This window comes from Seriola aureovittata, chromosome 1 (assembly GCF_021018895.1).
Source record: "Seriola aureovittata isolate HTS-2021-v1 ecotype China chromosome 1, ASM2101889v1, whole genome shotgun sequence".
NCBI lineage: Eukaryota > Metazoa > Chordata > Actinopteri > Carangiformes > Carangidae > Seriola > Seriola aureovittata.
This window is the reverse complement of record NC_079364.1, coordinates 18,093,324-18,165,412: the sequence shown is the minus strand read 5'-3', so window position 1 is coordinate 18,165,412 and position 72,089 is coordinate 18,093,324. Positions and strand designations below refer to the sequence as shown.

The window sequence follows — 72,089 nt, the reverse complement described above, 5'->3', positions numbered from 1 at the left end:
CCAGGTGTGACAGCTCCCTACATGATAAAATAAAAGTTCCTCATCCAGAATATGGCTCATCTGAAAGGGTATTAGAACAGTGATGATCAGCTACATGGTACTAAACAAGCCAACCCTCCACATACATGGTCGCTACAGGAAGAGATATAACAATGTGTGGAGGCAGAAGCATTAGGTCGCACTCACCCTGCACACATTTAAATCTGCAGATGATAATGTGGTGAGTCCACACTTAATCTCTAAGGCAAACTAATCTCCCCTTTAATATAGTTGATTCACGAACCTGCTCAAAAACATGTTGTTTTTAATCTACCCCTCGCCGGCTCAGCAGCCATAATAAAATGTGGATTAACTTGTAAGCTGGGTGATATATGTGAAGTTTTTTTTTTTTTTCGTAAAGCAAAGCGTCTCCTTCAGTCTGCAACAGTAAATATGTATGCTAATACAGTAGCTCATAAAGTCTTCAAAAAACACCTCCCCATGATATTACAGGCAGAAAAGCTCACATATTCAAACACACACTGTCCATATGCTCATACACACCTCGACACACAGTGATGACTTTGCCTGGGGTAGTTTACATCTACAAGTGTAACGTATATATTAAGTCTATAGCTGTTTTTGCATTAACTCAGTCATTCAGTCATTAAGGTAATGCCCAGTCAAAATTCGTTCGGAATGACTGCAAGTGATGATGCAGGGCAAGACATCCCAACATCTTAAATATGACACTTGTTAAGCCTGAGAGAATAATGTGTTCAGATATTGTTTCTGTACTGATTTTACCCACAGCTCATACTACTATAATAGTGCTTCATTTGTGTAGTAGAAATACAAAAACTGATTTTCCAGTTTTGGTGGAAATGAGCAGCTTTTGGAGAGGAAATAAAGTTTAATTCATTATTGTTTCCATTACTTTTGGCTTGTTTTTGTTTTGTTCTTCTACCTTTACCGAAGACAAATTGAAATTTCAAAAAGGAACAAGAATTTTGTGTTAAGTGGGACACACAAGAGCGAATGTTGGTCAATAACAGCACAAAGTACAAAGACAGTGACCAAAGAAAAACAGAAAAGGAGAGGGAAATGTACTTGAAGCACCTACTGTATTCAACAGTGTTTTTTACTAACATTCCTAAGATAACAGCTCTAGCAAGTGATATTGAAAGAGCAGTAAATGATGTAATGTGAACATGGGTTAAGTGAACAGCCTTGCCCATGTTTTTGTTTATACAACATAAAATATCTTTTCAAGTGCTTGGTAAAAAGACAGACAACCGTTAACCAGTCTGTGGTCTACCCACACCCCTTTAATCCATAGGTGGGGTCCAGTGATTTGATAGCATGCACAGAGCTCCAATGATTAAGTCCATGTGGACATGGTTACAGTTGGGCCTACTCCCACCTATTAATCCACCTGAAACTGGAGCTACACTCCAGATCATCACTTGGACATTCCAAGACACACTGATCTATCACAGGGAATGTCAACCTGGAAGCACTCAGACCCCCAAGCAAACTATTTCCTGAAGTCCTACCTCCACCCATTGCCCAGGCCAGACATTTATTTTTTTAACATTGCTACCTTGTGCCGTTTGGGCCATTGCAAAAACTAATTTGGGAATTTATGGAGCCGGGTTTCAAACGTAGGGTCTATAGTGGAGTGTCTGATATGTTCTTGTGGGTTTGTGACAGGAAATAAAGATTTAAAAACGGAGTGGAATTCGTTTCAAGGCATGCCAGTGTTAGGTGGATTGTTGTTATTCCAAAGTCAGAAAATTCCACCTCCACCCCAGAAACACATATCCCATAAGTCCACATCCACAGAACATATCAGAGCATGGTGTCTGCATCAAAGGTTATATATCCTTCTATCTGAAAAGATCTTAAGACTGATGGAAAAACATCAATGCCAAAACACAAAAGCACTTCAATTAGATATGACAGGAGCATGAAATGACAGCAAATTAGCTAATGTATTCAATCTTATGAAATTTTACAAAAATACATTTTAGGAAGTTCAAGAAATGTCAGCTTCAAGGAAATGAACCCAGGATCAATGTTAAATGACCAGTTTGTTAACAGTCCATGTGTTGTCTACAGGGAAGGAGACTCATCTTTTGTCTGTCTTCAGTGAATGGTTCCTGTTATTTGTTCTGCAGCACTTCTCAAACAAGAATAGACAACAATAGATGGAAGAACAGGTCAGAGGATGAATTAACACTACAGAAATCTGTGGTTTATCAGCTGGTCAGCAGCTACTCAGACCTTTCTTTCATTACTGAAATGCACGAGACCTTTGTCAATGCTTTGGGTGGCAAGGAAAAAGGCAAATTAAAGGGACTTTAGCGCTTTCTTCCTCCCCCTGTTTTTAACTCTCACATCAGCTCTCTGTTGTTCTCTCTCTCTCCCCCACACACACACACACACACACACACACAAAGTACAAGGGACTTGAAAGACCTGTTTCAGGTGTTTGAACTCATCATTACCAACTCCAGCCTGGGGATCTGCTCAACCTGACAGCCTTGTTGATAGATTGTAATTGTACGGTCGCAATTGATTGACTGCACCTCACTCAATGTAATATGCATTTGTTGGAGGTTACAGGTAAAGGGAAAAGCAATAATGACTTCCCTTCTTGTCCTTTGGCAAATGACCCTGTACAAACTCTGATGGACACTTTACCATATTGAAGGGGGAAAGGATACTTTTGTGGATATTCTGCTTACCGGGCAAAAGAAGGTTCTGGTTTCCCTTTTAATCAAATTTCAATTATTCCAATGGAGGAGAGGAAACACACTCGTTTTGTGGCGGGCTCTCTGTGTTCTTTAAAACCAGTATTTTCCTCCAGCAGCTCCAGGTAATTAATCATCCATACATGTTTTAAAACATCAGCGACTCTCCTCGCTCCGTTCTCTCAGTCAGTACTTTGTCTCTGTTGTCCCAATGTGTGAGTGATTACCACCAAACTAAATATATTACATATTCCAAAGTGTGGAAAATACACATATGGCATGGTCTTTGAAACAGTGTTTTATTTGAAGCATAAGCGGAAAAGAAAAAAGGAGGCTGAATGGAGTGTGACTTCCAATGTACAGGTGCAGTTAACGAAGCTGTAGAAAAGGAAAGGGGAAATGTACAGTAGCAGGTCAACATTTTTCACTTTTTTTTTTTTAACAAGCCAAGAGTGAGAGAAAAAAATATTTTCTTGCCAAAGCCGTGTGTATTAAGCGTCATGCTGCTGGTTGGGAAATATCTTGGAAATATCTCTATTTAACCAATGGATTTTCTGGGGATGGTATTTATTGGTAGTTATGGTCTTTATTCTAACTAACTTCAAAACAAACCTAAATCACCATTGTTTCAAACAGAAGCCTGGCAGTACAGGCTTGGCCCTCTCACAGACTCTCCCACAGACACACTTGCTTGCCCACCCACTCCGTTGGAGCAGGCCACTGAAATTTGCACATCCTTCTAAGGACCTATCAGGATCAAACAACAATCCCCCCTCCTGTGTTAAGTCTATTGTATCCTAAACCAGGACGCTTTCTCTAAGCACCATTAACTTTAGTCAAGGATGGCTTTCTCTCTACTCTGACCCCAGTGCCCTGGTCTCGGCTTTGCAGTCACTTTACTGCCTGTGATGTTGCTTCCTCTTCTGGATCAACCATTCCCGTTTCCGTTTGCAGCTCTCTCCAGCCACAACTTGAACAACAACTCATTCATTACATAACACAACGTAGAGTGAGATCCACTACACTACTACAGGGATCTTGCAAGATCTTCCAAGACTATCTACTGCAAATACTAAATGCTCCTCCATTTTCAATTACACATAACTGACGATTAGCCGATTGGTTCACTACTGCATTAAATTGGGCTTTTCTATAAAGTAGTCTTTCCAAGGATACAGTTGCACCTCCATCCTATGTGTGTCCCATGGACTAACATGAATGTGCAATGGACTCCTGAATCCACCTTCTCCCAATCTGATAGCAGTCATTCAATATCATCTTTATGTTACCATGACCAATAGGAATGATTACAATGGCAAAAATTAAAAAATAATAATAATAAAATAAAATACAGATTGTTCTAAAAATGTATATATCAAAAAAGAAAATATGTCTCTTGTTTGTGTTTCATGTTTCTGAATAACCAGATTGTTGATTAAGAAGAGAGATTGGTCTTGTCAGTGTTTTAAAGGGTCATCGGCCTGTTGCACACACACAAAGCAATAGAGGCAATCAACTTTTGTGTACATTGCATGAAAGTGGTCACACATGGCAGTAAAAGTCATGGGTCAAGGTTGACACAATCGTTTACAGTCTCACCAAAACTATGAATCTCTCATAGGCTAGAAACAGCTTCAACAGCAGACTGCAAGATATGCATGCGCGCGCACACACACACACGCACACACACACGCGCGCGCACACGCGCGCACACACACACACACACACACACACACACACACACACACACACACACACAGACAGAGCTGCAGACACATGGCTTCCTCTCAGTGATACTCATATACTTTGCACACAACTTGCTGTGTCTAGCAATACCGCCATAATTCTTTTGTTTCATCGGGCAAGCTTGTGGAGAGTGGGTCTAAATCAAGCTTCTAAAAGCTACATATGAGTCTGAGATGTTTCCTGGGTTATCTGACATAGACAGAGGACACAATGAGAGACAGATCGGTTTCACCTCCATCTGCTTCTCCTCCTCCTCCTCCCTGTGCTAAGTCTTCCCATCTCTCTTCTCTGCCATTCTGAAATACAGGACCTACACCCTAGTGCACAACCGGATCACACCAGGCCACTCTTCCCTCTGAAAATAGAGGGAGGCCGGAAAAAGACTCACATTTGCTGACGTCACCTTATCGAGAGCACGGGACACAGGGGAGAGGTAGCGACTGGGTTACCGGCCTCTAAAAATAAATTTGAAATATGGCTTGTGTTCTGCAATCTCCCTTATTCCATCTCTGTATGTTTTTTTGTTGAAATGTGTCCCTTCTCCATAGTATGATGCATTCAGAGTAAACACTGTTAAATGTGGGTTGACTTTATGATGAAGTATAGTAGTGCTCACAATGATACTTATTTAACAATATACTTACAACAAAAATATTATATAGGTGTGGCCTGGTTGAACATTATTGTTTTAAGCCGCGGCCTTTTGCTCTGTTTTACTGGTCTCAGAGGACAGCGGGCATTGAGTGCTAATTGGTTCCAGAGCGAACCATAACACGGACTCCACCAACGACTGTCCGCCTTCATCACCACAGGACCGTAACGAGTGTTTTGCAAACAACACAGTTAGGCTGATAAGAGGCCAGGTGGGTAATTGATGTGGTTACTAAGTGGCTAATTTGCATTCTTTATGCATATCAAACTAAGCGGAGGGAGAGATAAGGGGTAAATTGGACAGGGTGGGGGGAATTACAGTCATGAATGACAACATGAACTCAACATTTAGTCTAAAGTGTCCAGAATTCTTGGAGAAGACGCGTTAATAAAGCACTTAAGGAACTTGACAGACTTGAGTGTAAGAGCTGAGCAATATGGCAAAAAATGTCATTGGGATATTTTCTTCCCCGTCAATGAAAAGACTTGTCTGACTTCAAGTCAGAATTTCTGTTGAGCTTCAAGATGGACTTAACCTCAGAAGTTCCTTTCATAGGTTACAAACCAAAAATACATTAAATAAACAACGATACAAATATAAAAGTAGTGTTTCCTAGACATTGATTTATTTGTGGCGGCCCGCAAAAATAAACACTGATGCCACATATTGATTTTGTAATTTTTTTTAGTATTTCAAATGGGTGAAATCTTATTTCATTGGAGAACTGTGAGCAACAAATTATTTTGCTCAGCCCCTGCTTGCCTGTGTTTTGCTCTCTCTCTCTCTGTCTGTCTCTCTGCATCTACCTGCCCTCTCTGTGTGGCCTCACTGTTAGACCGCAGTAGCGGGGCCAACCCTATAATCTAAAATGTCCCTCACTGATTGTCTGACTGACTGAGTGATCATATTTCCACCATTGGTCAGCCGAATGCCATGTCACTGATTCGGAGTTTCTGGCACTAACAGATTTTATTAGGGGGGTGTTTACAGCCTGCAATGTTACCGATTTACAGCATTGTTGCTATATTTAGAGGCTGTTTTTCCAAACAAGACAGGGTATATACCTAGCATATGGCTGGACCGTATATGGGTGCCAACCGAGAGCTTAAGGCTACACTTCTTGTTACAGGCAGTCACTGAGCTGCTCTCATTTCTCAGCTGCTCTGAAGCTGCAGGGAAGCGGAGGAGCACTTCCAATTCACTGAGCCCCATTGCTAAAAATGAACTACTACTACTAAATAAACTTTCATTAACATGTATCATTAATACTAAAGGAGGCAGAGGAGTAACTAAACTAAAAGTGTCGAGTTTGCATTAACATGTAATACAGTAACTTTAACACGGCAAACAGGAGTGACTGAAAATGAACCTTCATACTAAAATTCCACTATGACCCATTATCAAACATGGAGAATCAGAAATAAAGACCTGCCTCTAATATAAGCCTGCCTCAAAAAAAATGTAACTTTTATGTTCCGGAAATTAAGTAAATAAAGGCCAACAACAACACAACAACAACAACAACAATAATAAACTGTTGCGGATCCTAGACAAAGGCTGTGCGCTGTGTGGGATACAAAATGAGAGAGACATCTGTTTCGTCTAACTTTCTCTCTGAGCGATCATTTTACAGTAAATATATTGCTGAAATCACAGCAGAGCCTGTGTCTTTAATTTATGTGTCTAGTGATTTTGTCAGACGATGTCACGGTTATAAAATCAAGATTTGACTACAGTCAGACATATACAAGGTTTTGACCTAGCATTGTTAAAGACATGTAGGCTGCCATTAATTTCATATAAATAACAAAATGACAAGATTTTTGCTCAATCTGTAAAATAAGGAAAAAAACGCAAATGAAATGCTGGCACAGCACACATTAATGCACTACTGTTTATTTAACTCTCAAAAAACATTGAGCAAGATTCGGAGCCATACAAAGATAACAGCTGGAGTGACTTTTTCCCATGTAAGGACACATGGCAGCTGCACTATTACCATACAATGCTTGGCTGTCTGCTGGTGGGAATGACAAGCTGTTCCACAGTGACAACAGTGAGAGAAGGGATGATGGCTGGTGACATTTGCGGGGTAAAGAGTTATGATGATGGCATCACAGAGAGACTTTTTCTTTGTACCACTGTTGTTGAACATTGTATTTGTGCTAATTGGCCAAAAATATAGGGTATCAGGTGCTGTGGGAGTATCCTATAAACCTAATTTACAGATGCTATTACTATTATCTCACACAGCTCAGTGTATACCGTGAGCAAGAGCAACTCTCTTAGGAATCCTGAAGCCTCTTTCCTGACAGGCGATAGGGGACCAAATTAATGGACTCTGCAAAGCACTGATTCAACAGGCATTTAGACACGTGAGTGAATGGTCATTCGGTTTAGCTTTTTTTATTTTACCAAAAACAGATCAACATTTTGTGGCATCCTAGTCTACCCTACTCTCTCCTTCCCTGAGGAAAGGAGGGGTTCAGTTGTGACTATTTGCAGACTGCACCACATCCATAGGTATGCTAATGATACCCAAACCATGTGCGTTCTTCTCAACCTGTTCCCTGGCATGGTTCCGAGCTGCCTTGCTAATGCTTGCTCATCCCTCAGGAACACATCTGCTGCTTTAACGCTCCACCAGAGTTTATGGAGGTCTCAGCACAGGCCAGAGCTGCACCTGCAGACCCATCCAAACAAGAGGAACAGTACTTGTATTGTAAAAGGAACTCATGACGTAAATATCTCTGCTGTCTTAACCCTAAATTCATATAATGTGGCTGGAAAAACAACCACGTGTGTTTAAAGTTGTGCTCAAGGTTAGCTGCAGATAGTGGGGAAAAAAAAAAAACACAGGATGCAGGAATAAGGCACTGAGCTGGAGAATAAAGACAGATAGCAGCAGAAATTAGCAGTAAATCTTAGAGAAATGTGAGGCAGAAAAGTGACAGAGAAAAAAGGAGTAAAAAGGAAAGGAGAAAATGGAAACACTGTGTTGCTGTCAATTCCTCTTCCTGTGTAAAGAATTAATCAGGCCACCTGCGCCAGATGCTGGCTAGGATCATTAGGCGTGTGGCTAAAGGAGAGGTGCTTACCCAAAGAGGAGAGTGGTGTACCAAGCCCACCTGCCCAGGGCTAAGAATCTCACTGGGACTCTTAAGCTGAAAGGAGTAAAACACTGAGGCTCTCTTAAACAGATGAAGCTAAATAAAACCAAGGCTATTTATCAGTGTAGCAGCCACTCAACTTGTCACTCTTCACCCTGCCTCCCCTCCGTTTAACCATCCATCCACCACAGCACTATCAGCCCACACAAAGCAAATCAGATGCATGAATCAGGACGAGTACTATGGCTGAAGTAAGCCAAAAATGACTTCTCCAGCTGGCCAAGAGGATAAATTAATATATAGAGTTGGGCACCACTTGAGAGTTGCCATTTGACTTTCATTGCACTTTGGATTATGTTAAACCACACAAACTTTAAAAGCTATGCCTGGTTGTTGCTGTTTGTAAAAGGCATTCTCATTGTGGAGAATATTTCCGTCACTGAAAGTATGACCAAACATTTCAGAATGACCTGGCGACCACACCATTATCTAATCACTACTACTTCCTAGGAAAGTCCCTGGGTTTTACTCGAGTTCAATTGAACCATCAAAAATCGCAAATCCAATCTAAAAACACTTCAGTTTTTGGTCAGCTGTAACCACTGGCGGTTCTCCTGCCCCTCCGTGTCCATCTCCATGCCTCCCCCTCACAACAGTGAGGTGATTTCTATGCTCATTTGTCACGTGAGGAGCCAGTAGCTAAATCCTTGTCAGAGCTGAAAGACTGATTCCCGCTGCTACTGTGTATCACTAGCGCTGTTCCCCTGTGGCAGATTTCCCAACACACATGCACAAAGTAGGAGACAGATTATTTTCACCAGATTTACCCACTCCAGGGGGCAATTTGTCTATGTTACAGTGGCGTTAGCCACAGGGATGAAGGTACTGTGCTCCGCTACAGTCTGCAGAGTTTCTCTCCTTTTCCAAAGTGGTTTTAAAACACAAGTAATTATGCATGATATGTTAAAGTAAATGAATGATCGTGGTGTGAACTAGTAATTGCCCCCCTTCTTTACCATTACCACTTTATTGTACTGAAAAGAGGATTTGGGGAAAAGTTAGAAAGCAGCATAATGGGACATTTTGAGACAGACAAAATTGTCTTATTATGATACATTAGACAGACTTCTCAGATCTGCAGCCTCAGAGGTTTGGTAATTTTGGACCCACACGTGTATTGTTTAATCAGCATTGTTATCATTACCACTCTTCCTCCTCCACTCCCTTACACTAAAGTGCTGATGCCGGTGAATAACACCATGGAACTTCACGACACTCAAGTGTATCTGTCCATTATGCTACTAGACTGAATCCAAACCAATAACCCTTCACCAACCTTTAATGATCAGCCAAACTACAATAATGTCCTTAAAAATAGATGTACCTTGTAATACCAGCTCTACTGTAGGTGTTTGTTTTTTGAGGCATCATATAATGACCTCTAATCCTGGAAATTGATACGTCTCCTTGTTTTTGTGCAGCCGTAATCGGTGGTAGGCAAACCATTCAGTGCGAAAGCCATGTCTAATGGGGCTATAATGCAGGGATGAATGGCTCTATCTGCTGGGGAGAGTCAGCCCTCTCAGCAGCCCCTCAGGCCATCGCCTCAGGTCTATTTCAGAGGAAATTCTCAAGTGTTTCATAATTTCCATTTATAAATGGCTTGTTTTGATCACTGAACTATGGCATTATGTCTTTTTATTAGTTAGCTGGCTGTTTGACAAATCAGATCATCAGCTTTGTTCATCTTTAAAATTATCCCTGTTTATAATTGGAAAATAGACAGTTACCTTGCAATTTAATCAATTTTGTCACTATTACAGTACATGACCATGTATTCAGTCAAGATCAGGGGAAGAAACAGAAAAACTGCTATAAAACAATTTTGCATCCACAGTGCACTTCAAATCCAAACAGTCCAGACAAACATGGGAAATGGGTCCTTTATTTCATTTTATTTTATTCCTTTATTCATGTGCACTGGTCTCTGAGGATTGCTGGCATCGATTGCTGATTTAATAAAAGCGTCTGTTCCTCTCCCCCATTCCTCACTCCTCCTCCAGGTCACTCTGCTTAAAATGCCTCTGTTAATCAGATTTCTGTTAAAAGCCGTAAACAGAATCAGAGCTCTGGTGCCAAGACACAATCCCCTTTACTTTAGTCTTAATTCTGTCTTTTTTTCTATGGATTTCCCAATTTGTTGGGCCTCCCCTCTCAGGTACGAGTTAACAGGTAACCCCTCATATTCACACAGTCCCACGTCTCTCAAGAAAGAAAGGAATAACACAGCACCTATCCTCCTGTAATAAAACAGAATGCTGCTAACAATAAGAAAATAACTATTTTACCACTTGGTTGCTAGGACTGTTTCCCTGTTTAAACAGTATTTCTGGGATAATAACCCATCCTCTAATCCTAGTTCTCAGGTGTCTTGTAAGTAGCTGGAGAACTAGGATTGTCTCAAAAGCAGCTGATTCTATTTTATAAATGTGATCAAGGAACTATATATATATATTTGTTATAAAGGTGGTATATACTTATACCATTTATTGGCAATAAGAATGGTACAAATTAATTTATAGGACAGTGGTACATGTGAATTGCAAAATGACATTCAGTCCATGTTAACAAGAGCTCTACATGGGGATGAGCAGCATTTAGGATATGTTGCCTAAAGTAAAATAATACCCAATGTACATGAAGGATTCATTGGATATTAGGTACAGGATACTCCAAACGGGAGGATTTTAAACTCATTATGTGGTGCACATTGATTTTTCATGCCCAGTTCTATTTGTTCATTATAGTTTACAAATGGAGATAATCACCAAAGAAAATCCTCCCAGTTTAGCAGAGGTCTGCCTTTACTCAAAATATAAAAAAAGGACAGCCTGTGAACAGCTGCATATGGAAGAAATGAAAGTTTCAATCTTGTCTTTAGTGCAAAACTTCTGTTGGGCCTATCCAAAGTTGAGGTATTACCGTGAAATGAAATCACAAACTGAGAATGTAAAAGACAACCTGTTATATTGTCCCAAGTAATCACTGTGGGATCCTGAACGTCACTGTTGATTCTTTACATATTTACCCATATGAAAGGGGATCAGTGTCCTGGATGGCTAAGGATTCAGGGTGGTGGGTCTTAGGGCATCCTTCACTAATCTGCCTTGCAGATATTTAAAAAGGGTAAATCTACACTTAATCAGATACGAAGTAAAACTGCTGGTGCTCTCTTTTGGTTGAACATTTTAAACATGTTGCAGTGACCATGAAAAATGGCCCTGCTAACCAGTTGTATAAAACAATGCTACTTCATTGCTTGTTATGTTTATAAACAGGTAAGCAGGTCAATTTACCTCTTAACCCTGAGGGTCTGTTTAGGTCAGTCAGTGATTGTCGGAGTTTATGTCCATTTTAATTGCCCATTTCTTAAATGTCTTGTAATTCCCAGACCAACTGAAGGTCCTTAGAGGTAAGTAAAAACATGATAGACAACACTCAGTGTTTCCTCTAGGATTTTTTTCAGCAGTGGGGGCATGCTATCCGGGGGGGGGGGGGGGGGGGGGGGTAAGAGTCAGTGGCAAAGTGCCTCCACTTTGTTTAACAACTCCTCCCTGTCTAATGTTACTTGTCTAATAAGATTACATTAAAAGTGTGAGTAACGTAACACTAACAGCGTTATATAGTTTACACTCACATCACATCTGATTACAAGTGTGAACATTAAAATACTATTTTTTACCTAACCATCATCATTTACAAGTCAGTAAAAGGCTTATGATAGGCTACCTGATTAGCGTCTTCTTCATCTGTTGTCTTTCTCTTCTTAGAGAAGTATCTGAACAAGCTCATTTGAAAATGCAGTCAGCAGTTAATACATAATGACGTGTAGATATTAGCTTAATGCTATCAATTAGTTTACCCAAGTTAGCGTCACTGAGTTGGCTAATAAGTCTACCTTTTCTCCGGTAATTCGCTGCCTTATTCCTCACGACTACACTTCTCTGACTCTCACCTGGTGCCTGACGTGATGTCACTTTCAAGGCCGCGCTCTCGCGAGTAATTAACTCCAATAGGATCCCCCAACCACCCCACTCCCTCCCTCCCCTCCACCCGCTGTTGCGCTCATCATCACACAGGCTGTGCTGTGAAGGTGGAGAGATGTGGCGGTGGTGCATTTGCGACAATAAAAAAAAATTAAAAAAAAAATAAAAGAAATTTGAAGGCGTGGCGGCTATGATTTAGCAGTGGCGGGCCGCTAAATGAATGTAGAGGAAACACTGACACTGCATGAAAAAAAAGTACCTGTTCAGTGTTCAGCTCCCCATGTTTTCCAACACCACTTTCTACTTCTCTGTTGCAGCACACATCCATTTGAAGACTTGGTACTCGCCTACAGGGCAGCAAATATACATGGAAAGGAAAGGAACTGCTCCCTCCTAAGTCATGATCAAATCCTATACCCCAACCCAACCATTGCGCTCCTCTGCCTCTGAAAGACGGTCACTCATCTCATTCATCTTGTCTGTTTTGGCTCCACAGTGGTGAAATTATCTCCCCACTAAAGTCAGGACAACAAATTTAAAATAAAATAAAAAACAACATCCAACTCTTTTGTTCCTTTTTAGTTTTCTGACAATTAACATATTGTGTATAGCCCAACGCTCACTTGAGAATTGGAGGCAAGTGAGATAAACTTGCACCACCTCCTCAAATTAGAAGGTCCATATGGGATTCAATATAATATTTTTACCCTTGCTTTACAGAGACCATAGAAGTAGTGTGCCTTCACTCTATCACTCAGCTTACAGTGGAATGTTCCCATGCATGTCTATGTACAGTATGAAGTATGACTGAGTTCTGCATCTGACAATATGCATAACTCAGTCACATGCTATCTTTTTTTAAATTAACACCAATATATGTGTGGGATTGGTGTATGCGTGGTTTTTGTGCACACAAATCATGTATACGTCTGGGCTCAGGTATTTGAAAGTGTTGTATGGTCAATTACATGTATGTGTACATTATATTTTCGAGATAAATTGATTATGTAGTTTACCAAAAAAAAAAAAAAAAAGACTACAATTACCACCTTGCAGTTGTATGCAAAGCGGCCAAGTTGCAGGAAATATGGGCACAATCTCCCCTTCCTGATTTACAGCGTTGAATAATAGCCAGAAGTGATTTTGGAGAACATTATGATGTCACTGCGAAGTTGACCATTTGGATATAAAATGTCATCACTTCATTTTGTTCTTTAGCCATTTGAGTTAAATTGTGTCATAATAAGTGTATGAATTCTTGATTTTTTGCCAAAAACACAGGTCACAGTGACCTTTGACCTCCGAAATCTAAACAGTTCATCTGTGAGTCCAAATGACTGTTGGGCCAAATTTGAAAAAGTTTCCTCAAGGCGTTACTGATATCTCGCATCCACAAGAAGGGGACAGACAGATGGATGGACAGACATACAGACAGATGGATGGACAGACAATCAACCCATAAACATAATGCCTCCGGCCCTGGCTGTCGCAGAGGCATAAAAAACTGGGCTTACAAATCTTGATTACTTATTGTGTATGCTAAAGAATCCTTTAAGATAAGACTTTACTTTTCTTCCCAGCAGATAAGCAGCACTTAGACTGCCACAAGGGCTAATCATCACATTGTTCCTGATGAATAGACAGCCAAAATGATTATGCACTCTACAAAAACTCTTAATTAGCAAAGTCTCTTCCTCAATCAAGTATCTAAATTACATTTGTACAGTTCAGTGATTACTGACCAAAAGAAGTATTCTTGAGCTGTGAAGAATATGCCGGCCCATAAATGGTCCCATCGAATGGGTGACCACTCACTGAATGAATCATGTCCTAATAATTAAATTGTATGGCATACCGAGAGTGTTAACTTTAGTGGATGCACATTGAGCGGTTCTGACTTTTCAATAAGGCTTTTAAAGAAATTAAGTGATGGGCTTGGACAATAATTTCTCTTTTCTGGGTCATTGATTGTTCTCTTTTTTGGCTCCTCCAGACCCATTTTGCTCCTTCTACTTAAGATTTCCATGCAGGGACTCTTGCCGTATCCCTACAACCTCAGACAAGTCAAGGCAATAAGAGATGCATGAGGCTGAGCTGTCACAGTTGTTATATTATTTACCTCAGACTTTTATCTCTTTTGATTTCTACTTTCTTACTTTGTACTTAAAACAAGTTATTCACTCACTGTAATTGTTCAAGAAAAAGAACAGATAACAGCAGTAAATTAAAACAGGTATGTCTGTGAGGACATTTTGCCATTTGCCTGCAGCAGAGAGAGCTACTAAATAAAACACAAACAAGGAGTAGATTTTTCTTTATCATGTTCATTTGCTCAACAAATATAAATATTAAGTGTTTAAATCTACACAGTGTACATGGATGTAACATGGATGAAATTGTATAATATGAACTTCTCAGTTATGAGCATTTTATGCCTGAATCTATCAGGACAACAATGTTTAACATCACAATCGGAATATATCAATATAGCCATCCATCAAATTCTGCAGATTTTCACTCTTAATTTGAATGATATCTCTGTGAAGAGTATCACTTGTATCATTTCACTGTCTGTGTTTAACCTATGAAGTGAAACACCAACATAAATATGCAAAACTTAATAACCTCCCCATAGAAGCAGAAAAAACAGACAATTGTTATGATACCTTAAATTGAACTATTCAAGCCAGTAAAAAAAAAAAAAAGTCCTGATAAATTTGATGCAATAAGAACATTTGTTTAACACATTGCGACTGTCAAAATAGTAAAATTAATCACAATACAGACAGCTTTTTCTTTCAATAACATGATCATTTTTCTTTTGACCTCAGAGAACTAACACTTTGCTGGAATCTGTTAGTAACCCGCTATTAATCAAGCGACCGCTGAACAGCTCACAGGATTGTTGTGACTTGAGGACCATAACAGCATCCTCTCTCTGTTCAAGCTGCTGCATTCCATTAGTTTCAGTTTTACTAAGCAACCTGTCAGCATGTCATAATATTAAGTCAATGATCAAAGTCAATTAGTATCCACCTTCCCTTCATTTTGTACCTAGTCTCTCTCCCTTCCCCCTGCCATTCCTTTCAAACTTGAGAATGACCACTGCTGCCTTTCTATGACATTTTTTTAGCTATCTAAAAAGGGGTTTTACTGATATCAGGCTTCTTCCTGATCAATAAATAGTACTGTAGGCTAGAGCCATTTATCACCTCCAAAACAGCCTACCTGATGAGTGATAGATCACCCATGCAGTCTATAATCTAAAGATTACTCATAAAGACTGAGTAGAGCGAAATCACAACCTTCCTTTTCTGATTCCTGTACATATCATCAAAAAAAGGCTTCCTTGAGTCAAGCAGCCATATGATAGACGAGCATTTCCAAGCACGAGGCCGGGGTATTGTGCACGCCATGAAGCTTATTTTATAGGGTCCATGATAGATGTTGTTTAGAGCGATTTAAGCGGCCCTTATGCTGGTGTCAGCATCTGACCCCTCCGCAGTGATAAAGCTATCAGAAAGAGAGAGTAGCACCAGAAGTGAAATATGGAGGGAGGGACACGTGTGCCAGATACACTCCTGCATACTGGGCACCCGCCCAGCTCTGGGAGGGGAAAGCCTTCAGTCTTATCTGCATAAAATTTAAGGAGTGGGGGGGGGGGGAGTGGATGGGCCAAGTGTAGAAAGATTGGTTTCAGGGAAATTGCCTGTGAAGCCCATCAACAGTCCAACTTCCACGACTTAAATCAGGAAAAAAATTTAAAAAATCAAATGAGCATTTCCCAGCAAGAACCATTCAAACTGACTCTTCATTAAATAACAAGTTCAAATCAGAATAATAAAACAAGTCAAGAAATTTTTTTAAAAAATCAATACAAGCGAGGCACAATAAACTGGAATTACCGCCTCGCGGTTGTATGCCTCCGCAACTCAGACTAGTTTTAGATTGCATCCCACTGACCTCGACCTCTGACCACCAAAATCGAATGAGTTCATCCTCGACTCCCAGTGGACATTTCTGCCAAATGGGAGGGGATTCCCTTGAAAAGTTCTCGAGATATCCCGTTCACAAGGACAACACCATGTGACCTTTGACCACCAAAATCTAAATCAGTTCATCCTTGAGTCCAGGTGAATGTTTGTACCAAATTCCGTCAAGGCATTACTGAGATATTGTTGAGAATGGGACAGACGGATAGACAGACAACCCAACAACAATATGTAACATGGCTTTGGCCGTTGCGGTACAGAGCCATAATAAAAAGAGGGACCTGATAAAAGGTTGGACAAGGGCTTAAAAAGTCATGTTAAGAAGTGATTTAAAAGATGAAACTAATTCGGCCACTCTGAGCAACTTTGGCCAAAGTTTAGAGGCCAAGACTGAAAGGCCCCTTTCATACTGTGAACTAGGGACTGGTATGAAACAAATATAAAAAAGGGCCTAAAGCTTACTTAACAGGCAATTTGTTGAAACAACTAGAGAGCCCTACCTGAGGAGCTCAGCTGCCCTGTCCTCACAACATGCAGAATGAAAAATGTAAAGGGCCTCTTCACTTATATCACAAAAGCATATATTTTCTCAAATACCCCTATACAGGTGTTTTTTTTTTTTTAATTTGTAAAGATGCAAAAAACACCCCACAGTGATGCTGTGGGCTTCAAATGCAGTCCTTTTTTGCCTACATTGGTTTTCATTTTGATAAAAAACAACTTATTTAGACCCACCTTTATAATCCAAACAATTAAAAGTTTGCCATTATTTGCAATTTGCAGTGCACTCATGGATGTGCAACAACTATCAATGAATTGCTTTGATACTCCAGAAAACTTGGTGACGATTCTCCTTTTTCCTGTGATTTCTAAGCAGATTTATACATGTTTATTCATGAAGGACATAGAATATACTCAGTGTGTGAGTCACAGTGCTGCAAATGCTGACTGTATTGATGAGTTGGCCAAAATCTGAAAAGACACGATAATAACTAACATCCTTTCTTTTTCTTTTTCTTTTTTTTTTTTTTCTTTTTTAAATACTGGTATGCCCCTTTCACCTCACGCAGTATCTTTGCCTTGTGTCTGTAATTTCACAACCCCACCCTTCACCCCCCCTCAACTCTTTCAGTTTGTAAACCTTTGCTTTGGGTAATGGGATTGCCATCCAACATAATCCCAGCAATACGACCTACCGTATTCAATTAATATTTATTTAAGAATAGTCACATCCATATAGATCAGCTACTGGCTGGTGATGTTCCTCCCTCCTTGATTTTGGTTTACAGATCTGGAAAGCCAGCCATCCATATAGGCAATATGTTTTAGTTTTATTTTATTTCTTTCACGGCTGCATTGGCCACAGGTGATCACGTCATGTTGTGTGCTAGACAGTATGTCTGAAATATCATGATGTTTTGCCCTGATATTACAGGCAACATGACAGACAACCTACTATAGCTGATTACATTTAATCAGATCCAACTGACCAATACATCCACTTTCTCGAAACTGCTAACTATTTGTGTTGCTGTAATCTCCAATGTTTACTACTCTCAAACCATAGGCCATGTTGTCACATTGTATTAAAAGTTCTGTCAGTCAAAATGTGGGAAAATGTGTTCATTCCAGCGTGTCAACTCAACTTGATTTTTTCACCACTCTTATTAATCTCACAATTAAAGAATAATTAAGTAATACTTTGCAACAGAAAATGAAAAAAACATTATAATTAACCATACCCAAATCCAAACTCGATTCCAACCAGCTTGAAATGAGCTAAAAGACAAATAAGAGAACAAGGAATGGATTAAGAGTTGTACTGCAGATAAGGAAAAGTGCTGGCACAAAAATATTCTTCATCGTAGAGGTTACTCTTTAGGAAGGTATTACAAACCCAATGGGACATTAACCCCACCTCCCCTCTCTCCACCAAGCCCTATAATACAGACGTGGCCCCAAAAGAGTAGTTGGTGTTGTCATGTGAAATTGAGACCTATTGGTTGTAATCAGGAAATGCGACAGACCTGTCCCCCTCGAAGAGCAGGTCACCTCTACTCCCCTGCCCTCCCCCTGTTCTGATCTGTTCAGCCTTCATAAGGCCCATGTTTTATTCCCCATTTCCGTCCACTCACATTTGCCCTGTCATTTTTCACCCTGCTGACTGATTACTGGTTACACTGTTGAGCCAATCTCCTCTTACAGCTCCTTGTCTTCTCTGACTTTACAACATTATTACATGTCTTTATCACTGCCATCAATACTCCTAGCCCCATAGTGAGCAGTTTCAACACCCAGTCCAGAGCAGGCACAAACACCATAAGCGTTTGCTGGACAGAGACCTGAAGCAATAGGAGTTTAACTAAGTTGAGGTACTAAGTGTAAATTCAGCATTATCAGCACTTCATTTATAAAGCCACAGTAACGTCTCTAGACCTATCTGTTCACCTTTGGATCTTTTTTTCTTCTTTTCTCTATTTTTCTGTGGCTACACTAACTAAACTATGATAACAGAGGTTCGATAGTTTGACTAACAAAGCACGTGCATAATGAAATTAATCTGTAATGAAATTTAAAATCATATAAACACAAAATTAATGATATAATCATATTTTATTATATTTTTAACATGTAGGAGGGTGAAGTCAAGTCACACACACAGGGATAATCCACAAAAGGGGAGAACATAAAAAGTGTCAGGCAAGAAGAAATTTCTATATACTGATCATAATGTACCATATGTAACAACATATTGTACTTTGTAAGAGCATTGTATTTTTCCTGTTTTGAAAATTGTTATTTTTAATAATCCTCACCATTCCTTAAACATGATTATTATTATGGGAGCTGTCTCCTATACTCCTCACCTTGAATGTTTTCTCTAAATCAGTGCAGTTAAACTAAACTTCCAGTGAGAGATGACACTGATTTCAGAGTGAAACAAGGAGATGGAACACATTCAAGTGATGGAAGCAAAAAACTCTAATCACATCCTTAATTAATCAAGCAAGTCTAACAATTTGCCATAAAAAAAGTGAAAGACAAACATTCACTCTATAAGAAAGGTACTTCTAAGTGGTCACTACACTCTCAGTCTCAATACTGTTTGTACTGACAAAAGCATTCATCAGTATTACAGACAACTGTTTCCTATGTCCTGACTAAAAGGTCAGATTTTACCTGGGCCAAAGGTGGTAGTCACACAGGTGTATTGTTACAACTTAGTTCACTTTATATTGTCTGCATAATGGCAAACATTAGAAGACATAATAAAAAATAAAAAATCATAATAAAAAGATATTGCCACTTTTCCAAGAGCCCCGTGAGATTTTTCATCTACATTTATCATTTACAACTATCACTGTAACACAGTAACGTTTTCCATACGAACACTAATAATTAAAAGCACAGATACAATTTTACTTGTGAAAGAAAAACCAAATGCAACATTTCTTATTGTTAAAATGTTTACTTTTAATACTACTTACAGTTTAACAATGTCTACGATCTTATGTTTTCATTATTGAAATTACTGAGTAATTGTAAACTGGCCAACTGAGTACTGATGCAGCTCTCCACACTACAAAGGAACCTGAACAAGTTAGTATTGCACGTAAGGGCTGTCCACTGCAACCCTGAAAAAGGGTTATTTTAGGGTTCCTAAAGGATTTTTTTTGGAGTTTCTTGGAATGTAATTTCACTCCATGTCAGTAACAGCAGTAGCATATTTTAGACTGCATAAACGTCCTCCAACTTCTGTTTGTAATGGGGATGCAATTACCACACGTCAGCAAACAGTCTGGTAAATATGTGTCTATTGATATACATAAAAAATGTTAAACGAAGAAAGAGTAACAGTAATCCATGTTTTACAGTCATTTTTTCCTCAAATTTAACAGAAAATCCATGTGTGTGTATATGCTGCAAGTGTACGCATGTGTGCATTAGTGTTGGTTATTTGAGTGCAGTCATGCATGACTGTCCCTGGGTGGGTGCAGGGACGTGTCTGGGTGCGTGCATTTGGGGTGAACAGGCGCTCGGACACACACAGTAACTTGATTGAAATGGGGGATTTTAACATGAGAGGCGTAAACTCAGTTTCACAACAGGCTGCCTCAATGTCAGAGGAGCACTGCACTGGTGGCAGTTACTATTGACATCACACTAATTGTAGCTGAATAATTAATCCTCACTCTTCTGGAGTACAGGGACCTGAAAAGGTGAACTGGATGTGGCAGAGTTGAACTCATGCACAGTAGTATGGTGACTAATTGGAATTAGGAGCATTTTGTTTAATGGACAATTATAATATTACCTTTTCCAGTTTAGGTCATGTTTAAGGAGGCACAGTAGCCATAATTAGACTCGAGACCACGGCATACCAATTAATAACCATTACAGTATGAATTCAAATATCCACACACAATGATCTTGAAGTTAAATAATTAGTAGACATGCAAAACTGAGTTCATCTCATGAAAACAATATACAGAGCATCTGTTCAAGTGAATAGGCTAAGTGAAACTCTTAGCAATGAAATGTACAGCACATGCCTGCCCTCTATTGGACAGTAAGCTTAAAGTTGTCTTTCCTCTTCCAAGAATGCAGAGCTGTGTGTTATCAGACACATTTTAATTACACTGAATCTGGTGGTTTTCACAGGAACAAACAGAAACTCTGTGTTATTAAGAAAGAAAAACTTGTCTGTATCAGTAATTAAATTTGAGCAATAACAGTTCAGTGTAGCTCCTCCGACCTTTCTGAAGGCCCCAAAAGATAAATTTCTCAAAGACATCAAAAGGTGTCAAAGGCATTTTTTACATTACTCCAATAAAAATTTGCTTTGATCACATACTTTTGGAAAATTGTTGAAAGAATGGAACTAAATGAGAATACAACATAAGCATGTATATTCCCATGGACCTCTACCAGAAACTTATATAGAACTTTATAGTGCAAGAGACTGTGACTACCATGGAACTTCCAACACCAAACACAAACTAAAACTCATCGTGTTTTCTAAAGGCTGACCCACATCCAATTTTAGTTTACAGAGGAGATAGTCAACAAATTTAATATTTCACCTTGTAATTTTTGTGACTTAAAATATTAATGTAAATGTACTGTTCTGCTTATATAAAAAAAAAATTAAAAAAAGCTTTTCTAGATATAGTTTGAAATTGTTACGTGTAGGTGTAACTGAATTTTATTCAAAAGGACCCGACTGACTGGTTCATTCAAGTCATTCCCTCTGAGTGGCCTGATATGAGATGAAATTATATGAAGTTTAATGTGTCTTGAGATGACATGACACCTCTAATCATTTACCAGCATAAAGCAGAACAAAATGTACCAGTGAAAATGTTGTTGGATGTACGACAGCAGCAGGAGGTGGTGATTCATCCTGCTTATCACGGATGTGTGATACAGCTCTTAATCTATTGTTAATGGTCCTTTATTATCTGCTTATACTAATCCAACCTGACACAACCTATTGAGGTTTCGTTCTTACTGGAAAGCTGAATCTGGCATTTCCTGATGAGTCAAAATTGTACATGCATGACTAACCTTTGCACGCAAGCAATATGCACAACGCCGTTTCCTTTTCCATAGTAAAGATACAAGAGCAAGATTTCAAATTTGAGGGGGTAACCAGGCCATCTTTCAAATGTAACACATTTGGGAGACTCATGGATTTGGGAGACAATGTTGCCATCTAGTGAGTAACTCAGAAAAATCCTTTCTGAACCAAGCCAAGCTAGTTCATACTGTGAAAGAACCATTTTTCTCCTTCCATAAATAGTCTTCACCACCTCACCTTTAGCAAAACTAATTTTCCTATTTTTTTGTGGTATTTTATTTTTTCAAATGGTTGTTTATAGTGTTTCACTTTGAACTGAATGCAAAAATGCCAATACTCTTTACCAAACATCTGGGCAACCGTAGTCTATCCCTCAATGAGATGCAATGTTAATTTAATTTCTTTTTCATCTTGCTTAGTGGTACTGAATTGGGCTGTATTGCCCTGCAGATGGCATCACCTGTGAAACTGCAAACTGTGTGCAGCAAATGCAATGAAACTTTAAAACAAAAATATGATAGACATGATAGCCACTAAAAACTCTTCATGATGGTAGGATTAATTGCATGACTGTTCTATTAGACTGCATTAGTTTCAAGGTTCAGTTTCAGTTCAGTTGATAAACATTTTGGAGGATGTAGTTTGTGGTGCAGTTGAATCAACACCACTCTAAAACAATTTCAATAAAAACTGAACATGATAACTGTCACAAAGATAGGATTTATTGCAGGACCATTATCTTAGGCTGCATTATTTTAGCTAAGCGTACCTAATAAACTCCCTACTGGCAATTATGTTTCCTCACCAAGTGGAGTGTCGTGACAGTTACAGTTAACCTATCCAGCACAACTGTCTCATTCCCATTGGAAAGGTACACAATGCTTTAGGACTCTATTCATTTTACCTACTTGATCATTTATGAAAATAGTAACAGCTTGGAGATCAGAGACAGACAGAATGTCATGATCTAAAACCCAGTAAAACAAGTGCCAATATGGGGACCTTATTTTGACAAGTCTACTTTGGATGTTGAGCAATAGTGTGAACAGCTTCTTTATTGTCATGTAACTTTCTTATGGCTTCAGACATTTCATGACACCTCTCTCCTCAGTAGCATCAGCAACAGTAAACCTTTTCCTATGCACACAACTAAAAAAACATAACTATAATTTCCACTGTAGTTTAGTTTTACTCTGTGCTACTCACCCCATTAATATTACATGGTAAATGGCTTCAACTGTTATTTATAGTTCTATGAGAGCAAACTGCCCTCCACATTATTCATCAGTGACAATATTCAAATCTAGCATTGGTACATTTTTATGCTTGATCCAAAAGTTCCAGCCCTAACTCTTTAGGCTTCACTCAACATCATAAACAGCTCTCTTCCAACAGTATGAAGTTTTGCCACATAATTATCCCAGCATTATTTTTATAGTTATAAAAGGGCTCCCTCACCACAATACACTTCATTAGTTCCAAGGGCAGACTATATCATTTAAATTTACACTTTTACAGTCTACATAAAAGCATAGCCCTCAAGTTCTATGCTGCTCAAAAGTAGCTTTGTTTGCTGAACACATGTTATTTTTCTAAAAGCCAGATGAGTTAAGCCTGCCACTATTAACACTGTTACCTTTACTGGACAAGGAAGGTCTCAACATTTAGTCACAGAAACAGGTCTACATAGGCCAAAGAAAAGCTGTCCAACATGTTCTAAAGAGATTCATGTTAATCAGGGCAGTATCAGTGATACAGAGAAACTTATCAAGCCATGGTACTGTGTTCCAGGCTTCACTAATATATTCTCAACAGTTTACAAGCAATAGCATTTTACAAGGTCCTTACCACAAAATTATGACCAAAGAAATCTCTCTCAAATGACAAAATTACTGCCTGAAATATCTGCATAGTAGTCCCTGATGACAAAAACAAGGCGTTGTGTTACTCTCGTCAATGTTCATGTTAATAAAAGCTGATACAAAAAGGTATTCATCTTCCTTTTAATAGGATTCAAATAGCATACAGATGTCAAACCAGGATTTCTACTCCTCAATATCACACAGTTGTAGCAGCAATGGAAGAACATCATCATCAAATCAAAGTTGACATTTGAAAGTCCATGCTCATTTTGAGAAGCAGACACACTGTATACTATATACAATGCAGAGCAAAAATGGAAAAGGATTCCAACAAGCGATTACCATACATCCTGTATAGGACAATAAACAAATGAAATCAGCCCTGTCTGCCTGCAGCTCCAACCAGCAATCATATGTCAATAATCTAATGAATCCCCAAAAGCATAACAAGCTGACACATGAAAGTTGTGAAACAAATTGCTTAAATCTAACAGCTGAGACTTTTTTAACCATATTTCACACACACACACACACACACACACACACACACACACACACACAACATACAAATGCATATTGAATGTTTTGACTCACCCAACAGAGAGCAGTGACAACAAGTCACAAAGCTGAAAGTATTAGCCATCTTGTTCTGTGATTGTCTCTGGTTCCCCACTTTTTATTTTACCTCAACAATAATTGTGACCACAAGTCAAAGTAATCTTAGGGCACTATCTAGAGGACAAACTGTGCTATGACATGAATTTGTGGATTTAAATCATGAGTTCTAAAGTTGTACATCAACATAGTGTACATTGAAATAAATTTAAAAAAAAAAGGTTTAAAACTAAATTTGGACATGCATTAAACAATCATATAGAAGACATCCTGTAGTTATTTCAGGTGATATTGTGCTTTGATGGTGCAACTGACAAATGACAAAGTGAACCAAGGGTTTTCTGGCCCCTGATGTCTGAGACCCTGGATAAAGCACTTTGTCCAGTTTGACTCAGTTGTAATTCAGCCTTGAACATTGTTATAGGGTGCTATCTCTGTCTGGAGAGGATGTTTGTGTTGTCTGTAGGGGGTGTGCTCCTGAAGGCTATTTTTTGGCATCCACAGAGATGAGTGAGACAGAGTCTTGCTAAAGGGAATATACACTACAAAACATTAATAAATTAATCCCAGTATTTCTTTTAAGTTACTCATTTTTTGCTGACCTGCAGGCTTCGCCCAACATCCACAGACACTTTCAAACAATACATTGCCCATGCCTGGTTTACAGGGCAATTCAAGTTTGAATAATAATGTGCTTCTAACAACCTTTTAATCCATTTTGTTTCTCTTTCATGAGAAACGTTAATCTAGCTTTTGATTTTGTTCCCAATTCAGTTATTCTTACTTCTTATTCTTCAAAAATATATTCAATGAGCTCTTTGCATAAACTTGGAACTCCAAGCTCTTTAGAAATATCTGTCTGAATGTGTGTTCAATTTAAAAAATAATAATAATAATTAAAAAAAAGGGGGGGGTTAGCAGGAATGTGAAAGTTTAACTACAGTGTACAGCTGGGTAAATAACTCACAGATCATGAAATGTCACACTCAGAAGCTAATATTTGAAAATGATCCAAGGTTATTAAAATAAACTATTCCATTCAAACAACATACCAGTCATGTCAGACATCACTCTAATCTAACTTTGTAGCAATGTAAATATGAGACGAATCTGCTTCCACAAACTACACATTAGTGAAAAACATGCACACATGAGAAACACACAAACTGCAGCTTCTGTAATGGCGACTTCAGCAACAGGGTACGAGTGGTGATCTGTGGACCCAACACGCCCCTAAAACCCCCTAAAACCTTTAACAGTGGCGACCAATATAAAATGCATATTGTTTGCCAAAAAGCACACACACATCAAATGTCCAATGCAGAAATAACAATTACATGCAATTGCTGTATGCATCAAAACAGGTAAACCCTGTGAAATTAACATCACAACAAATACAGCAACTACCTCTCTGTACACCAGTGAATCACTCACAAGACAGTTGATGAAGAACAAATTAAAATGCGCTTCTCTCCATCCAAATCCATCAGCCTGTCACCTCTATCAAACCTGAATTAGACTTTAAACCCATTGGCACCTTCAATTACACACTTGACACACAGCTTACGCCAAAGATTCATTTAGGGCCCAACGCCTCTGCACTGCTCACTAAATCAGCAATAAACATTATCAAAGCCAGCAGTCCTACCTTAATCCAGGTGTTTGTTATTCTTGGCCTTCCTCCGTCTTCGCAGGACCGTCCACCACCATAGCATAATCCAGTTCATCCGTGAAACCAGGCGTCCACACTTGGAAAAGTATGCACATGGGTGGTCTTGTAAGCTAGGTCGCTGGTTAAGCACATTTTCAACCTCCAGGTTGTCATCAAAATCGTCCTAGGAGTTATCGTTGCATTTGTGTTTTTGGTGAGTCAATTCCGTAGCCTGTGTCCATCAATTCGCCCGGTGTTGATGTCTGTTTCCATGTAGTCCGGCGCCATCTGATACTCTTCCAGGGCTGTCTCCATGCTCACAACTTCGGCATCAAAGGTAAAAGTTTATCATGTAGCACACATAATGGCCCTCCTTACATTAGGCATTTACATATATTATCGAGGGAAAGTAACGTTTAGTACCATGAACAAGAACTACTAATTTTAGGTTTTCCATTTCCATCATCCAGTCAATGCTTACAGAGAGCAGGGCCCTAATCAATGTTATTGGTAACACCTGTGCTTTTTCAAGGTATCCAAAATGGCCGCCATGAAAAGGGTCTATTAAAAAGACAGTACACGCACGCACGCACACACACACATATACATACAACGTATACATATATGTTGTACATATATGTACATATACGTATGTGTGTGTACAATAGAAAGGGCCTAGACAAAGCGTATTTACTGTTTTAGCATGACCATTCATTAGGCGCTGCCATTGTCCCAGTGAACAAACAGGTGACAAGGACTGAAGACCCGCCATGATGAGAGGACTGACAGATTGCATTTTCATTTTGACCCCAAAAGAGCATGGTGACATGAAAATGAAAATGTAATAGACTGGGGTGTTGTTTTGTTTAATGCATTTAAATATTGCACACTGTAGAGCAGGTTAAGACTATGAACATTGAATATCAAATGCCATTTTCATTTTCAAACAAGAAAATTGCATTTTCATTGTGACCCCAAAAAAGTGGTGACATAAAAATGTAAATGCAATAGATATTTCACTGATTGCATTTGAATAATCCACTGTAGAGCAGGTTAAGACTGAAAATTTAATGTCAAATGCTGTTTTCATTCTAATTTTCAGAATTTTGGAAATTACATTTTCATATTAATTGTGACCTGAATATTGCTTGTATATATGGAAACTCAGTTTAAATTGTTTATATTGCATTTTAGTTTTCAAATTTGAATTAATATTTGAAGGTAGCTCTGCAGCAAGGTGACGTTGACTCCCCACTTTTGGATTATTGCAGAAAATATGCTCTGTGACAAACATGTTTAAGATATTACATGTTTTGTTCAGCACAATAATCTTCACAAATTAAAACTTTGATTTTTGAAGCCTAAACACAATTACCAGAAGTAATGATGTAAGGCTATAAACTAACTACGCCACAGTGGCATGACTTTGTCACCACTACTAAACTTACAACTTTTAGTTTGATTTAGTGTTTAACTCTTCTACAAAAGGCTGTCCTCTTACAAAGTTAGAAATAGTTTGCAAAAGCAAGAGTATAAACACAATGATGCTTTCAAAGCGGACTGGGGAGCAGATTGGTTTTCATGTTCGGTATCATGTCATGATGACATAATCTTCCCGACAATCTCTGTAGTCTAAATTAGACACTTATTACCAAACAGCCTTTTTTGTTTCTTTGCTTTCATGTTAAAGCTTGAAGAAATCTTCAGTTACAACAGGGGTATTTACTGGCTTGTTATATGTCATAGAATAAAATGTGAAAATGTCCTGAGTGAGTGTTAACCACAGACCTTATTTCAGGTATCAAACCAAAAACCCATTCAAAAACCTGTAAACTATGGGACAAAAGAACTGTTACGTTTGACAATTGCTATAAACAAACACTAAAGGCGGTGGGTGGAAAAAAAGGTAATGTAATGATGAAAACCGACTCACAAAACAGGCAAATCACAACTAAGTAATAATTTAAAACACAGGAACAATAACCAGAGGCACCAGGAGCAAAACAGGAGCAAAGACAAATTGAGGGAAAGACGCAAACTTAAATACACAAGGGAGGCAGGGATGATTGGACACAGGTGAAACACGTTTGGGTGGGGCAGACAATCGCAACCGAGGGAAACTGGACAAAGACAGGAAGTCACCCAAGACACACAAAGGAAGTCATTTCAAAGTAAAACAGGAAATCAACAAAAGTCCAAACAGAGTCAAAATAGTCCACAGAATTAGTCCCTTCGGGGCAGACCATGACAATTTCCGGGTTTTAGGACTCCTGCAGCGCTCTATTACACATGATCCTATCTCATGAAAGCTGGATACTAAAGGCAGGGAACATTAAGTATAGTACGCAAGTTGTACACAGATTGTTGAAAACTATTTTATAGAAATTTCATTGAATTTGTTACTGAATGTGTGATGCAGTAGCTTTAATACATATGATGTCACATGGTCTTCTCTTGTCATTGTTCAGGAAAGAAGGAAACTCAATTCAGGGTACATGGAGGACATGCAGATTTAGAACCTGTTTAGCATGAGGAACTGTGTTTTTATGGATTGTATTTTATACAATGTATGTTTTTGTAACATGTCAACAGGAAGAAGAGCTTGAGCAATTGAAGAAGGAGCTGGATGACGCCATAGCTTCCCATCGTTCAGTGAAAAACATCAAGTTTATCGGGGAGCTCTTCAAATCAAAGATTCTGAGCGCAGCTGTCATTCACATTGATAAGCATGTAAAAGTACAGAGATGAGGACTCTCTGGAGTGCTTGTGCAAGCTCCTCAGGACAGTCCACAAGGATCTGGAGGTGGCCACAGCAAAGCGGAACATGGTCAGAAAGGAAGGGAAGATATCATCCAGGGTTAGCCTCATACTGAAGGACTTGGCAGACTTGAGGCAGATAAACTGGGTCCTGTGTGAAAGGTCACTGACAGCCAGTCCTCAGCCTGATCCTGTAACATCCAGCAGAAGCCATCTGGTAAGCACCTGTTCTCATTACCCGTAAGGTAGTCTAGACTGGGGGAAAAGTACCAGTAATCAAGTTAGGCATGGACAGAAATCACTAAGAATCATTGCCCATATATCAAACATATTATGTACAAAAACCAAGCATTGAAAAAAAATTGAATATAATCATTTTGTAACAGTTTAAAATTTAGATTAAAGTTATGATTTAAGATTCCATGATTCCTCTTCTGGTAAAACTTTATCATTTATTTGTTCTATGTTTTAAATTCAGAAACACTGAGAAATCACATTATAAAAATTTCAGTAACAAATGGACAATGGAGGTGCACTAAAACTTTTGACCAATGATGTACATACATGTATGTGCAAGCACACATATGCTCGCCGAGTGCTTTATTAGGAACACCTGTACACCTGCTTATTAGTGCAATTATCCAATCAGCTAATCGTGTGGCATATGTGCAGTGCATAAAATCATGAAGATACAGATACAGATACAGATCAGGAGCTTCAGTTAATGTTCACATCAAACAGAATGGGGGAAATATTTAATCTCAGTTACTTTGACTGTGACGTGGTTGTTGGTGCCAGATGTACTCGTTTGACTATTTCTGCTTTAGCTGTTGAGCTGCTGTGATTCTCTCAGTCTCCTGAGTTTCCTCACAATGGTGTGAAAAACAAAAAACATCCAGTGACAGTTCTGCAGATCGAAACACCTTGTTGATGCGAGAGGGCAGAGAAGAATGGCCCGACTGGTTGGAGCTGACAGAAGGGCTACAGTAACTCATATAACCACTCTTTACAACTGTGGTGAGCAGAAAAGCATCTCAGAATGCACAACACATTGAACATTGAGGTGGATGGGCTACAACAGCAGAGGACTACATCGGGTTCCACATCTGAGTTTTGAGGCTGCAGTGGGCACAGGCTCATCAAAACTGGACAGTTTGAAGACTGGAAAAATATAGCCTGGCCTGATGAATCTCAATTTTCGTTGAGGCATGCAGATGGTAGTGTCAGAATTTGGCATCAACAGCATGAATCCATGGACCCAAGCTGCCTTGATGTGTCAACAGTCCGATGCTCCTGGGGGTGATGTAATGGTATGGGGGATATTTTCCTGGCACACTTTGGGCCCCTTTACACCAATCATTGTTTGATTGGTACAGCGTATCTGAGTATTGTTGCTGACCAACTGGTTTCATGAACATGACAGTGAACATGACTGGGTTCAGTGTACCTCAGTGGCCTCCTCAGTCACCAGGTCTGAATCCAGTAGAATACCTTTGTGATGTGGTAGAACAGCCATCATGAATGTGGAGCTGACAAATCTGCAGGAATGTATGCAAATGTAATGCAGTCACGACAACATGAGCACTCGCCACCAAGAACTGAGGCTGTTTTGACAGCAAAAGGAAACCCTACCCAATAGTGTTGCTAATAAGGTGCTTGGTCAGCGTATCTAAATATATTCAAATACATACATATAAATATGAATATACCAATACTAGGGGTCACATAGATTTGTTTAAGAGAATGCTTAACTGAAATAAAAGGTCTGCAGTTTGCTTTTGAAATAGGTGTCAGAGCAAGTCTACCATCCATAGCGGCCAAAGTCAGAACCGCAGCTCACGTGATCTACTGCACCTTGATAGACTTGTTGGCTGGACCGCCATAGTGGGGCCTGCCCTATGAACATAAATGTTCTTGACTGACTGACTGACTAAGTGAGTGATAGAGTTGAGTGATCGAGTTACCACCATTGGTCAGCCGAATGCCATGTGACTGACTCATGAAGTTACACTATTGGTCGTCTGACCGAGTGTTGATTGAAGCACGTAGCAACAAATTTGGCGACTTTTTGGGCAAACCTTAGCTGCTTTCCATAAAAGAGAGTAACCAGCAGGGGTTAAAGTGGGCCAGAGTGGTCTGGAATGGCATTCCAGTTGCTTTGATTAATGACTAAACAAATCTGAGTGTCTAAATAAAAAGCGAGACACATGAGCAGACATACACACACACACAGGCTCCTGCTCCTCCAGGCGGATTCGTGAGGCTATTGTAAAGATCAGCTCTACATGTGAATAAAAAAGAGCAGAGGAGCATGAACAGAATCACTTGTTGACAGCACCATGAAAAGCACTTCTGGTGTGAACAGCCAGGCTACTGCTTGTGTGACAAAGTCAGACTGGTCACTATTTCAAACTTGTTCTGTTTTCTGACAACAGAGACAGATAAACAAAAGAAAGGGAGAATTAGAACAGCTTCATTGGGAATTTGGCTGTATAGAAATATCCTATAGGCCTATGTGACCTCAGAGAGTTGGAGAGAAGCAAACAGATAAAGGGCTGAAACCAGCTGACACAAGGCAGAATGCAAACACAACACAATGATGTCAGTTGTTTACAGCAGCTCCACAACAGTTTTCAACAATGTACTCAATTTCACACATTAACCATATGCGGTTCAGTCGTATACTAGGTTTTGAATACCTTTTAATACATCTTTTCTACTGTGAAAAGGGTATATTACCCTTTTTTCATATAGGAACATTTCAGTTGAGGGTACTGAGGTGTGATACAGAAGCCGAGAAAGGCCATACATGCATTTTTTTTTTTATCCGAGATAACAGAATGATTATCCCATTTATAATGAAATAATTATACCGCTATCTCAAAATAATGGAACTTTGTTATATCAGGGAAAACAAAGCTTTGTTGTAATGGGATAAAAAAATATTTGTGAATATGGCCTTTCTCAGCTTCCGTAGATGTGGCACTGCCAATCACACTTAATTTGTGCACAGTGGCGAGACACAGGCAATGCTGAAGTGTAAAAATAAACTGTGGGAGCTAGCATACCAAGGCTAACTTGCTCAAAAAGTCTCTGGCATATTCAACCACGGATCATAAATTACATTTTAATAGCCTTTTTTTTTTTTTTTTCAAAAGTAGTGTCCTTCAAATCCTTGATTTAACTATAAGGACGAGAACACAGCTGTCGCATTTGCAATTGAAGTTGTGTTTTAAGCTCATGTGCGTGGCATATTACACAATTTGCTTGTAAGATTCTCTGTCAAACTGCATAAACATTTCGTATAGCAACATGTTGTTGCTATACAGTCCTTCAACCCATTTTTTCTGTGGTGCTTCTTTTTTTATTTCCTCAAATGGTTTGTGTAAGAGAAGCTTGAAATACCATTTGCATCTGTCACATCTAAAAAAGATCACTGAACAAGAAAAAATAAATAATTAAATAAATGTAGCACATAGAAACAGGACAAAAAGATTCACAATATTGCCATATGATGCAGCATTTTAAAAAAGAATTTAAATAAGAAGCCAAACTTGAAGGAGTAACAGACAACCATGCAAATACCAGGACTGTCCAAAACTGTGCAAATTTTATTCTATTTCTCCATTGCACTGTATATATTATTTATTTTGTAATTGCCCTATATTTTCTGTTTTCACGTCCGTAAATTATAAAGCACTTGTAAAAATGCTTTGAGCCTCAATGAGATGGTGAATTCACAGTGACATTCAGCAAAGATTCTTTTGTGTTGAAAGCGAATCGTGTAACAGGCCTGCCTTTAACAAAAAGCAGATTATGGTAGGTTTAGACAATTAATTATTAATAGGACAGTGAAGGCAGTGGACAGAGTAAATGGCTGCATTTTCTTTCTAACTTCTAACTTTAGGCCTGTATATAAATAGTAAAAAGCTTTTTTTTTTGTCATTTACAGGTAACGTGTTTCCAGAATGTTGGTGTTTGTTGACTTGAATTGTGGTGGTGGGCTGACAACTTTTAACTGTAGAGGGTGTGAGTTTTAACTAGAGTGGGACTGGGAATTTTTATGTAAAACTAAATTAGCTTTTTGAAGGTAATTTCTAACAATCTTTGTCATCTAAATTCAAATCTGAATTGAAAGAATTATTTGTAATTGCCTGTAGATCAGGGATTCACATACATTTATCATGAGGCAGGTGTTGTCAACTCGCAGTCTTATTTATGGCTGGACTGAAGGCTGAACTTGTCAGAATGAGTGACAGAATGAACTTTCAGCATGGTTTTGATTGACAGCCTTCTGAAAGCACTGTAACAATGCTAGATATATTCTCCCCTATATCATTCTTGAGGATAGACTTGAGGATAGTTTTCAAAAAAAATCCAGAGTTAATGGTGTCAGTAATTCCCATATTCCCACATGTTACATGGACAGCAAACAGTAGTTGTTCATGGGTACTCAGGTATGTTTAAGCTTCAGTTAAAATGATGCATGTTGACATACATGGGAAAATGTAGGGAGGTTGAGGAGAAGCCAGGAGCAGCATTTAGATGAGGTGTAGAGGTCACAATAATATGAACATACAGTAGGTGATGTCGTACGGAAGGAACTGGTTCAATTCATGTTTCTGAGTGGAAATAATGCAGTATAACATTTCACTGTGACTGGCCTTACGTGATTGTAGGTCAGTGATGGTAAAACCAACATTGCATGCAAACAACTAAATGGACACACCCAAGAATGACTTTTATAAGTGGATAGTGTGCACAGTAAACACATACAGTACCTGGAGAGAATGGTTAACAACATGGGAGATAAACCACAGGAGTCCAGATGTCCGTCTCGCCAGCTGTGGTTGCAAGAGAATTTTATGAACAGAGCATGTGTGAGCGAAGCAGCTGTAGCAGAGTGAAGCACTGCAGTGGCAGCAAGAGCACAGCGCTTGCAATGTGGATTGTTCAAGCCCCAAGTGGTGCTGGTACAACTGGGAGGAGTTATTTAGAGCAAGGATGTCAAAACATCAATATTAGTGTTTAGATGCAGTGTGTTTGAGTGTGTCTCTTAAGGTTAGGTTATGGTGAAGCGAGATATGAAATGATAAGCAGCCTAATGTACATAAAGCAGGTCATTACTGCAAAAATAAATCCACTCAGGGCAACTTGTGTTAGGGTTAGACTTTCTTTCGCCTCCATTTTCCCCTTCCTTGTGTGTTTGTCCGTTCCTGGTTTTGTCTTTCTCCCTGACAGTGTGTGTATGTGTGTTTCTGCTGGGTGTGGCTTCCTGGTTCTATTCCCGCCAATTCACCTCAGCACCTGCGACTCACTCACCTGCTGCAGAATTTAAGGCTTTGGCCTCCTCTCTGAAATGCTCAAGTCTTGTTTCCTTGCATCGCTTTTCGTTTTCGTTTCGACTAACTAACGCTCTATGCTCAGTCCAGTCCAGCCTCACTTAGCCAAGATACCCTTGACAGTTGCCAGTTGGAACTTCAGTGCACACTGTCACTTCCTTGTTCCACTCCATCAGCGTACAATCCATCTACGCCACCCAGGCCTCAGCCTGGATCACAGCTTCTCATCTCCCCCAAAATGTACTTAAGTTTACAATAAAACTACCTTGCAACTGTATAATAACTTCTGTATTTTGGGTCTGAAATTTGCTTAGTATAATAACTTGATTCAATCGGTCAAGCGTATATCAAAAAAATAATCACTTTATAATATTCCTCACTTGTTCAACAGTCACATTGTTTCCTTAATTATTTTTTATTGCATGCACCAAGGAGCCTATGCTTTCATACTGGTATGGTATTGGTATTTCAAAAACTCCTTAACAAATTTTATTCCAGTTTGGAGAAATATTGGGCCTTGGGAGAAGGAACAAGTGATTAGTTTCTGGTGCAGCCTTTGGCTATTTAAGAAGCACATCACATTTTGGTTATTTATTAGTTTTTTTGGTCGATCCAATTCCCAACTTTTGCAAATGTGCCACTCTTCCTATATTTGGCTGTACACGTCTAAACATTTGCCATAACGTTTTTTAGACCAATTTAAATAACAACTACACAAATCGACTCCAAGTAATTGCAGAACATTTAATGACATTCTGTAAAATACAAAAGCATGGTAAATTTAAGGGTGCTCCACGAAGTTCTTTTTAAACAAATTAGGTTTTGTCTACATTTGGTGTTTCTTACTAAAATGCATTGTGTATATCCTTGAGGCCATTTGAATATATTTCTTTCATCATAGCCACTTATTTGGGATATTTTGAGATGTGGAATAACTTGACATTGTCGAAAAATAACAGCATAATCATTTCAGCAAATGCCCAAAAATCGATAATTGTTGACGTGACAAAGCTCTCTAGTCGGTAGTCAAGTGATATCATAGAGCCATAAAGTTGACATATGGTGAAGGACAGGATGGATGGGTGTGTCAATAAAAAGTGTGACTTCGCCACAGGTGACCATTGGCTGCTTCCTGATTCCCACTGACAGTCAACGCTGGTTTCTTTTAACCATGACCATAACTGTTCCCTAACCTTAACAAAATGTTCATTATTGTAGCCATTACGATGAAGATCCCTTAACCTTAGCCTTCACTTTAAGTAGTCATTTTAACCCAAATGACCCCAAACGACCTATCCAAGGCTAAACCGCACCAAACCTTTACAATAGTGATAGTGATGTGTAACAATTTGGGAAGGCACGGACAAATGATACGACAAAAGATCAGAAAACGCGATAGTGTTTCAGTCGAGAGGGCCTGTCCTTGGGCATGTCCACATTATATAAACAAAATGGGGACCTGCCAACAAAAACATTGGCTCACAGGGTTCCTGGTGGTCAAAAACTTTGCAGGGTACCCTTAAGTGACCATAATTCAAATGCAGTAAGTTTGACTCACTGAGAATTTATGAAAGGCAAGTGCTCTTTTCTTTGTTTGCTCTCTACTAATGATAAAATCTAAATATATTGTAAATAATTAAGTGCATGTCAAGCTGCAGCCTATGTCGAAGCACTAATTTAGCTTCACAGCTCCACACCATCTCGGAGTGGTTGACAGCTTTGGCATTTGAGTCCATTAATTTTTGCATCTTGTTTGTAGGAGGGAATTAGAAAAAAAAAAAATTTAGTATATGAGTGCTATGAGTGAATCCAGTCTGCCTTAATGCAACATTTTTTCCTTTTATATTTATTCATTTATTCAAGATTTTGTTATGAGAAACACATTCTTTTACACACCAAAGCAGAAGATCACAACATCACAGCACAACATGTTACAGTGTATCATGAATGGACACTCCATAACAGGTAAAAGTTAATTTAATAACATATTTAATAATGAATCAGTAGCTGTCATGCTATTCGATGTAAGGAGAAAGTTCAAACTAATAGTAACTCATACGTCACTTGTTTCTGTTGTGATAACTGAACATAGTCTAAGGATACTATAAGCTATATTCTCAATGTCCTTTTTACTGAAGAGGTCAGTTGTGAATCAAATGATGCAGGTGATAGACAAGTCACACTCCCACTTGTCACGACAAGAAATAGCGACTGGTTCAACACTAATGACAGATACAGGAAATAACATCTATGTGGCTACAGGAAAAGAAACTTTTCATTTCCCTTTTTCTCACAAATACCTGCATCATTTGAAATATACAGTGTTGTCAACAGCAGATGCAGGTGTCAACCAGAAACACATACAGCATGATACAGCATTTGGTCTATATTGTGAACCGTGTCGTGGGAAGCGTCTATCCAACAGTTGTTTCCTTTCATGATTTCCTCATGGAAATGAAAGTTTATAAGTAACTGTCTCCCGAACTACTGCAGCTAACTGAAATCTATCCAGACAACACTTCCTGTTTTGCCATTTCCTCGTCCTTCCCTCATGTAGTCTAAGCTGATTTTCATTTACAAAACAGAGCAAAGGTGCTCTGTATTCTGTGATGGAGCCATGGAAGTGTATAATTTTAAATGGTCAAATTCCCTGAAGCTGCATGATCTAGCCTTTTGCAATTGTTTAAAACCGTTTTTGAATTTTGTCAGTGTTAATCATCAAGGAAAGTCCAATGTTCCCTTTTCCTCCCATTCAAGAACGTTTCCCTTCTTGCCTTAATAAAACACAAGGAAAAGTCTACAATGGCTTTCAAAGAAAGATTCATAATGAGAGCGCCATATGACGTGTGCTGAAACAGATGCTTCAGTGGTCACAATAGATGGTGTCCTGGGACCCGAGGAAACCTTTTTGCATTCACTGACACATGTTTTTGTGAGGTCCTTGACTGACATAATACATTACCTATCCTCTAACCCAAGCCTTAACCATCACAATTAAGTGCCCAACACCTCTCTTTACTCTAAACTGAACCTAAAACCTGCATTAATCTTAACTCCAAAACCAAACCTTCCAAACAGCTCTTTGAGGATTGACTAAAATGCCCTCCCTTTTCCAAAAGTTCTCACTTGCAAGGTCTAAAACTGAAATGGACAACATAGAAAACATAAAGATATAAAAACGGACAACATAAATATAACAATAATAGAATATAGGCTACCATACACACAATTCCCAACTCACACAATGTTTTTATATAAACAGACTCAGGTGATATGACAGAATTTCAGTAGCCTAAATGAAAAAAAAAAAAATTTCATATGTTCATCCATAAGTGTTGTCTCATGTATGAGCTTTAATACTTCACGTGTCAAGCTCCAGCATGTTATTTAGAAAAAGTGGTCTGTTATTCCCACAATAACAAGTAAGACCAACACATTCTTGCTCGAGATATTAAATTATTTTCAGCATATCTTTAGGGTCAGTAACTCCAACAACTTATTTTGGTCCAGAAAATGTCCTTGAAAATGAAATGAATCTGTTATTATGCTAAAAGTCATTCTGTGCAGTGTTTCAAATCCTCTTAGCCGAGTGTAATTCACATTAATATTAAATGAAGGGCAAAATAGTGGGGCAGTTTACACCTCTGTTGTGATATCAGCATGGCCTATTCAGTGTATTCAACAAAAATTATGTGCTCAAGTTTTCTTCAGTATTTGTTTTTACAATGGTGGCATCAATTTCTATTAAAACAGCATGGTGAGACATTTTTTACTGTAAAGCACACACACAGGAACAGTTATGCTCCAAATCTAGTATGGCCTGGAGAACAGTTGCACCTCGTCTGCACTAAGATTCTTTTCCCAGACCGCAGTATAAATAATGTGAAACAGGTTGAATTAGTTTTCATACACATGCTCCAAGACACTGAAGGGATTTTTCAGAATACCTTACTATGCTGCGTAGTTTCTTATAATTTGGGATTTAAAGACTGTTTCAGTAAAATAAGAGAAGAGAGTGGTAGTGATAGGGACTAAAGGTTTCTTATGTCAATGTTTAAAATGAAAAAGAGAATGAAAGGAGGGTTATATAGCTTTCCACAATTTCAGCATATTACAGCTGGATCTTTTTAAAATACATTTACATTTTCTATAATGTGCATAATATATATATATATATATATATATATATAAAATACGCCTATTGTAGATATTACTGTGAATAAAAATGAATTTCTTACACCTGTGAGATCCAAATACAATTAACAAGACAGCTTCTCAACATTTCAATTTGAGCCACATCATTTCAAAGCCACAAATAACCACGAGTCATGATGGCACACTAACTCACATGGCGCTTTACCACATGAATCTTTATCTTTGGAGTACAACACTGCTAATGTGGTGATGAGCTGCCTGCATGTCCTTGTTGGGTGACATAATTTTATTACGTGCAACAGGGTGACTGTAAAATGAAAATCACCATCATGTACTTTCGCATGTCAACACACTGCTTAATAATTAATGAATGTTAACCATGAATATATAAATATTGTGAAAGTGATGACAATTTTGTGGTGATGCAGGTTAATGAAGGTGTGTAAGCACACATCAACAATTTATCAGCTTCCAGAGGGTCACCATTCAGTACAAATAGTTCCAATGAATTTGTTCTACATGTTTCCTAACAAATCTAAATTAAGGTCTGGGCTGGTCTTTCCCTTGGTAGTAAAGTGCACAGGTAGAGTGGGTGCTAAAAAGGGATCTATCTCAGTTGGTGTGTGTGTGTGTGTGTGTGTGTGTGTGTGTGTGTGTGTGTGTGTGTGTGTGTGTGTGTGTGTGTGTGAACACCCAGGATGTGATCTCCCGCTGAGTAGTTAGATTGCAACAGAGCTTAGAGGAACAGGGCGCATGCAGACCATCAAGGCTGTGCATTCTTAGCCGGGGACTAGTTTTTAGTGCTCCACTTGGGTCTGGGTAAACAGCACCGCCCCGATGGTTGTTTGTTTTAAGTGTGGAACGATCCATCGCAGAGCGCCGGGCTCGATTGACACTGTCTGCTGATCTGCTACTGCGGATTGCTCAGAATAACAAGGCTGCTCGCTAATTCCCGTCTATCGGGGCTTTCGGCGAAACACCGAGAGAGTAGGGTCCAAAAAAAGCCAACAAGGCAGGCAAGAACGCCGCGCCGCCGGAGTCCGCACCCCAGAATGGCTTCAGGAGACCTTTACGAGGTAGGATAAAACCATGTCCAACAAAAATGCTCTGTAATATTGACGAATAATGGAATTAGGAAGTAAAGGGGAGGGCGTCGCGTATGTAAAAAGCGGTGTCCTAAGCCCTTTAACAGGCGAAACTAACCCTTCTCAAGCTTTGCGAAGATAAGGTTGGTACATTTATGCTCATACTTTATGTCGCTTCTGATACACTTTGACGTAATTCTTCACGACTGTAGTAAACAGATAAGATGTAATTTGCGGGCTAAACTCCTCAGTCTGTCGCCGAGTTGAAAGTCGTGGTAAAGTGACAGCAGCGCTGAGCGGACGGACATGGTGAATAGCTACAGACGGAGTGATGATTCTGAAGGTGCGCATACATGCCAAAAGATATTTTGTCATCACAGCCTTTTTTTTTTTTTTTTTTTTTTTGATTTTACAGCGGTGTGGCAGTTTCACAGGCTGTTTGGAACATAGGCTGAGACACCAGTTTATTTTTATCGAGCGGTATAAAGAAGTCTGTATGAGCTGCTCTCGTGGTTCACGTGTGAATTTGTGAAATTATGACTCCGACAGTGTTGGGAGTAAAAGTTGCCCCAGATGGGTGACAGGAAGGTCACGCTGCCCTCGGGCGCAACATCACTCTGGAACCGGTGCCAGAATTTGCATGAAGCCTGGTTCCTACATCAGCTGTACTGAATCAGGCACTTACTGTCATTAGCCTTTGTTACTGCTGACACGGTGTCATATGTTTCACTTCATGGTGGTGACACAAAGAGATGGGGGTAGATTTCAGTGTCTGATGACTTCCAAGCACAAACAAACCAACAGAGTCAGAAATAACAAGTTTTTCTTTCTTTCTTTCTTTTTTTCTTGTTTTGTTTTTGTGAAGGACTTTAAATTTGCCTCAAAGATGTCCATTTGACAAACGTGAAACTAGGGGAACCTCTCATGAGTGTTGAAATAGATAACATTATCTCCTCACAGCACTGACAAACAGCATATGACATCAGTTAGAAGACAATACATTCAATAAGTGAGAAGCACTAAGTAATTGCCTTTTCACAAATTGTTAGGCCCACTGACTGTAATCATTATTTAGGCTATTACAATTATTACTCTTTTTTTTATTGTTGAAACTCATTCAAACATAACTATATGACACAAGTCCTTTTTTTGACTATTACCTCCCATACCTCCCATGTGCTCACTTGTGTTGTTCACATGTTCATGTATTTTGGTTTGTGGTTCTTTCTTTCTTTCTTACAACATATTACAACATGGATTTTAACTGCATATTTCAACTTAATTAATTATGCGCCTTGCATGCTCCAGCAAAAAACCTGATTGTTTTATGACACATTCAAATCATTCAGTAATTACTGAGTGGGGAAAAACCGTTCACACCGGCCTCTAGCTTGTAATTCCAAGTTGTGTGAATGTAGTGTTACATCAGTGGAGTAGTAGTGAATAATACTGTACTTTTGTTTTTACGCTTGACTACTAGGTTGAGAAGGCAGCTTGTTCCACGCAGGCTGTGGCCTTGATGTGAAATCTGCCTCATGTGGCAGCCTGTATGTGGTCACTGGAAGTTGATTAATTTCCTGTCGAACTGATTGACTGATCTTTGTTGAACAGGTCACTGGTTTATCATGATTTATTAGTCACAAACTCTGATTTATTTTTGTAATTTAGTATTTTGGCGGGCATCATGGCCCATCAACAGTCAGCTGAGTCTTTGGATTGCTCCCCTACTCTCACATCAACAACCGCATGGGTGACGGTTCGGTTCAGAGTGACCAAAATTAAGAGAGTGGCTAGATTTTAATGATGCTGTATAGCTTTATTTAAAAATGCCCAAAAATAAACATTCTGAGACATGGAACATTAAATGTGGAGAATGGAGTCTCCTGTTCATGGGTGCAAGTAATCATTTTGTTGACTGTGTACATGTCGGGAGTGCCAGCACCAATAAACTAGTTAATAATATTGTGTAGAAGTGGTTTGTTTCATGGTTCTGTAAGATAATATAGTAAAGTGGAGGCAGTATTGTTGGTTCATGTCTGTAAGTGTTGTTGAATTTGATGTATAGGACTGTTATAGCAGAGTTTGGGATTTACGTTTCAGAAAAGAGGTCAAGAAATGTTGTATACTGTGTATATCATGACACCCTTTTTTTTAAAAAAGAAAAAGCAATGTTACTCCAAACAGCCTTATACAGATGGGATTCACTCATTTTACACGGACCGGGCCAACCTCACAAGTTTTACAAAGAAGAGGAACATCTTGACATCACTTTCTAAAATATGTGGTGGATCCTGAGTTTTGGTCATTAGCCTTATTTAGAGGTCTTTTGTTAGAAAATTTCATATTTTGGAAATAAGATTTTGGGGAGTCATGGAAGTGTCAGAGGCTCAGAGGCTTTGAAATGAGCAAGCAGTGACAGAATGAGACAGGGTGAGACTATGGTTGGGTATTGAAATTCAGTATACTTTTCTGGTATAGTTCGAAAGTCAGAAAGAATTAAATATTTGCCCTGCAATTACCTGTCCGAATTCAATATTCAGTCTATAAGATGGTCAGATATCATGACATCAAAACACCTGAGAAGCACTGTGGGAAAGCATTTTTGCAAAATTGTGGATAAAGGTCAAGCTGTCTCCTGACTTAGTAAAATGTAATGAGGTAGTGGATGTACTAGGAAGGGAATGAACAGTGTCAGTTCTACAATGTAATTGAGAAAGCAACAACTTGGAGTCTGTGTGTGAATCTCATCCCAAATCTGCCTTTTGAGCATCAAATTCTTGCCTCCTATTGGCTTGAATTATAGCTGACAAAAATGTGTTTGACTGAAGACCAATGGCTGTGGCTTACTGAATCTTGTTGGTTGCAAAAGACTGTAAAAATGACAAGTTTGAATCTATTTCCTCACTGTCTTTGTCGATAATGGTTACAAATAATCATGGATATACAACATAAGGGACTGCTTCAGTGTTTAATGTGGACACTCTGAATCTCTGCTTGAAGCTGGATCTTCTTTAGTCACGCTGAAACTTGGTACAGATATCCATGGTGCCAAGTAGGGATGGACATTTTCAGTAATTTCAATATTCGAATACTCTCATTACCTTATGAACGAGTACTCGATTACTCATAAATTAAATATATTTATATGTATGTGTATGTGTATATATATATATATATATATATATAGATATATGTGTGTGTGTAAAAGAAATACTGGAAGTCTGTGTCTGACTGGAAACACAAGCGGAACCAATGTTAAGCTTGTGTTTCCAGTCGGACACGGACCTTCCCGACCGAACCTACTGTTTGGCTGTCGGAGAACATGATATGCAAGTTTAACGCCACATATCTTGCACTGCAAATTATTGTCATCTTTTTTTATCAAAGTATTTCAAGACATCACTTTTCCTGGTCAAGGCTGCCATGGTGCATTTAACGCCAACTGAGTTGAACTATTGTAGCCAAAAACAATACATGCGCAGGTGCAAGAAGTGAAACGCTACTCAAATAATGACATCAACGAGTGCTCGAGTCGTACCCATCCCTAGTGCCAAGAGAATTAATCCTAATGATCCACCGACTTTTCATTTAGTGGCAACAGCAGGGAGGGATGTCGTGATGCCAGAATTTTGATAGTTTGTATCAATACCAATGAAGTTCACTGATTCTCAAGACCACAGCAACAACCAGAGAAGAACAGAGGCTTCTGCACACGCAGTGCGCACACACACACACACACACACACACACACACACACACACACACACACACACACACACACACACCAGAGATGCTAACAAGTCATTTTTTGCAAGTCCAAGTCAAGTTTCAAGTCTCTTAATAGTTGTAATGAGGGTTCTATTATCTGCTGCATGCCACCCAGTCTGCTTGGAACACTGCATTGCCATATCTGAGGAATTCAAAGCATGTACTGTATTATCATCACTCTTTTATCTATGAAGTTACGCATTATAATAGGGGAGGGAATGACGTTCAGCTCGATTAGAATTTAGACTGGCTGGTACAGTAGTAAATGCAACACCAGACATATTTTAATGTAAGTTGTTGGATTTCTCTGTAATAACATTCTGTAGATCTCTGATAATCACACAGAGTACTTTAGTACTCTAATTAGCATATTAGGATTCCTGCGGGAACAATAGTTTAAAACAAAAATATACAACATTATCCTGGTAAATCAACTCAGACTAGATTGCTGTTGTATTTTGCCTATCACCTATTCTGTAAAACTGGACTGACAGTCAGCTGTGGTCCTGAACTCACTCTGCTGTTCTACTCCTGTCTGTTGCTGTCTGTCTGGGACCGAACCAAACGTAGTTTGCTGGGGAGACAGACATGCGGGAGATGATGGCCACACAGAACCAGAGTGGGCTGTGCAGCCTGCTCCAATGGGCTGATTACCACGAGACTGCGCTATCGATTTCGCTCCCTCTTTGTCTCTCTCGCTCCCTCTGTCGCCCTCGCAGCCCAACAACCAGTGCGGCCCATCAGGAATCTTCCCATGCCTCCTGATTAGCCACTCTGTGCCTGACGTACAGTATACCAGACTTCACGCTCACACAAACAAACAAACAAGAAAAAAAAAAAATCAAAGTCACAGTAAATAATGTAGATCTGACCCAAACTTTAGTGCAGTGGTCCCCAAACTAAGGCCCGCGGGCCGGATACGGCCCGCCCCCACATTTGGCCCGGCCCCCTGAACTATTATTATTTATTTCATTAATAGTGTTATTATTTATTTCCTGACTTTTTTTTCTGTGAAGAACCCGGAAAGGGTTATTTGGTTATGTGTGGCTTTCTGGAAAACAATACATTTTTACGTTTAGGCACCCCTGCGATTGTCACACTTTTTCTGTTACAAACTGAACCCGGCCCCCCATCAGAGAAGGGAAAAGTTATGTGGCCCTCACAGGAAAAAGTTTGGGGACCCCTGCTTTAGTGGGTTATTCCCTGGCCCAAGCCCCATTCCTATGCAAAGTTTGGTGCAAATCAGTTTGGTACTTTTTGCGTAATCCTGTGCTGATGAATAAACAAACAGACATGGGTGAACAGATAACTCCTTGGTGAAGGTAATAAAATAATTCACGAGTTCCAAATCTTGAGTCTCAAGTAGGATATTTTGCAGACTAATCTCAAATTAAGTTTCAATCTCACTATGTGTGTGTCTTAATTGCAACTTTAGTCCAAATCACAAACTCGAGTCCCCATCTCTGGCACCCACACACACACCCATACATGTACACACCTCCATGTAGTCATTGACCAACAAGGTGACAGACCATTGGTGTGATTATATTCATTTAAAACAGGAAAGTTATATCGAACAGTAATGACGGTAGCCTACTAACGTTGTGAGCACCAAGCTCACATTATGAGCTATCGCTATGTTAGCCTAAACATGATTACTTCAGCCTTTTCGAACTCACCCTGAATTCTGTGCACAGATCTGGATACCTGTCTTTGTGTCTTGGAGCTGCTTAGATAGGTTTGAGGTGGTTCTCGTTAGAAATGCTCTGTGATACCATTTGCATACCGGCTTTTGGTTGTTTATAACTTGTCTCTGATGATCTGTGTCAAATACAGAATATCAGTCTTTCCATGTTTTTTTTTTTGTTTGTTTGTTTTCTACAAGTCACATCGGGCCTGTTGCTCCACCAGAGGCCTGTACTACGAAGCAGGAATTGAGGTTCAGGTTTAACTTTGGGTTTTCAGTCCTACGGCAAAGGTTCACTTGTTACCGGGGTAAATCACCATGGTAACTTACGCTGAACTCCTAACCTGCTCCGGCACAGGTTAACTTCAGAGGATCAGAACAAAACCTGCCAACAGCCAAACTACTGAACAATGAAATCACTGGAAAAACTGAGTCATCATTCCTACAGGATCCGGACAGGGACAAAAGAGTTTACAATAAAGTGATCAGTAATAACGAGCAGTAGATATAAAATATAAATCAATTGAATTGTTTTCTTGTTTTAGTCTTTCCATGTGTCCACTCTAGTTTTTAAACAAAACTTCAAAAAAAATGCACGGAGAGTTTATCACGCTAAATGAATAGCCTATATAATAACTGTTATAGTTTAATTTTAATTGAACAAATATTCTTTAATCTGACAGGATTTCTGACAGTGTCGATGCTTTTACTCTCTTCTTCATCACTGCAGCTCAGAATAACATGAGGAGATTCTGTGACCACAACTGGAAATTAAAACTAAACCTCTGATGTCTTTGATTAGAAAAATTAGCCACACACTGTTAATTATTTCCATGATTATAAATGAACATTTCAGTTGGTCTGACTCATCAGATTTAACTTAACTGCACCATTAATATGTTTTGTTATAAAAAAAAAAATAGTGAGTTAATTCCAGTGTGTAGATCCTCTCTATTCATGACACTGAAAGTAGAGGTAAATACAGATTGGTAAAATGATAGAAACGTCAAAAATAATTTGAATAATAATGGCTCATTATAAAGCTAGTTAGAGTCAGTTAAGTTTGGCTTGCTTAATTTTTATATAAATTTAAAAAAAACAACTTGAAATTAGCGCATGACGTGATCTATTGTCACAATGACTTTACGTGCAGGCTGCAGCTACTTTCCATCCGAAATAGTTGGCAACACCGGTTGATGCCCAGACCGTGACTCTTGTGCCACCAGCAGGTTGGTTCAGAGTTAAATATCTTGACAACTGGTGGATGGATTACCATGATGAATTATAATAATTAGTTTTTCATTTTGATTTATCTCCCAGTGCCATTGATCAAAATTTTAATTTCCCCACTATTTCTTTTATGCCTTAACACCTGCAACACTAACAACATTCCCCCAAAAAATGTGCAATGTAGTTTACATTGAGTTTGTGGCCACATATTCAACTTGTGATAAACTAAGACAGCAGCTCATTACACAGTCAGCTCCCAGTCAGCCCCCCCCCCCCCCCCCCCCCCCCCCAAGGCAGACAAGGGCAGCTCACAGGCATAGTTCAGAGGCTGGAAATCTATGTGATCACTAAGCTCAGAAAAGAAATCATAATCTAGACTCTGCATGACTACATGGGTGTGCTCTCTTGCACATGTAACCACACCCAAAAGTGATGTCAGGGTGTACATTATACTCACCTGTCTTGACATCCAAGAGAGACTTTCTTTGCTCTTCTCACTATGTTTTGGGTTTGCAGAATGCTGAAAAGGAATTTGGCAGCTGAGGGAGGATATGCCCACCTCCACTCTTCCAGCTCATGCTCAAGCTCTAAGTGTTACTAAACCTCTCTGGTCTGTGTATACAACTTGGCCGTTCTATCTACCTCCTCCGCTCACCTTCTCCTTCTCTGTGTTTGTGTCTCTGCTATGCTGTGGTTAAGTGCGACATTGTCAGGGACTGTTAGCCTTCAAATCTCTTCATTTCAGTGACTCTTATACAGCTCACCCATCAAGGGCTGTTTACTCATGTTAATGTGTTCAGGAGAGCACCATGAGCAGTTATTACCACAGATGCGTTGAACTCTCTGTTGAAACTTTTCAACTATCCTCCATTTCTGACTCAACAAACAGTTGGCGAGGTCAGGTCCAATTCCCATTTAAGTGAATATTCACAAATGCACTGCCTGCGAAGGGATGCACATGCTTGATCTTGTGAATTTTCATGCTTGTGTACCTTCATATGACCAACCAGAAAATATTGAATACCTCGATTCGTTTTACCTAAAGCTGGATTTATAGTAGACACAAGGGGTTCATGGGAGTCCCGCAGTAGATACCTATGGTGTAGGTTTGGGTGTATCCATAGACAGTGACATGCATGAGTCATATGTGATCATGCTGTATCATGCCTTAAGTTGTTTCAATCACTGTCATAGCAGTGATCAATATGAATTTAAGGTTTTCAATGGGCATGTCTCTGCTAAATGTGTGTTACTGAGCAGGAGAAGACCACTGAGTCTTTCTTCAACATCCTTAATTTTGCACTAACCATGATCAGTCTCTACTGGCAGGAGAAAACACAAGCAGCCCAAGTTGACCAATCTCAGATCTTGCATGTGGTAGCCGCCTTAGCTCTGATGTGTAGTTAAATTTTTGAGTAGCTGCACATTGACTGCAGCAGGTATGCTGTGTAACTATAAACCCACGTTGCCCAGTTAGCTGAGGTTATAGTGATGGGCATTCTTATGACATCTGTGAATTAGGAAAATTAACCCAGATAAATAGAGAGGCAACAGACAATGCAACAACACATTTTTCCTTTAACAAAAACAGGATTGAGCTTTGTATAGTCATTATTGCAAGGAAAATTCAACATACTGTGCATAAGAGGAAATAGCACTGGCAGTGGCAAAATTATATGAGTGGATTTTCCTGAAAGAATTGCATCTCCAGCTTGGGTTTGTGTTGCCGTTTATTACATCTTAGTATCAAGTTACTTCCTTTTTCTATGTCCATTTTGTTGTCTGTTACTAGAGCAACAATTGTTCACCAAACATGACTAGTTACACTGTTCTCTGCACTAGTTTATAGTCTTAATGTGACAACCTGTAAATATTGTAGGACACAGTTTCAGTCTATAGCAGTGGTATGTGCTGAGGCCTGCCAATACAGTAGCGCGGTTGTACTACACACATTATTAACTGTGTGACTACACAACAGAGAATTTGTTCACATGAGATGATTCTTGAAGGGCTTTGTTTGTGACCTACTGGATGTTGCATTGATGCTGCATATGGAGATTTTAATATTATAGAAACAAGTTATCATGATTCATAATGCACCATGATCCTTCACCTTATCCATCACTGTGTCCTTCACCTATGGGCTAAGTCCAGCAGACCGTCATATGTATTTACATTGTTTGGGTTCACAAGTAGTCCTTGAAGTGGAAAGAAATTAGTGTTAGTACTTCTCCTTCTTCATATAATGTCAGGGGTCGGGGGTTGAGGGTGGAGGTACATTACATTAGAGAATGATTTATTAATAGTGACCGCGCTGCATCGCCTGACGCCCCTATGGCACACCCCTGCCTCTGGAGACTGTGTGTGCGCTCTCATGTCCAGAGCTGCTGTCGCTGTTCGCTCAGAGATTTATTAGATTGTTATTTTTTGTTATTGTTTATTATCAGCAGCCAGAGATTTTTTTACAATCGTTCCACCTGGAGCTTATGTAGCCTACGAGCTCTCACAGAGACCGGTGTGGCGTGTGTACTGGACTGGACTGCAGCTGGCAGCACAGTTGAGATTTATCAGGCTGCATTGTAATTCGTTATTATTATACATGATGGTGATTTTAGATGTTGCTTACTGTTTATAGCCTAAAGGCCGACTATTTACAAAATCAAGATCTAGTCTGTACTCACAAAATAAAGTTTGCAAAATGGCTGCATCTGGAACGGACATGCTGACAGATGTGCCAGCTGACAGTGACTTTCCTCATCACTCATCAGACTCCCCCTTGCTCAGGTCCTGAGAAAGTGCCAAAGCCTCTTGAACATCGTATATTGCTCTTATTTTTACTCTCTCCATTTCTTTCAGTTTCTTTTCAGTTTTTGCTGGTAGGCTAAATCTGGTGTGTGGTGACTTCTCTCAATTTCTCTCTCTCTTTTGCTCTCGCTCTCGCTCTCTCTCCAGATCTGCATATAAAAATGTACGCCTAATGTTAAAAGAAACAGTGAAAAAAAAAAATAGACGTATGAAAACCGCGAAATGGAAACATTGTTAATTTCTATGGCCACAGCTGGCCACAGCGGTCTGTATGACTGTGGTCTATATGATCGCTTTGGCAGTCAGAGGAGTAAATGCTCAGAAATCTTGTGTTTTTTATTTAAATACCTTCTAGGCTTCAGAGAACATCAAAAACATATATTTAGGAAAAGGCATGGACTGAGAGACCTGAAGTTTTTATTTAAACAAAGTTATTTACATAATCAAAACTTAAATGGTCTGTCAGACCGTCTTGGGGGTTCTAGTGTTAGGCCAAAACTAAAGCAGTAATCATTGATTAGGTGGTCCAGTTTTACTTTAATGACTACATGCAAATTTCTGTCCAAAAGATTTCCTTTTATGAGAGATGATTATGAGGCAGAGATGATGGGGATCTTGGACCTTGCTGCAGAGACGAGAAGCTTTGATCATCAGAGAAATGGGCACTGGATGTTTCAGTATAAAAAGTGCCCTAAAATGAATTTATTGTTCAGGTATAACTCATTTATTGATATTTTTGGCTGCTCAACAGGTTGTAAACTCAACATTAACATATTATCATCCCATAAAGTTCTTACGGCTTTAGAAAACAGTTGTTTATACACACATCCAGCACACTGAGCAACATTAGCATTCAATTGGAGTCATGTTTCTCACTCTCCTTCATCTCATTTTTTTATATTTAACGACTCCTGGGGGAAATATCTGTCTCTTAAGCCTATAAATACTCCCTTATATTTACCTGCTAGTTGCAGACTTTGTCTGCCTGTCACTTGGTGCTGGACATGTAGCTTAGCAGGTGGTTTAATATAAAACAGATGCGTGTCATGGCTAAAAACAACTCTGAGAGTGGTGACACTGAACCAAAACAGTAAAGTCACTGGCTGCAAAACAACAAACACAAAACAAAACAAAAAGAACTGTGGGTTCAGCACTATGAATGATCCATTTCACACTGCACCTAACCAAACAGGTTTGAAGTAAGTCCCATGTTTAACCCAGTCATTTAAAACTTTTATTTAGAACGGAAACCAAAAGTGTTATCAACCAAAATTTGTAAAGCATAAATATTCTATTGCATTGTAAAACTGTGTGTGGACACGAGTAGAATATGTACAGTTGATCATGATGAAGTTTAACCCGGATGTATCAATGCAAGATGTAATGCACTTTTAAACTGGGGAGTTTTGGGTAATATAATCTGTTTTTTATATAATCTGTTTGAACTAGAGAATTTGAATTCTGTCTCATCATGAGGTTTCCCTGGTCATTCTGATGTAAAGGCTATGGAAATAAAAATGTTCTTGGGTCTGCTGTAAATTGCACTGATAGTAACATTTTTTTTTCAATTAGCATTAACAGCACAGTGTATTAAATTATCAGTAACAACGTAATGCAGATGGTCATCGCGTTGGACTGAATATTTTCAGGGGCTTTGGTTGTACTGTTGGTTTTTTAGTGTAGTTTGGATGTTGTCATTTCATCGGACCGGAGTGATGCAATCTGCTGGACTTGGTGGGCTGTTCTGGCATGATGGGGTGGGTGGCAGTACATCCACACAAAGCTAGATTTTCTCTCCATTTCAGCCCCCAGCCTCACTCTGAAACGACGTTTTTCTCTGCCAAAAACAGAGATTTTCCAATTTGGTTAGAGTGTGTAAATCATAAAACGGTTTGGTGTTTCAGCGTGTATGCGGAAAACTGACCTTTTTCAAAACAGTGATGTAAGCTGCCCAGTGAGGGATATGGTCCGTGTGGCAGTAAAGTTAAAACAACAGCTTTCAGTTGCCTCTAACCCTCTCTGTGATCGTTCACTTTTAAATGTCAGTATAGGTGAGCACATATCCTGTATTTATGCTGATTTTGTCAGATGAAGTCACCTCGATAAAATAACCATTTATTCAGCTGGTCAGATGTCAAAGTCTGTTCCCCCTTCAAATAGTGTGTTCCCCCCCTGTTATAACTTTGTTGTCTGTCCCACCTACCAGATGTTGGCTGTGATGTGCAGTTTTGTTGTTTTCCAAATGGAAAGAGGATGAAGAAGAACAGATTTGACTGTTTTCAATTGTTCACGTGTTTCTTAAAAAGTGACTTGTGAATACTCATTCAGACGTAAGTCGTTTCACAAGAAAATAGCGTTTTCAAAATAATACTGTTTTATGTAGATGTAGTCTTACCATTTGGTCGTTGTGCTGACATTACCGCTGATGGTTTATCACAATTAATACACTGCATGTGATGAGAGGAGTACCCTATGGTTTGTGTTGGAGGGTAGTGATGTCCCACATTTACATTCTCTGCACCTCATACTTAAGCATCAAGTGTTTCCAAACCTCTATGGTCTTTGTACACAAGTTTTCCCCACGCTTTCCCCTTCCTTCTCTTCTTTATTTGCATGTGTGTCTCTGCAATGCTGTTGAGTGTGATATTGTCTGGGGCTGTAAGCAACCTAATCATCTGTTCATTTCTGTGACACCCCTACGGCTCACCCATCAAAGGTTGTTTACTCCTGTTAATGTGCGCAGCACATCTGAGAACATGATGAGCGGTTATTACCACAGCTGCTCTAAAGCCTCAGATGAAACCTTCCAACCATTTTCCATAAGTCTCATGGCCCAGAACAATGCTACTTCTGAATGTCCTATGAGTATTGTTGAACATGTTTTCCTTGTCTTTTGCTGTGTGCTTTTAAGTCTTGAAGACCAAAAAGCTGCGCTCAGAATTTGTCTTAGGAGTTACTGTAAGAGACTGCTGTAAAATCAGAGGAGCCTTGCATGATGCCTAAGGATGTCAATTTTATAGCGCTAGTCATATGGTTGTCAGCATGAATGTATCTCCTGTGTACAAATGTCTAACCAAAACCTGTATGTTACATGTGTCTGAGATATGATGACAGTGGTGTGGGTGTTTATATGTAAATGTTGAGACTGGGTGATGCTGACAGATTCTACTGTAATGGTTTATTGTGATGTGTGTGTGTATGTGTGTATGTTTTTGATGTGATTGTGTCCCAGGTCTTATGTGTGCGTGTTTTTATGTTAATTTAATAACATATGTTTTGAGTATGTTTTGTTTTTTTAAGAATGAAATAACTAAAAAAATAGAACATTCAGGTTCAATTTGTAGGTATTTTTTCACAACACTCAAATCTGGGAAATTGAAGACTAGCAGAAAATACATATTTCGAGTTGAAGGTACCCAGTCTAGTTAATGAAAAGCCCACCTGTCGAATTAACAGTATTCACAGGCACTTTAGCTCAAGTTTGATCAGTCAAGATATTTGTCTTGTCACATACACATTGTATGAAGTACGTGTGGAGTATGTCACTGCCCTATTGTTTATGCAACAGCAATACCTTACTTTTTACACTAAAACATATTTTGGTGTTTATATAGCACATCATTTTTGTGAATCAAAGTAATTTCATATATGCTCACAGAGAAAGATTAAAAAAAATCCTGAGTATGACAACATACAGTATCTATGTATTTGTGTGGTGTCTGACCAGTGTCACTGTTGACTCTGGCGTTATACAATCACTGTTCATAATTAAGCAGTTGTGTCAAATAGTTAGATTTACTGGTACTTTGTGATCTCTGTTGGCCATATATAATTAGAAAATGGTTTATTCAATGTTTTTCAAGTGTTGGTTTGACCTCGAAATTCTGATGACTGAAGTTTCTTCATCACTGCAGCCTGCAGCACATCTCAGCTCCACTCTGGTCTTTAATCTTTCTCCTCCAGGGAATTAAGTCCTTATCTTAAGTTGCAAAATGTACCTTTTCTGTAAGATTTGACATAAATCTACGTAAAAATTTGTATGTACAGTATATTTAAAGTAGGTGGATTCATCCTCTGGGAACCATGAATGTGCTCAGTCAATTTAAAGCAAATCTGTGGGTTAGGTTTAGATTTTCTTGTGTAGGCTTATAAATTTGGAAAATGTGGCCTGAAGGTTCACAATACATGAAAAACATGAGGATCTATACACTAAAGATCATGAATACCCAGTGCAAATTTCAGTGCTTTGGCTGCCAGATCCAGAATGTAACCATGTGTGATGCTAGGCCATGAAGTATAGCTGCAAACGGGCTCCATCCTCCAGAGCCTGTACCTTGTATTAGTATTAAACAGGACACACAGGTGACACATTTTAGGAGGCAGTTTGATAACATTTACCTGAGGCAAACTCTTATCTTCATGCAGATAATGAATAGATTATAAGTAGGTAAACAGTTCTCAGCTGTCTGTTAGTTTTATCATCTGCCAGACTGACAACATTCCTAGCTTTGACCTGTTTGGTAAAAGCTGAGGTGATTGTTTTAGTTTTGTAATTGTGTCATAAAATCTGACAAGTAATTCTATGCTACCAAAAATATCCAAAGGAAACAAACATGCTTACTATCATATCATATCATATCATATCATATCATATCATATCATATCATATCATATCATATATCATATATCATATCATATCAAAAGACGCACCGCAGCAGAAATTTTCATTCATAAACCTCTACCAATCAGCTAGCCTGTGCAGGAGCTATATTTCTTTTTATTTTATTATTATTTATAACTTTTTTTAAATCGGCTTTTTAGATAAAGATTTTTCATTTTCTTTTTTTGTTTTTTTGCTGATGGGTTTGTTGTTCTTAATTTCTAAAAACATATTCCTTTTTTTTTTTTGGAGCAGGAAAAACTTGTGAATCTATATGCCAGAATTTCTTTAGTCTAATGTCACTGTGTGTGCTGTCCTCAGGTGGAGCGGATCGTCGACAAGAGGCGGAACAAGAAGGGTAAGTGGGAATACCTGATAAGGTGGAAAGGTTATGGAAGTAAGGAGGACACATGGGAGCCAGAGCATCACCTACTGCACTGCGAGGAATTCATTGACCAGTTCAACAGCTTGAGACTGCACTCACACAAACGGCCCAAAGCTCCAAAGAATCGTGGGGAGTCGCTCCTCACCGGCCACCCATCTGCTTCAGAAAACTCCAGAGCTAGGTCCGAGGCACGAAAAAAGAAAAGGACTTGTGGCCCAGCTGTGGGGGTTAGAGTAGGAGCTGTTCTAGGGGTTGGAAGTGGAGGGTCAGGACCCACCCAGAAGCAGAGGAAGGTGGGTGTAGGCCCTGGGAAACATACTTTAGGGGACAGAATGAGCAAACCCGTGACGTACAAGGCTCCTCCACCAGGGGGGCCTCACTTTGTTCCTCCAGTAAGGGTTCCTCATAATGGACTGCAAAATGGAGAGATGGAGCCTCTCGTGTACAGATCAGCAGCAAGGCCACATAGATTGCCCTCGGACAAAGTGGATGGAGAACTGGGGGACATGGATACCACTGGACAACAGTACGCCACTGAACTGGGTAAGATCTTAAGATATTGAATTAAATGAAAAATAGAGCTAAGCTGATGCTTTATTTTTGAAGCAGATAGTAAAAGCTTAATGTGTATATTAAAAAAGAAATCTGATAACAATATAGAGGTCCAAAGTGAAACTCAATCTCCGGGGTTCTGTTCCAGAAGTAAGAGAACCTCATTTAAAATCCCATTCACATTTGTAATAATAAGAAAACCTTACTGAGCAGTATTTTATGTTTACTCCATAGGCTTAGATGAGGATGATTTAGAAAATTGTATTTGTAGCTGACTTTAATGAACACCAACCATAAGAGACCATCACGAGTTAAAATGACACTGAGACTTTTGCTGAACTGTGGTTACTATGGCCACAAGTGACAAATAGTAAATGGTAAAATGGCATGCAATAGTAGCACAAGTAGAAAAGAGTCATAAAGTCAGCAAAAAGACTCGGTAATGTCAGTAACACAGGAATATCTATCGACCATAAGCCACCATTAGCTGCTGGTCATACCTGACCAAGTAAAGGTGTAGCAGCAAAATCCAGGACTGTACTGAGTTGAACAATGTTGTTTTTTGGGGGGGTTTTTTTTTGCTCATGAAGTAATTTGTTTTGTAATTTGGCCTCTGTACACCACTGCAGTGGATTTGAAGCAGAGCCATCAAAATCTGATTGAAGTGTAGAATTTCAGCTTCAGTTCAAGGGGTTTTACAAAAACCTTGCATTAACTGTTTAGGAATTAGTCTCTTTTTTTTTTTTTTTTTTTTTATAAATAATCCCTCTATTTTCAGACTCAAAACAGTTGACTAGCAACCAGTTTCATGGCTAGGTGTGGCCTGTTTCCTCGTTAATTTCATGATGAATTAAGCAGATGAAAAGTCCGGAGTTGATTCCAAGTGGTGAATTTGCATTGGGTAGCTGTAAAAACAATACAAACCTATCAGACAGATAGCAGAAACGTTAGGAGTGGCCAAATCAACAATTTGGTAAAAAAAAAAAGGACTGCACTGGTGAGCTCAGCAACACAAAAAGGCCTGGAACACAACTACAGAAGACAACGAAAGTGGATGATCACAGAAATCATTCCTTGGTGAAGAAAAACCCTTTCACATAATCTAGCTATGTCAGGTTGAGGAGGTTGGTGCATCATGGTCAAAGTCTATAATCAAGGGATGCTTTCACGAATGTCAATATATTGGGTTTAGCACAAGATGCAAATCACTGGTGACACTCAAGAACAGAAAGGCCAGATTAGACTTTGCCAGAAAACGTCTAAAACCACCTGCCCAATTCTGGAGCAAGATTCCTTGGACAGATGAAACCAAGATTAACTTGTAACCAAATGATGGGAAGAGAAAAGTATGGAGAAGAAAAGGAAAACGTACCACATCATCGGGCAAACATCGTGGGGGCAATGTTATGGCATGGGCATGCATGGCTGGCAATAGGAGTGGGTCACTGGGGGTGATATGACTGCAGATAGAAGAAGCAGGATGAATTCTGAAGTTTATTGGGCTAAACTATCAGCTCAGATTCAGCCAAATGCTGCGAAACTGATGGGACGGTGCTTCACAGTACAGATGGACAATGATCCAAAACATACTCCGAAAGCAACCCAAGGGCTTCTGAATGCAAATAAATAAAATATTCTTAATGGCCAAGTCAGTCACTGTCTTCAACCCCACTGAGCATGCTTTTCACTTACTCAAGATAAAATCTGAAGGCAGAAAGATCCGCAAACCAGCAGCTACTGAACGGGGCTGCAGTAAAAGCATGGCAAAGCATCTCAATGGGGGAAACTCCATTATTTAGTGATGTCCATGGGTTCCAAACTTCGGGTAGGCTAGTCTGACTGCAAAGGATTTTCATCCAAGTATTAAAATAATATTTCTAATCATCTTAATTTGTTTGTTACTTAATTATATATTTTTGTTAACCCCTTTGTGATAGTTTTTTCATTATATTTTCAATATAATATTCATTTTTTCATTTTATTTTTGAGTATTTCCTGCTATATGATAGACTGCATTGCTTACAGAGAGCAGGCACTCTTTAATACTGTAGAGGCTTCTGCTGACACACAGCTCATAAAGCTCCTACTATGGTCCTTTACTACAGGAACAGCTGATAACACCTTTGAATTTCACTCCTGGGTCACAGTCCAGGGTCTGCACCACTATAGTTAATCATTACATATGTTTTTCAAAAAGTCATCTCGACTTATTTAGCAGAAAGTCTAGATCAGAATGGTTTGTTGTATTTTTTTCCAAAATTTGAATAAGAGCAGTATGGTGTTGCCAGTTGATTCAATATGGAGTTTGTCTATTGTTCCTGTCCATAATGCCTGTTCAGGGAATCTTTGATCCTCTGTGGTGGGTGTCAGAAGCTTTTGCTGTTATGTACAGATACCCTAGAATATACAGAACGTGTACATTATGTGCTTGTTGTGGTCTGGCTGACTATTAGTTATTGCCCAATTCCCATAATTCCAACCATGTTATTAATTGTATTTATGGTGCAACTGATGGTTGAAATTAGGGCGATGCTGTACATTTGGGCATTATGTTGCCAATTCTAGGCACACAACAATGTGAACTTCAAAATAGAACAATCCCACAAAAACTCACTCATTTCAAAACACCACAACTTAATTAGTGATTGTATCAAGAGCTTATCTATGTGAAAGCATGAGGGCTATCAGCCTAACCTGATGGTTGTCGGTCTGGCAGCTATTATGGCTCCTAGGCTCCTAATCTCCTAATCCTTGAATGACTACTCCGCTCACATCATTCAGAACCCTCAGCTCCACCCATTAACCCACTACAGTGGCAGAGGGTGTCATTGGGATTGTCAAATGACAGCACAACGTGCACACACACACACACACAGTCATGTCATGTCCTGTCATGTGAACAAAAACAGATCTACAATAGATTATTGTGAATATTTCCTTGCACTAAAATGGTGCCAAATCTACTTTATTTACTTTGTGCAATTGTGATTATGGGATCCTTGTTTAAACATTCATGCATTCATTCGCCATACTGCTTATCCTTTTAGGGTTGTGGGGGGCTTGAGCCAATTTCAGCTGACACTGGGTGAAGGTGGGGTACACCCTGGACAGGTAGCCAGTCTGTCACAGGGCTGTCATATAGAGACAAACAACCATTCATGCTCACATTTAAACCTATGGGCAATTTAGAGTCACCAATTAACCTAACTTGCATATCTTTGGATTGTGGGAGGAAGGAGAACATGCAAACTCCACTCAGAAAGAAAAACCCCAGCTGACCAACAGGTTCGAACTCAGAGCCTTCTTGCTGTGACCATGCCGCCCGCCTCTTTAAACATTCCCATCCAGTTTCTTTCACCTCAGAAAAAGAGGTGCCCTATCAAAAAAAAATATTGAGCCTTACGGTCTTTACCAACTCCTCAGGCACTTCAGGCATATTAACAAATTAAAACCTGTCACAGCATGAAAGAAACTGTGAGAAGACAGGATATCATAAATCTTCTTAACTGTACCACAGTGTTTGAGATACTGGACTCCATCACAGTTAGCTAGCTACTGGCAGCAATCTGGACCAGTAGTAGACCTGTTTACCTGTTCTGTAGAATATAAATGAAACAGGCTCTTAATTTGAATCACTGTTAATTCAGATTCCAACTCCAGATAATTATGTTGGTTAGAAGAACTAACCCCAATTTATTAAGCTTAAATGTATGATTTGAATTGTTGTGTGGTGCATTCGGGTTTGAGAAAGCTTAGAGGGATTCTTGTATCTTCAGCAAAGAATGCTAAATTAGTTTTTGTAATACATGAGAAAATATAACACCAACTCTATTTACAGTGGCAAGAAAAAATATGTGAACCTTTTGGAATGTCATGGTTTTCTGAATAAATTTGTCATAAAATCTGATCTGATCTTCATCTAAGTCAAGGGTATTGACAAATATAATGTGTCTAAAATAATAACACAAGAAAAAATCTGATCTTTCATGTCTTTATTGAACGCACTCATTCAACATTCAAAATGGCAGTGGAAAAAGTAAGTGAACCCTTAGAATTAATAACTGGTGGACCCCCCCCTTAGCAGCAATAACCTCAACCAGGCGCTTCCTGTAGCTCTGGATCAGAACTGCACATCGTTGAGGAGGAATTTTTGCCCATTCTTCCTGGCAGAACTGCTTAAGCTCTGCCATATTCTTTGGACGTCTCATGTGTATGGCTCTCTTCAAGTCAATCCATAGCATTTCTATTGGGTTGAGGTCTGGGCTCTGACTTGGCCACTCCAAAAGGCGGATTTTGTTTTTCTGGAACCATTCTGTTGTGGACTTGTTCGGGTGTTTTGGGTCGTTGTCCTGTTGCATCACCCACTTTCTACAGAGTTTCAGCTGATGTACAGACAGTCTTAGATTATCCTGAAGAAGTCACTGATAAACTTGGGAATTCATCTTCCCCTCAATGATTGCAAGCTGGCCAGGCCCTGATGCAGCAAAGCAGGCCTAAATCATGAGGTTTCCTCCACCATACTTTACGGTTGGGATGATGTTTTCATGACGATATGCCGTGCCCTTTCTGCGCCAGATGTAGTGCTGGGTGTTTTTTCCAAATAGTTCAATCTTAGTTTCATCAGTCCACAAAACATTTTGCCAATACCGCTGTGGAGTGTCAATGTGCTCTTTTGCAAACTTCAGGCGTGCAGCAATGTTCTTTTTAGTAAGCAGTGGCTTCCTTCGTGGTGTCCTGCTGTAGATACCCTGCTTGTTCAATGTTTTACGTATTGTAGACTCATGAACAGAGATGTTAGCCAGTTCCAATGATGCCTTCAAATCTTTGGCTATCATTCGGGGTTGTTTCTTCACCTCATTGATGAGTCTTCGTTGTGCTCTTGGTGTCATTTTGACTGGGCGTCCACTTCTTGGTAGAGTAGCAACAGTCCCAAAGTGTCTCCATTTGTAGATTGTTTGCCTAACTGTAGACTGGTGAATTTCTAAAGTCTTTGAAATCACTTTTTTAACCCTTGCCAGCTTTATGTAAATCAACAATTCTTGATCGTAGATCCTCTGAAAGCTCTTTTTGGCAAGGCATGGCTCACATAAACGTGTTCTTCTTTTGCAGAACAAACTCCAAAAGTTTTAGGGGTTTTTATCAGTCAAAGTAGCTTTAGTCCACACCCCCAAAATCATTGTCTTGACTCCAGGTATGCTAAAACCTGACACCAATTAGCTTTTTTGAGGTCATTAATTCAAGGGTTCACATACTTTTTCCACAAGCACTATGAGGATTTTTAGGTTATTCTCAATAAAGACATGAAAGATCTTTATTGAAGAAATTTACTCAGAAAACCATGATATTCCAAAAGGTTCACATACTTTTTCTTGCCACTGTATGTTTGCACTGGTGACTCAAAGGTCAAGTTTTGTTTTTTTGGGGTTTTTTTTTCAAGCACTGGCTGGGTCTACCTCTTCACTATATAAATCATTTAGAAATCACAGACTGAGGCTCTCATTGCTTGTTTTCCTGAATGATAAATGGCTTACTTGTGGGTTAGTGTTTCCTACCAGTGTTTCCTACCTGGATCTTAGATAATGGACTCATACATTGTTTAACTCATAGTTCTTTTTTGTATCATCCATTCAGCTGATGAAAGTGCACAACTGTGACTGTGTTACTCAGCTCTCACAGAAGCATTTTTATCAGGACATGTGAATTTGTTGGATTAATGTTGGTCCACTAGACATTTTCACTGACATTTTTGTGAAAACGCCTGGAAATGATGTTGCATAATTTCCACATCTGAAACTTTAGTTGGCAGAAAATTCAACTTTATTTGTGTTTTCAAGCTTTGAATATTAACCCATTTATACCGGATGCTGCTTAGCGCCCCTCCCGCCGGCTGCTGCGTAGCACAGCATTGTTGATTCCTCGTCATTTTCATGACGCATGTAGCATATAAATATGTAAAATATGTATAAATATATCATGAAAATGACGAGGAATCAACAATGCTGCACTATGCAGCAACCGGCGGGAGGGGCGCTACGCAGCATCCGGTATAAATGGGTTAATACAAGCAAGAAAAATTCTAATCCATTGGATCTTGCTTACATGATTTCCAGCTCTAACTGTCCAGACAAAAGCGTTGTAAGTAGCTAACAAATACGAAGGAGGAGAAATGCTATGAAGATTAAAACAAAAGTAACAGTCCTACCAACAACAGTCTATGTACAATGTCCATGTACATATATCAAAGGTCCTGTAAATTATGGAGGATTTTAGGTTTATTAATTAATTTAATGAGCTCAGAAGTTCCATTTATGTCTTTGCAATAAGTTGCATAAGTTTAATGCTGCAGTAATATTGCAAATTCAGATATTTACTAGATAAATATGAAGAAAGTCATAAAAGGGTTGATACTAAGAAAATGCTCTTTTTGGGAAACATTCATTTTTCAAGGTAAACACAATTGTACCTGAACTAGCCAAACTTTGCTGGGTTTTATCCACACTTGAGTTAAAAAGCCACGCTTTGGCAGTAACAGTTTTCCTCAGTTGACAGCCATTGAGACTGTACACTCCAGAAAAATTGCTCACTTTTCCATGTCAGATATGCAGATATACTGTTTACACAAGTCAAATCGGGCTCTATACGATCGTTTATCACAAGTATGTCTCAAAGGATAAACAAGCCACTCAGTTACACAGCTTTTATCTAAACCACTGGTTCAGACAGTAATTTCACTATTTGGGGTGGAAATGGTATTCAGCATTTAAATGTTTCTCCCAAAATGTTTATAGTAAATGTCAATGCCATTTTACTGTGCTACTTCCTGGTTCAACTTTGATGTGCATGCAAACAGTTTTTGATGGAAACAAACATCTGTAATGGACATATTAACTATAAAATGATTGTTTGTGTAGCAGTTATCGAAAACAACATCAACCAAGACCCCATGTTGTTGCAATAAAAACATTTTTACACTGAGAAGGTAACACTTAAGGTGATGTTTTTGTTGTGGAGATGTTTTTGTTATCCGGTTTGGCAGTAGGTGTGTAAGATCCACACAAGACAGATTGACCTGTTATGTCATCCCTCATCTGTGTCAGGCCCCCCTCTTGCCAACGGAAAGATGCATCTGCACAGCTCAGTAAAGCGGAAGCTGGCTGAGGAGAAAGGCTACGTGTTCGACAAGCGGCTCAGGTACAACGTGCGACAGAACGAGAGCAACTGTCGATTCCGAGACATCGTGGTGAGGAAGGAGGAGGGCTTCACGCACGTCCTGCTCTCCAGCCAAACGACAGACAACAACGCACTGACACCAGAGGTGAGAACGGCAATGCACACACACACACACACACACACACACACACACGCATACACTGTTTTATTGTTCATGTCCATTAGGCCATTGAATTTTTCTGTTTCTCTGGTACAGTATGAATCAATGCCTACATGTACTTCTGTAACTTTCTGATTGTGGAGCAGATCTAGTTTTGGAAATATAAATGAGAAACGTTTCAGTAACTGCTGTAGAGATGCGCTGGAGCAATGCACTAACTCCCCAACTGTTCCAGGGGAGCTTTTCAGGAGACAACTATAGAAAACTGTGGTTTTATTTGACATCTTGCAGGTGTGAATATGTTTAGCTACATGAATCTTACGCAGAGCATTGTTGAAAAAGAGCATGAAAGCGCAGCAAAAACAGTTTCCTCAAAACTGCCTCCTGCCAAACAAGGTTTCTACAAGGAGGGTAATTAGGGGTACATCTAATCTAGCGCAATGCCATCTGTTGTTATTACAGCAAAATGGAAATTGAACTAGTGAGGAAATCATGCAACAGGTTCATAATGGAGAGCCTTGTGTAATCATTCTTTAATAGAACTGGATTTCCACTGCTTGGCTATGTAGGCATAACACTGACATCTCTGCAAGAGTAAAGAAATGATGTAAAGAAATATCAGCTCAATAATCAAATGCCTAAGTGCTGTAATTTTTGCAATATTGTTTAGTTGTGAAAATGTAGTTTGTCTCTCTTTAAATATTTTGGCTTTTAAAACAGGAGCATCATAATCTAATATTTAATTTATGCTACCAAAAAAAAAAAAAGCCAAAACTTTTACAGTGTTACACAGATATTCCAATACAAAAGAAACTGTTAAAATAAAATGAAAAGAAATTTAATTAAATTATTAATAAATTGCTGATTTACCATTATAGTGAGCATGTAGACAGGATCTCACTAGTTTTAGAAGCACCTTTGATGCGTTCTGATGATAAACCAGCTGAGTCTTTGCTACAGGCATTTCGGGCACATAATCTGAGCAAAGATGCGTTCACTGGCTTTTGACGCCTTTTCTCACAGTTGCCTTTGCACTTTGTTGATCCCCTGCTAACTCATATCAATCAAATTCCCCACTATAAAATCACCATCAGTGGCAGAACAAACTGTAAATCCTATATACAGAGGTTATTATATACATTGCAATCTATCATGATATATCAACTGTAATGACAGGGATTCAAATATTTTGTCACAGTTTTGTCATATTTACATATGCCATTCTTAGTGAGGATATGAAACTCAGAAAGATTAAAAGATTGAATGAAAGAGTTTATTAGGGCTCGAATGTGTATGTGCCACACTGGATGTGGTTTAATGACTCTCTGCTCTGATGCTGTAGCTTCCTGCATTGTGATGATTCACTCATTGAAATGGCTGTCTGCAGTGATGTACCAGCCTCTGATTGGCTGCTCACTTGGACTCAAGGATGAACTGATGATTTTGATAGTCAAAGGTCAAGGTCACTGTGATTTCTCAAAACAGGTTTTTGGTTTCTTGAATGTGATATATCAAGACCACATTGAGTGAAATTCTTCAGATTTGCTACAAACATTCACTTGGACTCAAAGATGAACTCATTAGAAGTTGATGTTCAGATGTCACAAAACATGATTTGGGCCATAACTCACAAATTCATATCATAATTATGACACAGTTTAACACAAATGTACAATAGGATAAAATGAGGTGATTACATTTTATATCCAAATGGTCAAAGGTCAACTTCACTGTGAGATCATAATGTTCTGCGAAAACACTTCTGACTATTATCCAAGGCTGTAACTCAGGAGGGAGAGATTGTGCCCATATTTCCTCCAACTGGGCGGAGGCATACAACCAGTTAACCACAGTTAACACATTTCACCCACTTATATTAACCATTAAAGTCTATATTTATAATTTAAACCATTAAAATTATTGCTGGCATATTATCATTCAGAAAATTATTATTACTTATACCTCAATCTTGATTGTTGACACTTTTTAACAATGAAAATGAAGTTTTTTTTTAAGTTTTTTGGCACAGACTCCTTAGAGGTTTGTCAATATAACAGTGGGGTTAGAGACAGACAATGGCATCTATTACAATCATCCACCCCTGGCTCATAAATCTAAGCAAACAGGATTTTCCTCCTCTCAGATTGTATGATATGTCTCAGATCTTCCACAGAGGGATGTTCTGGCTTTGATATAGTGTCGTGTGCGCGGCCGTGATACTTCACAGGCACTGAAGTGGCCTAAACTGTGCGTGCACATGTGTGTGTACTTTCATGTGTGACAGTAAGCCCGTAAGCTGTGGGCTTATCAAACAGCTCTGATAGCGCCTTCTCTGTCTCTGAGTCTTTGAAGCTTCAAGAACAAGAGAGTCTGCGGATGTGCTCACTCAATGGCTTTAGCAGAGAAAATCTTCAAAAATATCCCCGTACTTTTTTTAATTTTAAACACTCGGTGCTTGCTTTAAGTGAGAAAGTCTATTAACTGGTACTCTTTCTGTCACCTTCCTGGCCTAACGTACTGTTCCTGTGCTATACTGCAATTGAAATGTTTTTGAACTGACTTCTTTTATCATCCATATTCTGTCAATACACTGACTATAAAAGCCCTGAAATTATGAATTAAAATATGAGTGAACAAAGAGATATTTAACAGTTTCTCTTTCACTGGAAGTAATGTAAATCTATCAGGAAATTGCCTTGATCATTCCCATTAGCTGTGAACGTATTAGGTATTTGTCAAAGTCATTTGAATAGAGTCATAATAACGTACAGTGTCTACACTCTCTATGCAGTATATGTAGGATTAATTCCTGTACACCTACTTTAAATAAAGCGACAATTAAAAGGGGCGAAAGGAGTCCCACTCCCAATAGACCTTGAAATCATCAGACATTTTGACACATTTAGGTGCTGCTAATAACATTTACGATGGTTCTGTTTCATTCCATTGTCCCAATTCGTCATGACAGTGTGACAGTGAGCCACGATAAACAATACCAGGACCCTGACACTGAAGCAGCTAAATAGAATTCAGCCATCATTCATTACACCTGTGCTTTTCCTTTTGTGATATGTCAAATTGTCTCATGTAAAAAATTCCTCTTAAAATCTTAAATCCCACAGAAAATTGAAGCTGTTGATGGAGCTCTCTGAGACACCATATTCAAAATCTCTCTCTATTTACTATCTAGCGCTCTGAATTTATTGCTGGGCATTTGTGAGAGCATCCGAAATTTGGGTGTGACATATGCAATTTATATTGTCATCATAAAGCCCCACAATGGAGCTAAAAAAGTACTTTTTGTTAACAATCTCAAAATGCAATGTGTCGCATTTTATAGATGTGAAAATTATAGTTGTGTGATTTTACAACTGACAGTGAGGACATAAAATTATGATTCATAAGCGTCAGGAATCTCAATTGACTGCTCACTATAGAGTAAACTATTGTGTGTCCCTTTATATTGGGAAGAGTGAAAGATTGAACGAGGGAGTGATTTCAGGAAAAAGGCAAGTTACATTTGCTATGAGCACCTGCCCTACAGAAAGAAAAGGCAAAAAAGAGTCATCTGGAAACTAGGAAGAACTCCTAACTAAAACAGGTGTGTCGGATCTACTCAGTCTTATAAAGCATAAAAACATACGATTGACAAGGGAGCTGATGCATACTGTTGCAAGTGTCTTTATTGTGGATACCACAAATATCCTCGAAGCCTCTGCTCACTGCACATGAATTCCACTGACTGCTCTCTTCTTCCTCATTGTGTCACAGAGAGCATCTGCCCATCTCTGCTTCATGTGTCTGAGCAGGATTATAATTCACCTTGTGACACACACACACACACACACACACACACACACACACACACACACACACACAGTTAAAACTGGGGACAGATTATGCTGCCTGGTGAGACACAGAAGTGAATCTGATTAAAGTGTGCACATTGAGTGCAGACAGTGATGGGGTGGTGTGGGTTTGGGGTTTCTAGACAACTTCTGTCTCACAGTGTCAGCTCACTCCCGACTTTATCACATGAGACAAAGACAAAAACACTTGTATTCTGAGGCAGAACGATGCACTGTTGATAACAACTGGTAGGGTTAAACTTCTGTCTTCTCAGCCCATCATAGTGCAAGTATACTCAACTGGAGGCTGAGTACTTTTTTACTCAACTCAAACAGTGTTTCACACAACTCCTATTTGACCCACACTACAGCCAGGAGGAGTAGCTACCTTCAACATACAGTGTATGTTGACTGTATGTTGGCAGACTGTACAGCAAGTTGTCACCTTCTACACTACAAACAAGCAATGCTTTCTTGTGTCGATTCAGACTTCATAACCCACTCCCATTTAAAGGTAATTGGTTTGGAATGACACTTAATGTGGCGGACCCTCCACACACACATGCAAACGGAGTGAGAGAGGGCAGGGGGAGGGTGTTCGGGTCGGATTGGAATTGGGCCATAGATGGCCATTTTAACTCAGTCCCCCAGAATCCTTGACCTTTCTCACCTGGGTGCCAAACCGATCCAGGGACCTTACAACCAGCTATTATTGGTCACTGTGTGACATGTGAACCAGGGTGTCACCAGGCCAACAAAATACAGCTGTGGTTGTTTGTTCTCTCTTTCTGGGTCTTCCACCCAGCTGCGTGAGCACATGCTCTCTCTCTCTGGCTCAACCCCAGCTGTGGGTAGTGCTGCTGCTATCTGAAAAAAAGCTCTTCTCTGCAGACCTACTCACAGTAGACTGCTGCACTGCACTCGTTCTACACGGCAGAGATGCGAGTGCCTGCTTCAGATTAGTCAGGAGTGAACAAGTTTAATTTAGCGCCAGACTATGACACAAAGTCTGCTAGTCGATTTTTACAATCAGGAGCCACGAATGGGACTAAGCGTCGAGCAGCTAACTCTTTATGGAACAAAGAGGCAACCGATAACCTCCTCAGAGACACAGAAGCCACCAGCCAGACAGGCCTATAGTCCGCCAGGAAGCAACACAGGCCTGCAGCTCACTGGGTTTTACAAAGAAGACCGGAAAGGACTTCTCTTTTTCAATGGACTGGGCAAATTTGACTGGGCCTAACCTAGCATAGCATAGCATAGCATAGCATAGCATAGCATAGCATAGCACCGTCCGGCAAAGCAAAGTACTATTAACCTTTGTCAATGTACATGTATTGATTTGATCAATATACCCACTGAGCTTTATTGTTGTTGTTTGATGCTAGTATATTTCACACACACACACCTGTAGTACATCCCTTTACTAGATTTTGCATGTAGCTAACTCCCCTTTTAAGATGGCACCTTTAGCTTACATGAATTGCCTTACTTGGCATACTGTCCCAGTGGTCATCTATGAATCCACAATCTTGTGTAGTTCCTTGTATACTGCTATCTACTGTTTGTAGTCTCCCTTCTTTAGCCATCTTGTCTTTGTCTGTTTCCCCACAGGCACACATGCACACACACGCACACAGACACACTCACCTGTATATAGCACCACTTGCTAGATTAGCCAGGTCTGCTTAATACTGCACCAGAGTGAATGTTGCCAACCTGGACTCTGCAGAACTCCAAATCCCTCCGCTTTTACATAATCTTGATATGCTAATTATGGTTATAGTTATTAAGTCAACAATCAACATTGGCTATCTTGTCTCCCCGAATAGGGTGGTGCCCCGAGGATAACTAAAGTTAATATTTAATATTTACATTTTTAATATTAATGCTTTTGTTAATATTTGATAGCCAATATTGATGCCTAGGGCACTTTTTATAACCTGATTTGGCTCTATGATTTTTGTTGAGTGAAACCGCTCATCTGTTGCTATTTTTAATGTGTGGCTTTATTGAATGTGGTTTCTGCCAAAAAAATTAAAAAACTGTTATAGGTGTAACTTGATACTAAAAGGTTGCATTATGACATTTAAGGTTTTAATATACAATATATATGACCCTCAGAAGAGCAAAACCTTGATATTACAGACTGTGGCTCCAGACTTTTTGTCCCCATTAACATTGACACATTATGGGCACATTAACATTGAACGATAGAAATAAGCATTCTTGCAATCCCAATCAAGTGATTTTCATTTTTTTTCAGACCTGTATATCTGCAATAAAAAAGCTGGCATTAGATGTGAAGGCTTACTCTAAAGGATTCAAAACTTATTTCATCTTCCCTGTTTTTCCTCGTGTGTCAGGTAAGATAATAATGTAATACACATCTCCCCCTTTTTCTCTTCAGATCATGAAGGAGGTGTGTCGAGCTCTGGGTAATGCAGCTGCTGATGACAGTAAATTATTATTGCTCAGCTCTGTAGGAACTGTTTTCTGCAGTGGCCTGGAGCCATCCTACCTAATAGGGCGTTTGTCCACTGACCGCAGGAAAGAGAGCAGCCGCATCGCAGATGCTGTACGGTAAGAAAAAATCTTTCCACTATAAACACAGACTCTCTTATTGCTTGCCATCAGACTGGACAGATTTGGTAGTGATTGTCCTGTGACCTCTTTAGGGACTTTGTGTTGGCATTCATTCACTTCAAGAAACCCATTGTGGTGGCAATAAATGGTCCTGCTCTGGGCTTAGGGGCCTCCATCCTGCCACTGTGTGATGTAGTGTGGGCCAGTGAGAGGGCCTGGTTCCAAACTCCTTGTGCAGCCCTTCATCTCACACCCTCTGGATGCTCCTCTTACACCTTCCCCCAGATCCTGGGCGTAGCTCTGGTGGGTCCCAGCAATATCAAGGCTTTTGGCAAACTTCACTTAATCTAATTTGATCGCTTAATCTAATTATAACCTCATGATTACCCTGTGTTTACCCAAATCAAACATTTGGATTGCATGAAATGTTTAAAATACTGTGTAATTTTCCCCTGTCTCAAACGGCAGGCCAACGAGATGCTGTTCTGTGGAAGAAAACTCACAGCGCAAGAAGCATGTAGTCGAGGTCTGGTGTCACAGGTTTTCTGGCCAACAACATTTAACCAAGAAGTGATGCTACGTGTGAAGGAAATGGCGTCATGCAATGCAGTGGTAGGTCCTGATCTAGACAAGCCAGAGGGCAAAGCTTTCTTTTGAATGTAACTAAATGACCGTCTCCCCTTTCTGTGTGTGTTTGAAAGGTTTTAGAAGAGTCCAAATGCCTGGTGAGGAGTATCCTCATGTCAGTCCTGGAGGAAGTGAATGAGAAAGAGTGTCAGATGCTGAAGCAGCTGTGGTGTTCAACCAAAGGACTAGAGGCACTCTTCAGTTATCTGCAGAACAAGGTGTATGAGAAGTAACTATCCACACTCAGGACACCAGGGTCAGTGAAGATCTGACACTACCGACAGAGGGACATCCAGGATGATAAGGTTCTGATCTCAAACTGAAAGATATTAAGGGCCTTTGTTTCCATCCATCAGCAGAGGGATACTCTGGAGTTGTGTTTTCTTACATCGCTACCAAAAAAAAAAAAAAAAAATCTTCATCATCAACATTAAAAATCAACTTTTTTTTTTTTTTTTTTATTGGACCCACAACCGTCCAGATGTTTCTTCTCTTTTTAAAGAGTCAAAGAGCAAAGGGCCAAATGTGCATTGCTTAAATGCAGGGAGGTACAGAGTGTTTCTGCACCTATGCCCGACTTAATCATCAGGATGTATGAAATAAGTGTATGTCTGAAAGCACATGATAAAGTGATGATAATATATATAAATATATATTTATTTCAAGTGTGTAAAAGAGTTGCTTTCTGTATATAAGATGCATTTTAAAATCTTTTAAGAATTTTCTTATAGTTGCTTCTTGTTTTGAGTTGAAGTGTAAACCAAAGTTTGAGGACAATGATTCTTGCTCCTTAACATACACATTCCATCCGCTCTGTATAACAGAAGACAACTACTAGAAAACTGGTTACAAATGCTCATACATGCTCACAACAGATTCACAGACAGCTCAAAGAAAACTGACTTTTTTTTTCTCTCTTCATCACTTAATTCATTATTTATACTGTAAAAGTCTTTATTACACAGAACAGACATCTCGTTTTCCAGTGACTTTGTTATCATTATCAGAATCACCAAAACTTTGCTTCCGTTACACAAAATCAAAATTAATGCTTATGTACTCATAGTGCATTAGTACATGCAATATCATTCTGTCAATATCCATCTGTCTTCAGTTATTTTTACAGCTACAACATAACAGATATGGAAAGAATTTCATTTAACTTTTATTTATACAAATTTTTCTTTCAAGGGAAACTTGTTTGAATTGAAAGGTATGTAGAAATATTTTGGCAGAAATGGAGAACACTGGAAGGTTTTTGTGAATGCTGGCACTAAATACAATTTATTTGTTCTTAATCAACTGGCATTTTGGCTTGAGTATGAAATGACTTTAGATGATTAAATGAATTAGCGGCACATATCACATGGAAGGATTAGCGATGAATTTTATCCCACTTTATTTGAGCTACATAATAGCTTAACATGCAGCACTGTGGTAGTTCATACATAAAACGTGGCTTCCATTTATCAATGCAGATAGTCAGTGATCAATATTGTGGAAATGCAACGCGACTTTGTCCTTATCTGCATGTGATGATTTAAGATTTCAAGAAATTTTATATTTGGATGTGTACTATAGTTAGGGATCTATTTTGGTTTACCAAAAAAAAAAATGTAGTTCTGTGAAAATTGTTTTGTAAAACTCAGAAGATATTTGTGCATTTTTGCAGTTGTACACATGCAGTAAAGAATAATATATAGATAATGTAGACTGTTTTGTGTAACTAATTGCATGTAATATACTGTACATATAAATGTGTTGCCTGTCTGAGTACCTTGTATTTCAGGGTATATTTTGTACCAGCATTGTAAGTATTGTTAGAAATGTTGCAGTTTATTTTTGTATTTATTTGAGATAAATGTGTGGATGTGCTGTGCCATGTGGTTTCTTTTGCGCCAGAGGCACCCCGACCCTCCCAGTCAACCTTTTTAAATTATCCCATAAAAACTTTGATGAACAAAATGGGTCAGGAAAATGGATAATTTATACAAAAACCAAAATGTTTAAACACTGTTGTCATTGGAATGTTTACATTTTCATTTGACATTATCAGATTAAGTATGTTGTTGTAAAGTATCAAATGCTTGTCAGGTAATTTAACAAATAATATTATGTTTTACTGAGCTTTATTAGTATAAACAGATGATTGATAAAATGACCTTTATTGTCTTTCAGATTTGTCATTTTCATGCATATGAGACTCTGTTAATGCTCCATGACGTTAATGATTTTATTTCTGGCCGTTGCAGTTTGATTGCAGTGAATAATTAATGGCTTGAAGCGTTTGTCAACATTTTTAAGCCATTAAACACTCTAACTCTAACTTTGTACATCTAGTAAGACAGGATAAAAGGATAATCAGCTGCAGAGATTCAGCTCTTAGAATCAAAATTGTCATGTTCTCACAGGCAGCTTGGCAGGTTTGTAACCAAAAACTCCATTAGGCTTAAATAATCATTCAATTTATTTATTTTTTATAATGAAAGGGTTCCTACATTCACTTCTTCACCTATATTCATTGTCGATTGGTAAATAACATTTAATACCCCCATTATTGCTTTAGGGCCCCAAGAAGAGGTGATAGGGACCTGTGTAATGTGGCTGCGAATACAAATTACTCAGGTCGACTGAGTTTAAATCACACTGATCCTTCAAGAAAGGGGTCTTTATGTATTTATTACTTTATTTATTTTAATTTGTAAGATACTATAAATTCTTTTCAGTGTGTCATCTGAGATAAAGAATGCATTTTTTTCAGTATCACACTATTGGTTTCTGTCTAAGGCACCATATCTTGATTCCCACCTAAGCATGTGTTTGAAATGTGCTTGATTATAAAATTTGATGTTTATCAGTTATAACTTAAAAAACAAACTAAACTTACTCCTGTTTGCTTCATTATTTATTACAAATGACAGCGTTTATGATAGGTTTCTGTGTTTTGTCTTTCACAATCACAATATCTTGCATTGTCTCATGTATGTTTTTTTTTTTTTTCTCCCACATTGTCTCAAAGCACATCTTGGGGTGCCTTACAATTTAAATATCTGTCAAATATTGATCCATACTTTGTGATGGGTAGTGTGAGCTGCTTCAAATAAAGAAACAGTACTTTCACAATGTGTTTTTTGTTTTACATTTCTGAAAACTGTATAGTAATAGTGTGAAAATAGATGTTCAAGGTCATGACTCTGATACCGCAACAATTTACAAATCATTTAGATATGAAGGAACTGAGCTTCAGTCTACATTTTGAATCCTTTGCTGGTCACATCTTTC

At 39.0% G+C, this 72,089-nt stretch overlaps 1 protein-coding gene across 1 annotated transcript; it reads left to right on the top strand.

Moving 5' to 3' along the window:
• The first annotated feature begins 38,984 nt into the window (after nt 1–38,984).
• On the top strand, nt 38,985–71,552 carry LOC130171444 (chromodomain Y-like protein 2). The gene is made up of 7 exons (XM_056379463.1): nt 38,985–39,320; nt 53,801–54,407; nt 61,514–61,731; nt 68,005–68,177; nt 68,273–68,483; nt 68,649–68,792; nt 68,882–71,552. Exons 1-7 carry the CDS (start codon nt 39,297–39,299, stop codon nt 69,038–69,040), a joined length of 1,536 nt encoding a protein of 511 aa, XP_056235438.1. The 5' UTR covers nt 38,985–39,296; the 3' UTR covers nt 69,041–71,552.
• Nucleotides 71,553–72,089: the final 537 nt, after the last annotated feature.

Coding starts and splice junctions, on each gene's coding strand:
- LOC130171444 (XM_056379463.1), top strand. CDS start 39,297: ATGGCTTCAGGAGACCTTTACGAG. Junction 61,732..68,004: donor ACAACGCACTGACACCAGAG/GTGAGAACGGCA, acceptor TTTTCTCTTCAG/ATCATGAAGGAGGTGTGTCG. Junction 68,793..68,881: donor TGGCGTCATGCAATGCAGTG/GTAGGTCCTGAT, acceptor TGTGTTTGAAAG/GTTTTAGAAGAGTCCAAATG.